We start from the raw sequence: 72,089 nt of genomic DNA, 5'->3' as shown, positions 1-72,089 counted from the left end.
AGACTGTTTGGAACCCCTGCACCATCAATTGTTTGTCAGTAACCTGCTTCGATTTAAAAACTGACCATAAGCAGAACAAGCTCTTGCGTACTGAATCAGTCGAGAGATATAAACACCATATGCAGGTGATAAAGGAATGTCGCTACATAAATATGGGAAGTTGACGATGGAGAAGCTAAAAATTAATTATTTTTTTTATTCGCCCGCCTTGGTACGACGATGTATACGTCCGTCTGACCACCCGTCCGCTCGGGGTTTTCTGTTTCTAATCTAATTTCTCTGTCACATATCAAGCTGAAACTTGCTATGTAGCTTTTTTGTAGATCACTCTAGATTATGTTGCAAATTTGATCCATTTCGACCTTATTTGCGGGAGTTTTACCCTTTTATTTGAAACTTATTGTTATATGGAAGGTACATAATTTGTCAAGCGACCTCCTCCCACAATTTTCAAGTGAGGACCATCTTGTTTTACAGTGTTGGTATGGGTATTGATGATATGCATTTGGGAAGGATTTTGATTTTCTTCAATTTTTTAGAATATAACAGGTTATTGAACTTAGGTTTGAGGAAATGTTGCATAAAGAGAACATGATTTGTCTTTTATTTTTCCTTCCACGGTTTTAAAGTGAGCACCTTCTTATTTTACAGAGTATTTGTATGGGTATTGAAGATGTGCATGTGGCAAGGATTTTGATTTTCTTCAATTTTCAAGAAAATTACAGGTTCTTGAACTTGGTCCGTTTTGAGAAAATCTTATATTGAATAAAGGACATGGTTTGTCCTTATAACTCCTCTCAGTTTAGAATCAAGCTTGACGTTTATAAATAACTTGAAGATGTGCATAGTGCAAGGATTTCGATTTTCAACAATCTCTTAATGTTTAGGTCACCGTCGTGCGTTAACAATTGAACATTTTTAACTTCTTAATAACTACCAGTCCAATTCTTTTCAAATTTGGTATGAAGCATCATTGGGACAAGGGGGACATAAATTGTATATTTCAGAACTCCAGCATCCCTGGGGCCCTCGGGGTGGGACAAAAACTGCCCAAAATTTACCAATTTTCAAAAATCTTCTTCTCAAGAACCGCACAGGTGTAAGAAAAACTAAATGCATGGTGATGGAGAGCAGGAAGGCCGCTACCAAAATTGTAAATTTCATGATCCCCGGGGTAGGGGTTCTGACCCCAGGGCGGGGCCAAACTTGGTATATAGTGTTTATGTGTAAAACACTTCAATAACATCTTCTTTAGTGGGGTTGATACTATACTGACACTAAATAGATATTTAAAAAGAGCAGGTAGTCCTTTACCAAAATTGTAAATTTGATGATCTCGGGGGGTATGGGTTTTGGTATCAGGGTGGGGCCAAAATGGTCAGTTATTAAAAGTGTGAACAATAGACATTTCTAACTTCTTGAAATTGTATAATGATACTACCTGAAGCAAAGTTCTGCAAATTATCACTTAAGAAAACACCTTATGTAAGCATTTTCACGGGCGTATTATGTACCGTTTGCGTTACTCTTGTTGAAGTACATGAGGGTATGAACTGCAACACTGTATAACGGTATGATTTTCATGAAGCTCTAACGCTATATGCCGGCGTGTAGCGTTGCAGTTCATAACCTTGAGTATTTTCAAAAATGAAGGGTAAACGCCAACCGCGACACCCCTTGTTGGAGGTATCATCCGACAGACTCGCGACTCTTGACTCCTAATGTCGGGCTCTAAGCAAAGGATTACGACACGTAAGTAAGGAGGATTTTAGATATATGTTATTATTCATGATCACTGTTATATGACCTGTATATGTTAGAATGAGATTTTCAAAATTCGGATAGATAAAAAATGTTTACCGATAGTCTTGTGCTTATGCAATTATTATTATTTGACCTTGTAAAATCAAAGCAATGGTTGGAATATTGATGTGCACACATTCTTTTTAAAATTTAAATCTTAAGAACTACAAATTCATCAAAGCCATTTCTGACCCCGAATACATTCCTCAATTTGTGTGAAATTTAGAAATATCAATGTAGAACTTTTTAGAAACGAAATTGACCATTTCATCCCCCAAATACTGATTCCTTTGTAGGAAGAAGACGCCACGTAGTTGATCCCACCATCTCAACGTGAAAATCCTATCTTATGATGAATAGACATTGCAATTTTATCTGGGAAATGGCGTTATTGTTGCTGGAGCGAAGCATTCAACTTATCGATCGCTTGTCGTTAGATTGATACCTTCTGACACTGGTAACCGAAGCTCGCCGACGGTTGCAGCAGATTTAAATTTCAATCACTTCACGCTACAACTGATTAAATATTCATGCGCTGAGAACATTTAGTAGCAATAAATGCGATAGGACAATATTTTTTATGGTATTATTTACTTTTTTCATCAAATTGTGCTCACAATTTTATCGCAAGGATTTTAGTTACACCACATAGATACCATAACTTTTGAAACACTTTACACTCCAAGTTCATGATCAAAATATAAAAGGAACGGCCAGAAATGGTAATAATTATTTCCATTAATGTTGGGGCAATAGCATACATAGTGAATTGGCTTATAATGATTAACTGAACACAGGGGAGACGTGTTCCTGCAGTCGGAAACTACTTGCATAAATGGAGACTTTATGATTGTTCAAAAAAGAGATGGGTTGGGTTACCGTTTGTAAGTCTAAAGATTAAATTTTGTACAGAAAACGTAGAAATTAAACGTAAATCTAAATCTATATATATATAAAGCACTGAAAAGGCCACGACACTGTTGGTTATTTAAAACTCGAATTTTCGACGCAACCCGCGTCTTTACCAAGAGACATATATTACATAAACAAATAACACGCAAAAACGACAAGCATTGATAAACTACATTGATGACAAGAGTGATACACTGTTGTACTGAGTGATAAAAATGGTGGTGGTTTCGTTGTAAAGCGTGTTTACTGACTATGGTTTAGAGAGTTTGTACCATGGTCGGGTCGGGATGAAAATAGAATTATTCTTGAAAATTACAGAAATCAAATAAATTTAGAGGGAAAACTTACAAAACAATGTGATTATGGAGTAAAATGGTGGGAAGATAATGATATGGACTGATTAAGTTCAAAACAATATTAGGTGGGCCGTACCATTGATGATTCGGATATGGTGAACAGCGAAAAATAATGATTGCCAGAAGAACACGATCAAACAACAAACAAGGTCAATCTCAAGACACAGATCTAGCATTAAAATCAAAATCAACAATCAAATAGGTGAAAGGGAGAGAAGTCTAAGGAAAAAGATACAGTATAATTTTTCAAGGTAATACACCTTTCAAGGTCAGACAAATTAAAGCCGCATTCTAGAAACCCCGACATCGCAACACAAAGAGTCATGCGAATCCGAACCTATGTGGATTTAGAATAATGTTTTACCATAGTTTTGAGGTCTTAAGATGATATATTAATAAAATACTCGTCTTCAAGGTCAACTCATTTTTTCCTTTATTTTAAAAAGCCGCAATGTCGAGACTAGAATATGAAAGGGAGAGAGAGAGAAAGAGCTATATAAATTCATGTTGTAATGATTTCTTATGATGTTCTAACATAATTGGGAAGTATTGAAGGTCAAACAATAATCGCAATTTTGGGAATCCTCGTTATGGCTAAATAAAGGAACTCGAGGTTAAATAAAGGAACTCAAGGTCAGAGCCTTGAAACCGGGGAAACGAATTGTATTTATATTAATCAAACAAAATAAGATATCTTATCGGGTGAATTTTGGCGATTAGGCTATGGAAACTGATTTTAACTAGGGATTTATCCTGGATTCATGCGCGTGAAATCATTCAAATTATTCATTCCACCTGGACGGAATGATTTCAAACGGTGCATCCAGGATTTTTCTGTGCTCTTTCTCTCTGCATCGGTCCATATTGGGTTGTGATCAATAACAACCACTTGAATGTCTTGCCAAATGTGAGCTTCTTTGTTGAAATGTTCCGTAGGCCCTACGGGTTCGGTCACGCGTTTGGTTTTGATGGTTGATCGGTGGTTGTTGGTCTTAAGTCTGATGTTTGTAGTTTCCCCAATATATTGTTGTCCACATTGTTTACAATTGATGAGGTATATGCAGTTGTTGGTTTTACAGGAGAGTTGACCCAATATTTTATACGTTTTGCCTGTAGTGAAGCTTTGGAACGTTTCCGAGTTATGGCTAAATTTGCAAAGCAAACAGCGCTTGTCAGAGCAAGTTGAAAAGCCTCCATTGGGTAGGGGGTTGTCTAATCTGGCCCTTACCACCAAATCCCTGATATTATATATATATATATCACGTCGTCATATTGAATGAAGCGCATTAACGCTCCATGTCATAAAGAGGATCCAGTTATATCATCTCATAGTTTTAAAAGAACTGAAAGATATTTCTTGTATTTACATTTTAATTGGATTTTAATGTTGATTAAAGTGAAGAAATGTACACCGTGATTAGCCTGATACGTGGATTCTACATGTACACTGTACCACGGTTATTGCATATATCAAAGAAATGTCTCGTCCATTATTCTCCAGTATATACCGATTTATCAAAAGATTATCACAACTGTAAACTTCGACAAAAGAGTCGTACTTATCAGGCGCGTACCATCGTTTCTCAAGGTGGGAGAGCCAGACGAAGAAGTTGCCTTCACAATTGTCTAAAATTCCTAACGAGCAAACAGTGAAAGAAAAACACTCTAAAACATGTTCTTGTGTTCAAATTCTAAAAATAGAGACTGGTGCATTCGTTTCTCATATAACTCTAAAAAGCAAACAAGAAAACAGAGATTGGGGTGTCCGCGAATACATCGAGAAAATAACTGACTTGTATCTAAGTTGGCAATGCATCAAATTCACTCATGGATGCCATCGTATTACATCCGAGATCTATGTCGAGTGCGCGAGACATTCGAGGAGTTCCGATTGACACGTGACTGCAACTGTCTTCTAACAACTGCGTGATTTCCTATGTATCCGAGTTGATGTGGAGAGGCAATCACGCATTAAGCGTTGTCACTAAAATACTACAGTACCCCAGTGTAGCTTACACATGTCAGAGCGATGTGGTCCGTGGACCTTTTTGAAATATGTGAAAGAATATAAGGAGGTCAGTATCTGAGCTTTTGAACACAACTGCGCATGATACTATAACTAAGTATTTACTGGTCCGATGCTGATCTCATTAGTGCAAACATATTAGACATCTATTACTGAACCCTGTCCAGTTGAGATTTTTTTTTTGTCAATTCAAATTTTGAAAGGGTGGTTTGGCAGGGACTATATTTTGGGGTGGAAGGATTGATTAATCAGAAAGTTCCAAAGATGCATGATTTTACAGTTTCTGTTTCATTTTTCCAAACAGAACAACGATTCTTTAAAAAAAAAAATCTAGATTAATTTACTCAAAATTTTGTATAAAAATTCAGTATTTTGCCAATAATAAAAAAATTTGATCTATAACCCCAACTTTGTTTAGTTTCGTTTTTAAATAAGATTAGACTTTAAAATATTAAATGAAATTTCAGAAATTGACATTTCTCCTAATACATGTATGTCCTTTTAAACTCAGATTCAATATCATGAATGTTTCCATATTTCAAAGTGCAAAAAGATTGTTTTCATTACCAGTATTAAACTTTTTATCATACTTGTATTGTTGGAAGACATGATGATTATGTATCTTGGGTATGAACTTCTTTAAATGAAAAAAAAAGTTACAACAAATGAGACAATGGGTTTGATTACCTTACAACTGAGTTCACATGATTTTGTGTTGTTCTTTCCGAAAAAAGATAAAGATAACAAAAAACGTTTTAATATTTTATTTGCAGTCGATTACATTATATCTATATTTCACTCCTTCTACATGTACCATGGAATGAAGATAATTCCAGAATAATGCAATGCACCAAACGTTTATTTCACTAATTATGCCCCACGTAACGAAGTTGCGGAGTGTATAATGTGTTTGACCCGTCCGCCAGTCCCTTTTTTGTCAGCGCTACTCCTCAGAGACCGCTCAACAGAATTTCGTGAAACTTTGTAGTTAATAAGGACACACTGTGTAGATGTGCATATTCCCATGATATTCTGATTCAATAATTTTTCTGGGAGTTATGTCCCTTTTGAACTTAGAATTTCGAGTCCGACTATCCTGTTCTTGCAGTAATCATTCATTATGTGAAGCATTGTCAAGCAATGTTAGAGCGTGGGGTATGAGCTTGCTCACTTTTGCTTTCTTTCATTATGTACAGGCATTGAGATCCTCGCTTTGCTGGTCATCTTGCAGATTTGACAGAGGTATAATAATCTTTCTCATCTTTTTATGTGTTATCTCGATCTGTTTCAAGACTAACTTCCTGTCTTTTCACCTGGGCGCGTGACTGTCTCTCCTCCTGCAGTTTCTAAATGAAATAAATCTTTTTTGAACTGAAAATGCTGATGAAAATGATAAAACAAGATTATACCCAAACTTTAATTTTTCACGGTTGTTTTGAAGATGAGTACCTCGCCATTCCTCAAAGTTGTTCTTTTGGTCGTAACTCCGAAGGTCACATCAAATGCCACTCCCCCTTTCGCTTCAAATCTTTGATCTACCACCGTTGGTTGTTGCGCTATTTCATGCGCTTCTGTGTCATCTATCTACGAGACGCCCATGCACCTTGTTATTCATAAACATATCAGACAGGCGGGGGAGTGGTGCTTTAGGATGAACTGTAGTTTGCGTGGTAGATGATTGCCCATCCCTAGCACTCTCGCGTAAACTATCACATGTTGATCAGACAGGTGTGGATCTGGGATCACACCTCGATAACATTTTTGCGATCTATTGATAGATGTATATAATATTCAACCTGTTATTTAAAAACAGCTTATACATTGTATATCACCACATACATTTAATTTTCAATTTCTTGATGTAATCTTGAATGAATTTTAACTAACAACAGTTTCCACTTCAGGTTTATTATTCTTCACCATAATAGAAACCAAATCTGAAAAATTCCACTATAACTACCACCCGGTAACTTTAAACACTTTCTGATAATGTCAACTTCTTGGAAGAATTTACTGATTAATATTTGCGATCTGCTTGTCATTCTTAGAGCTATGTCTGTCATTCTTAGAAAATAAATCTAGGGTTCTTATATCTATGACTAAAGCTTAGGAGTGTATATTGATGAGTTTTATAATATCTATGACTAAAGCTTAGGAGTGTATATTGATGAGTTTTATAATATCTATGACTAAAGCTTAGGAGTGTATATTGATGAGTTTTATAATATCTATGACTAAAGCTTAGGAGTGTATATTGATGAGTTTTATAATATCTATGACTGAAGCTTAGGAGTGTATATTGATGAGTTTTATAATATCTATGACTGAAGCTTAGGAGTGTATATTGATGAGTTTTATAATATCTATGACTAAAGCTTAGGAGTGTATATTGATGAGTTTTATAATATCTATGACTAAAGCTTAGGAGTGTATATTGATGAGTTTTATAATATCTATGACTAAAGCTTAGGAGTGTATATTGATGAGTTTTATAATATCTATGACTGAAGCTTAGGAGTGTATATTGATGAGTTTTATAATGCTGATTTAAGAAAAGAGAAGGTTGTTTAACAGGTGAACTGACAACATATTTCTATATTTGAAAAATTTGAAATTTTTAAGAATTTATTTTGAATTTAATATAAGTGCACGTAATCCCATAATAGGAACATCACACTTTTAAAGAAAAAGAAGAATTTGTAAAATGTGTGACATTAATTGTATAGAAGATGAGGTTCATTCACTGATTGAATTTCCTCTATTTAAAAGGGATCTGACATACAAGCTTTTTTTCCCAGGACATTACTAGAAATATAAAGAAAAATTGGAAAACAAATTTCTATTGTTTTGTTACCCTGATTTGATCCTTTATGTGGAATGATAAGTTGAAGATAACGAACAGTGGTCAATGTCAAATGAAAATCATCTATTATTAATGAAGTTGGGCATTTTTATTCAACGGTTTTAAAATATAAAAAAATAATGCGCTGTGTAAGTTGGAAAAACCAATATAAACAACAATAATTGAATTACTTCATTAGAAGTAGGCAGTGTTAGTATTTTTAGTTGAATTTATTCAATATTCATTGCAAAATGAATATTGAAACTACTGTAAATTCAAATTATCGAGGTTCTTATTATAACACTTATTTAAATACAGGTAGCAAAAGGGGGTAGGTTTATCCTGCTATTTACACGGAAGGTGAATTTCGGTCAAATACAACCAAGTCAGCGACATTACATTTCATGGTGGCAGTGGTAGAATCTGATTGAATTCTATGAGGCGGATCCAGTGATACGTATTCTAGTCTGAAATATTAAGGATTACAGATTATATAGAATCTAAACTTGAAATTTTTTGTCGATATGCATGCACGAAGCAGAGCCAAATGAGAAGCTTACACCGAGGTCAGAGTACAGTGATGTTCTGGATGATGACAGATGATGACAGATTCGATGGGTCCTGGGTCCTGGTAAACAGTGACGATCAGCAATAACTATTGTTGGGGGACGGTCTGCAGGATATCTCGACCTCCGCGGCAGCAGAAAATGAAAATGTTACAATAGTGGAAAGACTTACGACGCCCCACAGGCACAAAAGAAAGCACCAAGGTCAATCATAAGACCAAATATCTCCATAACCTAAAACAAAAAAAAGCTCCCCTCTTCCAGATCATACAGTATATGAAAGTGACCAGTTCAAAACGCCAGAGGAATGTTTATCATGATGAAGTCATTTATGGAAATATTCACATCAACAATGAAAGTCATACCAAAAATGATGAATGTCACAATACACACAGCTTAGAGTAGGACGTAAGCTGAGGCAAGTCCAACACTGAGGGAAAGCCCACAACAGCCTTTAAATTCTCATGAAAAATGTTTTACATCCGATACGTTGAATTCCATAAAGAGGCGAAACGCTTTTAGAAGACCAAGACCGAGGATAATGCGAGACGCCTCTATCAATACCGAGGATGAGGATGATGAAGAGCGAAGTAGACACTTCCATCAGTACCAGCAATTTATTCACGAAACGCAACGGCGACTCAGCACGGTTTCCTCCGTATACAGGCTCAGGGAAGTGAAGGTTATGGATGAATAGATCTGAGTCAGTGGCAGGCATTTATAACTGGGACAGTAAGAAGAAAATTCGCCAGATCATACCACGGATACAGGAAGTTGCAGAATAATTTGTGTTCAGTCAACTCAAACTCACATTACCATCGCACTATGAAACACTTGTCAAGAAATGAAAGGGCGCTCTGATGAAAAGGTAAAGATTACGAACAGTGACTCCTATGAAAAATACAAAATTAAGAGATGGGCCAACACGGACTCCTAGATATACCAGAGGTGTGATCAGTTGCGTAAGAGGACTAAGCAACCCCTGTCGACCTTTCTTTCACAAAGTTTTTTGTCAAGAATGTTATATTCGATATCCTCATTTGGGTATGACAGCGTGATGTCTGGCAATGCAGGGCAGGGGCGGGGGTGGGGTGGGGGGTGGGCTCTTATTCCACTAAAATGACCGGCATATTATTGAGTACATGTACCTCTGTACATGTATCATGGTAATCTGTGACCTCAACTTTCTTGATCGCCACTTCATCGCTTCGCTCGCCTTGTCCTCCTTGTTGGCGATGAAATCATACTCTCTTGCTTTCCACAAACTGTATCGGATTGGTGTTTTCGTGGAAATAAACACTGGGGTCTTCTGGAGCCTTCCTTTCTTGTTCTATGGGGTTGAAAGCATGGTGGTCTATAACCTCTGAGATGTTTCACAAACCCCTTCTTCGTTTTGCTCATATCCCGTGGGGATCCGGGTTAGAATAGGTCCTCAGTACCCCTTGCTTGTCGTAAGAGGCGACTAAATGGGGCGGTCCTTCGGATGAGACCGTAAAAACCGAGGCCCCGTGTCACAGCAGGTGTGGCACGATAAAGATTCCTCCCTGCTCAATGGCCATAAGCGCCGAGCATATGCCTAAATTTTGCAGCCCTTCACCGGCAGTGGCGACGTCTCCTTACGAGTGAAATATTCTCGGGAGGGGCGTAAAACAATATTCAATCAATCAATCGTTTTGCTCATGAAATGGCATAAGCTGCAATAAATCCAACGCGTGATATTGAAAGTAAATTCTCTCTGTTGTATATATTTTTGGAAAAAGAAAATTCGACACATTATGGAATTTGAAATCATTTAATATAGCTTATCGACCTGGGATGTTACATTCTATTTGATCATATAGTATCCGTGATATATTATTTTAAAAGCAGTATGTTCTTTCGCCACGGAGCATCGTGACGTCGAAAACACAATGTCACAGCGTCACGTTTTACAGTTTCTCAAAATATTCTCGTTTACATTTCACACAGCCTATGGCGTCTTCTAGCTTTCTAGCTTTATCGTCTGGGTATCTAGCGGGCTGCAATTTTTCTGATTTCCAAATGTTCAGTAAGAATAGTGAAGACGGTGCCAGAGCTAACATCAAAGATATCTAATTCCGCAACAGCGACGCAGCCATCGCAAATGATTCCTTTCCTACCAGGTCGTTCGTCATCCAATCTCTTCCACAAGAAAATCGTCTATGCCATTTATACACTAAATCACGACTCACTTTTGGCATATCCGCTTCTACCAGCATTTTCACAGTTTGTATTGGAGATTTCTGGAGTGCGACACAGAATTTTATGGCCATTCGCTGCTCTGTGATTTCCCGCGACGTCATGTTTTGTTTTTTTTTACCTTCACGAAAGAGAACTACCTGCCTTCTGTAATCGATTTTCATTAAACACCTTGACATATTACGTCAAAACTTCGCTGATACAATGACGTAATTTAAAATTCTCAAATAGAACGTATAAAGTTTGTTTTGTTTTAGCGCCATTTTTGAGAAATTTGACAATTAACATTATGTGGTGCATTTTTGTAAATAACGAAATTTTACCATGTGCCGTGAACTCATTTTTGGATTTTAATTTTTGAAATATTTTCTGATATATCGTAACATATCTGAATTTTCTTCAGTATAATTAAACTCATTTATTGCCTGATCATGTCTACCAAGTTTGAATGTAATATGACGTTCAGATAAAACAAATTTATGGCAAAGGTTTACGTATTTTAGTGTACCCCACAGGAGTAGGCCTACATGTAATTAGTCCCGAAAGAATAGTATAGTTTGTATTCCTGATAGGAGTTGGGGTCGATCACTGTTCGTTATCGTCACCTTTTCATGCTGTTGATTTTGGAAAAGTTGTGTAATTTCAAATTTACTTAATGTTCTTCTTTTTTTTAAAGAATCATATATATTGCGTCACCATACGTCTAAAGTGTGGAATCCAGTATAGGTACGGTAACTTATATTAAATTTTCCGATTGACTGGGATAATTACTATATGTTTATATATAGCTGAAACGTGATTTTCAATAATTTTGTCTTTTGAAAGTGAATGTTGGATTACCAAATGTGGAGTGAAAGCCAAGTTCGATTAAATGCAGCTGTAATAATGAGTATTACTAACAAAGACACTGTTGCTATATTCTATATATTATATACAGTTCATCAATCTTAAATAATAATCATAAGGTGTGAACACCAGATGATGTTTGCTTAATAACAACCAATCAAAGGAAAGTAGGATTTATTTTTGGTGTTGCTATAATCTAACATGGTTTGCTAAAAATACCCTCATATTTGTCGGTGATCGACATTTGTTTGGTGTTGTTAATAATCTCATCACTTTTCAAGAAAATCTTAGTACGCTTTACGTCATAAAGAACTTTATACGTTCCGACGCAATTTATTGTTGGAACTTTAAAATCATAAATATCGGGTCACGTGACTGATGCGATCATGTGACAATGAAAAGAGGGTTCTCCCTTGTATATCAAATATTTCTAATTTCGTTTAACTAATGAGCATTTTAAAAGTAGCTGCATGGGTTTTAGCAACATAATAACAAATTTATGAAGTGTCATTTTCGCTAACTATGCATGTAGTTTTGGTGACCTTAACATTACTGCAAGTTAAGATAGGAGCTTCTGTTCCTGACAGTATAATTAATACCGGAGTTGAACGTCCAAGGTAGCATTCACATACATCGGACAAAAATGATCAATCTTGCAGAATTTGTGTCAAATACAGTTATTAATTCTCGATAATTTCGTTATCAAACGTCAATTGCCACGGCCCAGTTCTAGAGGCTTGTGAATCTCTAAGTCTCTACCGTTTGATTCATGACCCTTGGCTCAAGAAAGCTTTTCTGATTAACATTTGTTTGTTCTTCGTTGTTAACTGTGGAATCACGCAAACCAATTTCAAACAAAGATGGGACAAATTGTCCTATGCTAAAGATGATTTATATGAAAGGGTATGCTCCACTTCCAAGGGAAATTATTAAGAAATATCTTTCAGTTTTTGAAAATTTGTGTTGATATACCTCAAGTTCCTTTACACCGGTATATTGAATTCAGCGCGTTAATGTTTCATGAAATATATACAGGTGCCCAGAGGCTCCAAGCACAATGGCATCATCATTCTTAGTGGGGGGATGTTCGTGGGTAACCAATGGGGACCTTAATTTCGTGGGTGACTTTAACCCAAAATCCAATCCACTCGAAATGATTAATTGACACTTGAAAATTACACAGAATTTAAAGTGCTTTTTGTCGTTTGTACTGCAGTTTGATTATAACAGTGACTGCGCAATTATGTGACTGCTAGTATCTTAATAAAATACCATATAATAATCAAAATAAAGTAATTAGGTTTTTCTGAAATACAATGTAACAACTTAAATTATTGGCGTTATAAAATCAGCAATGCGACAAATGAATAACTCTCTATAGATACCCAAAGGGATTTTGGCAGCTTTAAAAAAGAAACTTAAAATTGTGGATCAAGCATGACCCACGGAATCCACGAACATCCCCCCACGAACACTGATGATTCCATAGCACAAAAGAACATAGGACATACTTATTTCTCCAATCAAGAGGCAGCATGAAAATACATACAAATACTGTATATACATTGTACATATCCATGCATCTTACTTCCTACAAATATGTAGTATTATCATCGGTTTACAGCGACCCCGTGAAGACCACGAATATATTACACACACCGTCAATGGAAGCCGTTAGGTTTTATATACACGGTTAGTAGACGAGTTATTTCCTTTGTCACACTTACTTTGGTTTTAAAGTAGCTGACTGTTCAGTAACACAGCCGAAAACGTCGATCAAAGAAACTATTTTCCCAACTGTCAAAACTGAATGCGGACACTAGACGTAACATTGAAAGCAAATTTTTTTTGAAGTTTTTCACGTCACTTATGTGTGACGTCATAGTTGTTTCAGATCACAGTGCATCCTACATGTTTGCTCATAATCAAGCAGATATATTAGTTACATGGTTTGAAGTTGACCTAATGAAAGGTGAAGATAACGAACAATATTTACATTTGCCAATGCACTTCCTTATATGACAGTACTAATGAAATTGATGTTCAATTTCGTGTGACATGAATTTGGTCATGTGATCAGTTTGTCCTTGCGTATGAATACAATCACCGCTTCAAAAGTCAGTTCCTGTATTTTCACTTGGCTTCTTGATTATGCAATGCAGTGGGGGATTTAGACCCCCCCCCTCTCGCCACAAATTTAAATAATAGAAATAGTGCGAGTAAAATTCCAGACTGGCACCCAAAATGGCTAAGCATTTTCTCTAATACTTGTCTTTCACATACACCCTTTCGTAAACCCTGGATCCGCCACTGCAATGACTTCATAACAGAAATAAACGCAGCAGGATATTTATACAGTTTATTTTGTAAACAAAAAAGAATTTCATCAATTTATAAAAGAGAAACATTTAACATATATCGTTCTGTTGTTTCATTTTATACAGTTTTAAATACCGTCTGCAACTTCTGCATGGCGAATTTATAAAATAAAGTTCTATGATATTTGAAGCGAAAACGTGTAGGCAGAGTTATAAGCCTACATGTATTTACTTCATGATGATAAGTTAACCTGTTGTTTCCTGGCAACTTCCATCACGGCTATGACTCGGCATGATTATAAGCGAGGCTGGTTTCGAAGCTCGAAAAATTTACATGTTCATGTCAGGATACCGGTGCGAGTCTTCATTAAAATCCTACAACAGAAATCTCTCAAGTGAACAAAAACTCCGTCAGTTAGTTTTTTTTTTATTTTACACACACTGAAGGTAAATAAAAAGACGCAACCTACCTACCTGCACTTGGTCTAAATCTGCCTTACTGTCTTGAATCGTCTCCTGCATGCATGGCTACAACCGCGAGTTTTAACGATGAACATACCGTTGTTTCTTTCCAAAAACCTGACTAAGAGCTTAACGTTAACTTGACCCATCATATCCACCATCAATTCTCTCATATCCTTTGAATTTCTGTCGAAATCTGTGATCAACAATTGCGTTTTCAACTTGGTAAGCTAGACCGACGCCAGTTTCTCCATCGCTGATCGCGACCAAATCACACCACGGATGTAGTTTACTCCGCTCTTCTTGTCGTCATTTCAGTTAACTTTACGCTCTAAATTACCTTTATTTTTACACATGTTTCGTCTTTTTTTAACATTTTCAATTAAATATCTATATCTTATATTCTCTTTGATATTGTTCCTAATTTTTTATTCGATAAAACTCTTACGAACTATATTTTGTGTTCTACGATCGTTATTTTGGTCATCTGCTACATAATCATGGAAGCTCGGTAAGAACACAAATTAAAATAGAAAATATAAATATAAGAAATAAAATATCATTTTTGAATATTATTGGGATATGACATGAAGTTGGTACGTGATCAAATCTACTATAACGCCCTTCGGGCGTTATAGGATTTGATCACGTGACCAACTTCATGTCATATCCCAACAACATTAAAAAATAATATCTTATTTCTTAATTGATCAATCTCATAACTCTTATATAACTTACATTATTAGTTACATGGTTTGAAGTTGACCTAATGAAAGGTGAAGATAATGAACAGTGATCAATTTCAGAACTCCTATATAACTTATACTCTCGCCCCATGACTGACCATATATAAACCGTATTAGGTCAGCTACAAACCATGTAACTAATAATATAAGTAAAGAAAAAGAAGTGATTGTATAACACATATACATATAGTTACATATTTGACTCCACTTCTTTTTTTGGCACGCTGTTTTTGGCTATAACAGCTCTAAAACTTCATTGTTATTTCGGATTTCAAACATTTCGGTTGAGCATCACTGAAGAGACATTATTTGTCGAAATGCGCATCTGGTGCATCAAAATTGGTACCGTATAAGTTTTACATATACATATAGTTACATACAGTCATATCTTGTTCAAAATAAATTTCCCAGTTATATTTAGAATAGATGGCTCTTCAGAACACAATGTGTAAATGAATTTTTGTTCATCATTAAGTGTAGTAGAGTTCTTTACTGCTTTTTCTATAATATCACAAAAAATGTTCTTTCATCAACAAACTTTTCAATTTAACCCAAAAATGAATCTCATCACTTAAAGAACAGGAGTTACATTTGTTACAGATTCGTTCATTCCTAGTAATACCAAAATGTCTGCCAACTTCAATCATTAATGTATGTGCAGATATCCGTAATTTACAAATAGATCTTCTAATATCAAAATTTTAAATTTTGTTAAGATGATTTTCAAAGCCAAAGTACTCTTTAAGTTTAAAATACGTGCACAGTTCCCCATCAATCAAGTTATTTCAATTATTGGACCAGGTTTTAGTGTATTTATATTTTCTTAAATTTATATTGACTATACTCTCTAAATCGATATCCGATTTTAATATATTCTAAAATCTTTTCTACTGATGAGTATCATGACAGTTTGTTATTGAAATGCAAAGATTTGCTACAAATATAAGCACCTTTAAGTAGTTAAATTCATTTAAGTTTTCAAGTCTGTACCAATAACAAGTGATTGATTTCAAAATACCATAATGCAGAGGTAATCTCTCTAATTCTGATTGTACAACAAAATTTGTACTTTTCTTATGCACACCAAGAATACATTGAGAATATTTTTGATGAAGCTTCTGACAGTGAAGGGATTTACAAAAAGTTTGTCTTGATCAAATGGTGATAATTTTAATTTATTCCATGAACCTATGTATCAAACCCATATTTCAGAATTATATAATAGAATTGGTTTCATTGTGTGGTCAAAGAGATGAATATTTGTTTTAGTTCCTGGTGCTAAACATAAAAAGTATTTTCAATTTATAAAATCCCTTCAGGGCTGTGTTATATAGTTCAGATTTAGCAGTAGTAAAATTGCCAGATGCAGAAAAAAGGAACCCAAGTATTTATGATAAGGCGTACATTCAATATGATTGTTCTGAAATCTAAATTTACCTTGCAGTATTCTCCCAGCTGTGTTAAAGACAATAACTTTTGTTTTCTCAACATTATCTTTCAAACACTATAATCATTACAATATGCGTATGGTCAGTTTTTAAATCGAAGCAGGCTACTGACAAACAAGTTGATGGTGCAGGGGTTCCAACAGTGTCCTTTGATATCAGCATTTCGCAAATTCTATTGTCTTAATAACGATCTAGTTTGCCAATACAACCTATCATTGGGTCAAATGCTGTCTGACGTGGTTCATGTCAATTGTTAGACCGTTCTTGGCACACTAATTTTGACTACGGATAATTCCTTTTACCTGATCAAGATATAGGGTTCACGGCGGGTGTGATCGGTCGACAGAGGATGCCTACTCCTCCTAGGCACCTGATCTCACCTCTTGTACGTGTATGCCCAGAGACCCGTGTTTGCCCAACTCTATTTTGTATTCCTCATAGGAGTAATGATATCGATCACTGTTCGTTATCTTCACCTTCCATGTAAAAGATATAATTATCAGAGCTCAGGATCTAACTAATATTTATGTCAATGTGGCAAATATGCCATTGTATAAACCTAGTCGACATAACAAAAAGAAATTTTGCAAAATACTAGTTAAAGAAATAATCGGTTTAATAAAGGTTTACTCAGAATGAGAACAAACTTAATTTCACTCGGACCAGGTGCATAGGAGGAGTAAGCTTCCCCTGTCGCTAGGTCACACAGATATTCGTAATCAAAATCAGTGTGTCAAGAACGGCCTAACAATCGGTATGAAACACGTCAGACAGCATTTGACCCAATGATAGATTGTATTGGCAAACTAGATCGTTATAACGACCATAGAATTTTCGAAATTATGTCTTTCAACGAGACTGTTGGAACCCCTGCACCATCAATTGTTTGTCAGTAACCTGCTTCGATTTAAAAACTGATCATATGCAGAACAAGCTCTTGAGTATCGAATCAATTGACATATATACATATACACACCATATGTAGGTGATAATGTATTATTATACCTCAGTATGAGAATTCTATGCAACACATAATCTGATTGGTTTAGACAGTCACGTGTCAGGGATGATAAAACTTCATATCTCCCTCTCAAACATCATATCTCCCCATCATATTTCACCCATTGGGCAGCCTCGGGCATTTTCCATCAATTTAACGTCAAGGTAGACGAGGTTTATTGTGAAGTCACAATAAGTCCGAGTCATTGTACTTTCATAGTTCGTAAGGCAAAAAATATGCGGGTCTCTGATACACAGTTAAATCGCCAGGTTTTAGTTGATACAAAAAAAAAAAACCAAGCAAGCAAATCAACATTCAATGAAAATGGAAATACAAAAACTGGTTATCATTTCACTGTATTTCGTTGTTTGTACCTTCTAATACGTTGACGACGCGGTATTACCACGAGGGCGATCTCAGCTACGTGCAACGTATAGGTGAGCGGACTCATCAAATACATTTTTGTAGTCTTGCTTTGTTTCGGTATAATAAACAATTTATTGCATCAATGTTCGGGAGATATGAAGATTTATTCACCGAAGAAAAATCATATTCCACTCGGGCGTTGCCCTCGGGAAATTTGATTTTTCTTGGGTGAATAAATCTTCATATCTCCCCCACTATCATGCAATAAATGTATAATATTGCTACATAAATATGAGAAGTTGACGATGAAGAAGCTGAAATCATCCCGTTTGTAATAAAGTTGAGTTGTTAGTTTGCCATTAATATCTATTTGCAGTGTAATATCTAAGTATGAAGCAGAAGTGGGCCACTCTGTAGTGTCTTTTATTTCGAGTTCACAGGGATATGTGGAATCGAGATATAAATGAAAATTATTACTGTTAATAGATAAATCGTCGATATATTTAAATGTCCAGTTGAAGGCCACAGCAAGATATTTTTATACCCCCGCAACAAGTTGTGTGTGTGTGTGTGGGGGGGGGGGGGGGGGGAGTAATACTGGAATCGGGTTGTCCGTCTGTCTATCCGTCCGTCCGTCCGTCTGTAGACGCAATAGTTTCCGGGCTCTAAAGCATTATCCTTTCCACCTACCGTCACCATATCATATATATGGACTACCCATGGGATGAAGATTTCCCTATCGATTTTCGGGTCAAAAGGTCAAAGGTCAAGCGCACTGGACATCGAAGTAGCAATATGGTTTCCGGGCTCTAAAGCGTTATCCTTTCCACCTACAGTCACCATATCATACATATGGACTACCCATGGGATGAAGATGTTCCCTATCGATTTTGGGGTCAAAAGGTCAAAGGTCAAGCGCACTGGACATTGAAGTAGCAATATGGTTTCCGGGCTCTAAAGCGTTATCCTTTCCACCTACAGTCACCATATCATACATATGGACTACCCATGGGATGAAGATGTTCCCTATCCATTTTTGGGGTCAAAGGGTCAAAGGTCACGCGCACTGGACATCGAAGTAGCAACATGGTTTCCATTTAAATTCTTTAACGGCTTTTTTCATCGCATGGAGATGCTGTGTTCCTAGATAATCCATTTCTCCCTACAAACGAGAATACCCAAGGTTTGTCATGCCATTTGTTTTTTACACTCAGAAAAGAGGTAGTTTATACCTATTACCAACACCCTTTGGGGGGGGGGGTATTCTTAGTGAGCATTGCTCACAGTACCTCTTATTTCTTCTCGTGAAGATTTTTAAAAGTAAATTATGATTCATAAGAATATAGAACAGGTCAGCTAACAAAGGAGCACAATTCGTGCCCATGAGAATTCCAACAGATTGTTTGAAGACCTGATCACGAAGACTGCGAAGATATTGTCAATGAGGAACTCCAGCATATTTCTTATGTCATCTTTGGAGTATTTGTGCGTGGAATCAGAGTGGTGTTAATAATTATATAGATGACTGATCACTAGATATGAATATTTTTGTTTTTATTTTTGTTGAAGAACCAACTGTCTATGATGTTAAAAAGTCCAATCTTTAATTTATCGTGAGGAATGGTCGTTTTAAGTGTTGAAAAGTCTCACGTCTTGATGTTGTTGATTTGAGAAAAGTTTTACAATTTCAAATTTACTGAAAGTTCTTTATAATTTTTTAGAATCCACATTTAATTTACACCACTTCTGGCATATGTAGTGGCACAGTACGTTTGAAGTTTCTCTTTCACAGCTTGTAATATTTCTTGAGGAGTATAGATAGGGGCTTGATAGAATATTTACTGGATTCAGCAATGTACCTTTGTAAGGGTTTTTATGAACTTTAGTAATCCAGTATAGGTACGGTAACTCATTCATCCGGCACATTGACTGGGAGATTTATCATTTAAAAACGTGTCTATAACCAAAATATGGTTTTGAAGAATTTCATATTTTGAAAGGGCAGTTGGAGTATAAGTGCGATTACCAAAGGTGAAATTAATACCAAGTTCGTTTAAAATACAGTTGTAATGACGAGCCTTACAAAGAAAGAAAATGTTAAAGCTTTGTCAGCAGGAACCAAAAACATATCCCTCATGTATTCAGTAACCTATCTAATTCTTTTATCACTTATGGTTTACTAAACACAGAAGGATAGATAGTACGTACTTTTGTTTTGATGTGTAAATTTAGCCCATCGTCTGGCATAATCTTCAACAGAATTCATAATAGAGATGAAGTTCTGTCGCCAATTGAAAGACCGAGGTTTTCTGTAGTTAGGGTCTCATTGTCAGCTATATCAACATTACCTGCAATGATATCTCCAGCTAGTTGAAAGAAGACGAAGAGCAAGAACACGTAAGTTGATTAAGTATAAGACGGTCTATGTCTAGGCACTACAAAATTTGTTTATAATCAAAAAGTTGGAATACAAGACTGAACTTATTTATGACGAGGAATGTAAATATATGTGTCTCTGCGAGGATAATAATATCAAAGTTTTCATCATTGTACTATATTCCAATAGTAACTATATTTCAATAGTATAATTTAATACTGTTTTTATAACACTGGAAGTATTATTATAATAACGTTTCATGACTCATATAAATCTACAAATTATGCAAGTCTATGGTGGTATAATATGTTCAATACTGTATACAATAAAAGAGAAAAAGAAAAAGACCTTCAAGTATTCTTAAATGACAAATGTTGAAATTTCAATGCAGAATTCCAGAAATAACACTGGAGAAAAAAATCGTAATTTAACGAGTGTCCCATTTAAGTTGGCCTCTTTGATGTTGACCCTGTGGTTTGTAGTAACCATTGCTGTTGTCCCAGTATTAACCAGTAGATCTTGGTTGACTTTTGATATTTCATACTTTATGTATTGCATTCTTGATATTGGAAGATAACAATGAACACCTCTGTATGACAGGTGAAATTTATCAGTTTTGAACAAGTTATTAACTGACATGGGTCCATGGCATATTATTCAAATTGTCTGATATGTAAACGTCCTTCTTGTCCATATACTTAGTAATCACGTTTCAAGAGATCATCTGGTTTCTGATTGGGTTTCTTGATAACCTTCTGAATCTGGTCAATTGTATATGCAATGATTTTCGTTGTGTCAACATTTTAGAAAGTTCGCAGCATTTATACCCGCTCCATTTGATGTTCCGATGAGGAGTGTGTTTGATTTACGTTTAGCTGGTTTCTCGTAACCATCATTACTTTGTTCGGTTTGCTTACTTTGCTAACGCGAGTTTGTAGGTATAAACAGACTAGAAAGTTGTGGTTTAATTTTAATTGCAGGATCTCATTGAATTATGAATCAATCTTCTTTAATTTTTTGTTTTCTTCTTGAATCTCAGATTTTTCTAGATTATATCTTTCATAGTGCTGTTCGTATGGTCCAGTTCTTCGATTCTGTCCTCTGATATCTCATCGACTGTGATTTTGATCTTTCAATACTTACTAGTAGTTAAGACTAGAGTCTCGCTACTTCTGTTGCTGCTTTATGTTTTTCCATTTGCAGGTTGTGGATAGTTTTTTCTTCTTTTAATTTAGTTACTCTAGTTTCAAGGTTCTTAAATTTCTTTTCAGTCTCATTCACTGGGATTTGTGGTCGATCTTTACAGATCTAGGAGTTATGAGATTGATCATTGTTCGTTATCTTCGCCTTTCATTCAACTTGGGGTGTGATGGCTTTGGTGAGGGCAGTTGAAAAACTTTTCTCTACTTGCTGTAGAAGAGTTGTTTGCAAAGTTGTAATTTTTGCAATGCGCCAATGTTTGGTTCTAAATTTGATCTGTTAGTGTCAAGAAGATCACAAGGAGTCAAAGTCAAGGGATTTGCATCACCAGTCTCTTTTGGACCAGTTGTATCTGTCAGATCAATGTGATGTTCTTCAGTAGCAACAAATTTTAATCCTATTTCTGGTGTGTCGATTTGTTCATGGATAGTGTTTACTAATGATAGCAGCTGGGGAAAGTCCCTTTTGACAAATTGATCTGTGTTAATGCCCTGGATTTGCACCACTCCTATCGTTATGAATAGTGTGATTTTTTATCTTTAACCAGGTCAATTACTATTGTTCTCTGTTTTTCTCCTTCCCACTGCATCGGTTTATCATACCAGTCAACACGATAATAGTTTGTAAGTTTCTCCAAAGTGCTCATAATACAGAATTCAAATTGCCCTCAGCCAAACTTCAAGTCTATTTCGTTCGATTTTCAATGCAATCATGTGAGCATTTAAGATTCGTATATATCATCGTCAATAATTTCATACTGTAGCTTTTTATGCTCCCCGAAAATTTTCGGGGGAGCATATAGTCGCCGTCATTTCTGTCTGTCCGTCCGTCCGTCCAAGCTCATATCTTCTAAAGTTTCATCAGAAATGGATGTAATTGATCACAGATGTTCCTTGAGACAAGGACTTTTGGACCAATGTCTTTCAAGGTCGTTCCTGTCATGCATAAATCCTATTAAATCATTGACTTTGCAACATTTATGACGTCATAGGAGAGTGGAAATACCTTAAAGCGTACACAAAATGTCATTCTGAAATCATAAGGAGTACACGTCAAACAGTGCATTGATTGCATAAAAGAAACTACAAATATAAAGGGTAAAAAGCTGATACTTCCAAGTTACTTGGTTGAATTTGTGTTTTTCTAAACATATGACATGTATGTTCTTTTTCAATGGTCATTATCAAAAATCTTGTTAACCATAAAATATTTTGAAAGACTAAGTTATATATGAATAATCAATTATATATTTCAAAATATTTAATCCAAGGGCAATAATTCTGTTTTCATTAAATTATTTATCAAGTCCATCATGCGATAGATTTTCTTTATTTTTCACAAAGATTGTGTATAATCTTTAAATAAACAGTTTCATGAAATTGTTATGAATACTATTATAATGTTACAACCAGTTTTTGTTAAATTTTGATACTGCTGTTTAATGAAAATTGCAATTTTCTGACGTTGATAACATTTTATAATAATAATAATAAAATATTTTTTATTAATACCGCAACATGCTTATTTTATCACTTTTATTTGTTACTAAGATATATTATTTGAAGAATAAACAATCAAATACAATATTGAACCTATAATTCTAAAAGGGTGGAATTACCTTAAAAACAGTTTTCCGGACTTTTTTTTGTTAGGGATGCAGTTTTTGTTCTGACATTTATGTCACAAACTCCTCACGCAAGCTCCGGTCAGCTCAGTATATTCCGTTACGCTACAACTCCAATATCATTATTCGTAGGGGAAAGTAGTCCCAGAGAATTGACACTGTACGGAGTTTGCTCCTCTCGGAGGAATACAAGTTCGGCATAGACTAGATGCAAGGAATTTCATGCATGACGTCGACTTTTATGTGCACAAAGTTGTCTATAGTTAAAACACATACACAGTTGGCAATCCGGAATAGTAAATCAAGCGTCATTGTCGGAAACCAACGGTTGATTACGCTTAGTTCACTTTACATTTTAGCGTGCGTCCGTCTGATGTCACGTTTTCCGGACTTATTTCCATAACGAATGCATGTACTCCGTTGAAATTTGGTCACTATTTCTCCCTTATGAAGCGTAAGGGTGAGATTGCATTTCAACTGAATTGGTGCACCATGACCCACTCTAGGGCTAAAATTAGGTCAAACAGCTTGTCGTTATTAATACAGCTATTACCCTGAAATTTAGTCACAAGCTTCCTCACCGAGGAATACAAGATCAGTTTGCATTTCAGCTGGATTGGTACACCGTGACCTACTTTAGAACTAAAAATACGTCAAACATCCTTTTTCCGTTATGGATACAGGTATTGCATTGAACTACCGTCACAACCTTTCTCTCAGCAAAATAGATTCAGTTTGCATTTCTGCTGAATTGGTGCATTGTGACCTACTTTAGGGCTAAAAGTAGGTTAAATAGTTTCCTGGATTTTTTCTCATTATAAATACAGATATTGCACTGAAATTTTGTCATCAGTCTGGTGGGCGTATAATGGTACTCTTGTTAAATAAGTCATTACATTAACGTACAGGAGAAATTGGGAATGACCTCAATACAAACCCTTACTTTTACAAGGGTAGATGTAAAACCATTTATTACATTTTTATCTATCCAACAAATAATTTTCAAGCCAAGCTACATGCAAGACTTTAACACTAATACCATATTACGGTATATTGAAGAGAATCTACTGTCTATAATAATAAGATGCATATGAACATTTAGCAGTTTGTTGTGGAAAATTATTAGGCCTCCTCTCTTCCAGGGTAGACTTTTTTTTTTTGGTGTACTTTTTGTCCGTCTGTCCGTCACATTTCTCCTCTAGTATGGATTATCGTATAAACTTGAAACTTTGTACAATACTTCATTATCATTTAAAGGACACATCTCGTGTTTTCAAAGTATACAGAATTATATGCATTTTGTCTTCCTTATGCTTATAGAAATTAATTGTAATAGTTCGTTCGCTGAAGTATTGCGATAATTAGCCACAATACGGACTTAAATCTAAGCCCCGATTTCAAAAAGCCTAGTTAATTAGATAGGTAGTCACGTGGTACAGTGACGTCATATGCGACCTTCGTCGATCAACTTGTTGTAAACGTAGTGTTAGATATTTTTTAAAACTCGAGTTTTAGGGGCCTAATTTATTTACCATGGATAACATTTATTTCGATGTTGACAAATTTCCAGAGTCTTATATCTTTTAGCCACCAGTGCATACAAATAGCGACCCAAATGTAGCGAGAAAAGCGAGTATGAAATCTGCATAAATTTGCGAGTAAATAATGTTTACATCGGATCCCTGTTTAAACACAATTTGGTAATGCCATTTCTGTAAACAACTGTAATTAGCGTTGTTGCTTTTCTAAAATAAACAGTGCAATTATTATTAAATTTATTTTTGGAGAAGTTAGATAGGCCTAAATTATGATACGATTATGTATCATTGACAACCAGGCCTACTGTCACGGGTGCATTTCGAAAAAGAAAAAAAAAATAATAATGATCAAACTTATTGTGAAAATCACAATACTTTTAAATTATTTTATTAAAGCAATTTTATTAGGCCTAATCATTATTTTTTGTTATCAACACGTTGTTACGTAGGAAGTGGGAGCGCGGCGTGCTGTTGTTGTAAACACATACGCGTTCCTTAAAAAAAAATGAAAGCATTATAATTCAATTCAAAGTCGGGAAATATTATATTTTATTATTTATAATTGAAAGTCCAATTATCTTTTATCTTTAAATTTCTTTTTTAAAACTACCAGTTGGTAGACACTGCTAGCAAAGTTCAGCTTATGTTGTTACAAGGTGAAGGTCAGTTGGTGCGAGTGTGTATTGAATTCGAGAGCAGAACGGAAAGCATATGCCGTAGGCTTATATGTTACAGTGCGTAGCTTCGATAGAACCACTTTCTCGCAGTTTATCTACGTATTTGTCCAAGTGCTTGTTAGAAAAAGTACAGGGACAAATTCTACTGGGGGTTTTTATGGCAAAGTCGTTGAGCCGACAAAAAATATTCACGTCTTGTCCCTCATACCTTCCTTCGAAAATTGATAAAAAACACAGTCCAAATCCTCTCTACTGACAGCAAGTACACCCTTAAACGGCACAAAACACCCTAATGCAGTGTTATTTACAAGCTGTTAATGTGATAATTGTTTGTTTGTCAATTAAATCTAATCTGTTTATGAAATGGTTATCAACTGTTTTCAAATCTTCTCGCTCGAGGTCGCATATGACGTCACAGATAATGGCGCGTAAAATATCGAAGAAAATATGCATATCGCAAGATTTGAATTTCATCGCTTTTAAACTCGAAAACTACGCAAACTGTTTCATTTAAAACACAAGTAAAGTAGTTTTAGGTATGAAATGAATTAATTTTGCTGAAAAAATTAAAAAGTTTAAAAACATGCGATGTGTCCTTTAACGATGTTCAGTTGTACACATGGTTCTGATCCAGGGATCTTCTATTTCCCTACAAGTTACAGTGGATCGAAGAGGAGTGTTTTATATGTTTTTATGCAAAAGACTATGTTCACTTTCCTACTAGTACTTCAGCATAAGTCATTATTTTTGTGTCATATACAGCAATGATATTGGTCACATCGATGTTGAATCTTTTCTCTGTCTTTTCCCCTCAATGCAAAGTACTGTTCAAAATATCTATGCCCCTGTTCATACTTTCTCCTCCATACCATGCAGCACATTAAGGGGACAGTGGTGTAATTTGAAGCACTTTCAACATGAGGAGACATTTGCTTTTAACAACAAGATGCGTTTGTGAAACACAAATGCCCCCAATAATGGCATTTCTAAAGATGACCAATATCACAAGGACAAATATCTTGGTACCAGTAGAAAGATCTTTTCACAAGAAATGCTCATGTGCAATATGAAAGATCTTGTATAAATTTACCATTTAGAAGTTATGACGAATGTCAAATTTTTTAAAAGTAGGTCAAACTCCAAGGTACAGGTCACAGGGTCAAACATCATGGTACCTACGGAAATGTTTTGTCACAAGAAATACTCGTGTGAAATATCAAAGCTCTAGCACTTGCTGTTCAAAAGTTATTCGCAAGATTAAAGTTTTCAAAAAGTAGGTCAAACTCCAAAGTCAAGGGTCAAACATTTTGGTACCTACGGAAAGGTCTTGCCACAAGGAATACTTATGTGAAATATCAAAGCTCTAGCACTTACTGTTCAAAAGTTATTAACAAGGTTAAAGTTTCAGACAGAATGACAGAAAGGACAAAAACAATATGCCACTTCGATCTCGGGGGGCATAAAAACAAATTATATTTCAATAAAAATTTAATAAAATCCTAGTCTGATGAAAATGTGGGATTACATCATACACTGACAAATGTTCATTGAACTTAACATGCTGGTCTTACTGCAGTGCATAAAAATTGAATTTCATCTTCCACAGGATTAGACAAACAAAAAGAAATTCTATCATGCAAGGCCTTTCCTTTGTACATTGTAACACCAAGTTTCCACTCTAATTAGGAAAAATCCTAAGTAGTAAAAATGCCACACCTATATTGTGCAAAACTTGATCGCAAATATTTTCATAAATAGATAAAAATATATTTTTCATAAGAAAATCTGTTTTGAATTTTGAGGTAAAATGCATAATTCTATACATGTCTAAAATTAGATATTTCTTGAGCAGTACTTTAATTGATAAAAATAGGTTTGATTTAAGCTACTATAGATCTGGTAGCTTCTGTAGTCTTAATGAAGTGTTGAATAATTTCGTTAGAGGTGTAAGTATTGAAGTAGATATTTCCTTCAGTACTTTAGAAGATATGCCAACAGGACCAGGTGGTTTGCTATCAATAATTATACCTAATTGGTCATATACTTCATTTTCTGTGATTGGAAAATGAAGTAGAATTTTATTACCATGTACAAAGGAAAACCTGGCCTATGAGGAGAAACATCTGGTTCATCAGTAATGGATGAAATATCTATTTAGCACTGTACATAACTTTCTCAGGACTCGGTCAGGAGAATGGGAAATAAATTTAACTTTTGATTTTGATGGTGGCAGTGGCTCACAATATTTATTTGATATTGACCTCACAATTCTCCACCATTTCCCAGAGGGAGTGGACAATATTTTTTGTTATAGTTATGACGGGATTTCCTAATTCATTAATTACCTATTTCTAAGCTGTCTATAAGACTGCCAGTGTCGAGGGTTGCGAGTATGCTCAGCATTTAGAGTGAATCCTTTTCTGTTTCCTCACTAGTAGAGTGTCACTCATGAATTCTTTATCTCTGGATATGATGATAATAGTTTTCATAGTAATATGATTATTAATGCAAAGTCAATTATCTCTTAGGTGGTTGCCATATAAAATTAGAAAAAATTGGGCAAAATAGGAAATTTACTCAACTGGTTTAAAAGCTATGACGTTCTGTGTATGATCGGTGTTTAAATTGAGGCAGTTTACTGACAAATAAATTAATGTTACTGGGGTTTCATCAGTCTTGTTTAAAGTCAGCATTTCGCAAATTCCATGGTTGTTATAAGATCTAATATACAAATACAACCTATCATTTGGCTGAATGCTGTCTGACGTGTTTTATACTAATTTTGACTACAAATTACTCCGTTTATCTGATCAAGATTTTGGGCTCACAGTGGGTGTGGTCGGTCAACAGGAGATTTTTCTCTCCTCCTAGGCACTTGATCCAATTATACAAGAGCATGGGTGAGGGTGCAGTGAAGGCGTGTACAAGAGCATGGGTGAGGGTACCATGAAGGCGTGTACAAGAGCATGGGTGAGGGTGCAGTGAAGGCGTGTATTGGTAAGAATAACCAAACCTGGTCCTGGAATCACAAAATAAACACAATAAACTAAATCAAAGCTTAACAGTATTCCCAAATATAATCTTACCAAATATTTTATTTCAGATAGCTTGATTTATACTTAGATTAATTTGGCACGCTTTTACAAATAACTGGTTCCACATGGAAAAAATGAAATGCGTCCTATGTGCCTCTTTTTCAGTAAGTTCACTGAATTTAAAAATTGCATGTTAACAGGTTAAAATTCAGTCACAATCTCAGAAAAAATCACTCATTTCTTCTCTCAGTTTTCTCTCCCACACTTGGGACTTTGTTTCCCGTTTTTTCCGGTCCCTTTTCTGGAGAGTTGAAGTTCTTAGTTTCCTTTCCACTGCCTTCTGATCATGGGGTCCAAAATGAGTCACCTTAGCCTGCTTTTTCGAGGTTTTTTCAGGGTCTACACCTAAACAATGTCTGTCCCTCTTCAGGATTGTTTTCACTGGGTGTCTTTGCCCTTGACCTCTTGACCCTAATCCTTTTTCTCCATCCCATCCACTCTTTAACATTAACTGGTAGCCCCTGTTGTATGGCTGAATGAGAAAACTGTCAGGTCTGGGCGTTAGTTTTCTATTAAACAAATGTACAGTGGATGTTTCGTGGGTTGTCCGAGATATTTCCTGAATATTTTTATTACAAACATCACAGAAAAATTCAATAGACTCAGTCTTCTGTTTCTCAAAATGATAGCTTTTCACAAGATTTTCTCAAATTTATATATAAAATTGGCCAGACTTTCATGCCCAGTGCTTTTAGCTATGGCAACTGCATCTCTGCTCTTTTTGTCAGTTATGTACTTATCAATACCTTTGCTTAGAAGAAACGAAACCACTTCCCTTTTCCCATTACCACTTGCACACATCAAACCTGTCCATCCATACGAATCGACACAATTAATATCTATACCACCTCTCAAACACTTTTTAAGCATTTTGATGTTGCCATTTTGAGCTGCCTTAAGGAAATCGTTTTCCGTGAATGTTAAAACAGATGAACATGGGACATTGTTTTTGCTTTTGCCACTTTTTTCCCATAGATGAGAAACTCTTTGCTGCCGTGTAATTTCATCCTCACTTGTAGAATCAGCCACTAAATCTTCATAGAACTGTCTGGCCTCCGTTCCAGAGATCTCAGGTACAGTTACACAGTCCTGTACTGTTTGATGGACGTCCTTCTCCAAGCTCTCGGGAACGAACTGTACTAACTTCGACATTTCCAATCTGTAAAATCAAAGCCATGATTATTTAGTGATCCCTATACCCTCTTTCAGCCTCAATGCTACTGTTACATATATATTTTGAACAAGTTGCAATTTTGTACATGTATATTGTAATCTGTACCTTTATGTACAACTTGTACAACACAAAATTATGCAATTCATAACCTGTATCTATAAATATAATCTTTGCAAGTCATATTTTGTGCAGAATTTGGTCAAAAATGAGCATCAGCATAACTAAGAGAAAATTTCTTAAATGAAAGGACCTGTTGCTGATATTTTCCATTTCCAAAATATGGGAAGCATATGATTTATTTAATTAACTTGAATAAAAGTGGTCACACTGAATGTGATGTAACTAGGCCTAATATTTAACGAAGTGCATTGTTGATGAAGGGCAGGGTAAGACGATGGGTGACATCATGTCTTTGTTCTGACGTCATAATACAACTGGCATTATATTTCATTGAACAGAAAATACAAGCATCTGTTTTTACCGCATCTAAAATTAAGAACTGCTGAAATCTATTTACATTTTACAAGCTTCAATTCCCAGGCACATCTGGTAATGCAAACCAGGGTGACACCCCCCCCCCCCCCCCCCCACCCCCCTCCTCCTCCATGATAACCACCCATGCCACTTACTATTCAAGACTGAAAATTCATGAATTAAATCTAGGTTTCTTGCTAAATCTCATTGTATCCTTACCATTACAAAGAGGAGGATACAAATATGCACAATAATGATACGCAAATGCTGAATAAAACTAGGATTCTGCACAATATTATATTGTTCTAATTTCCTCTTCTGAAACAAATCACAAACATTGTGTTACATGGGGGTTATTATATAAATCAGGATAACCAGTGCCTCGCCATTCGATAGAGAGATTTTAAAGATGCTATCATCCTATTGTGTCATATTCATTACACTTAATTAATACATATATTCCCCAATTTTCTTTTTTTCAGTTTTCAATTAGATAGGTGCATATAAGGGGGGGGGGGGGGGGTAAAAAGAGAACAATTCTGAATCCAAATATGTGCAATAATTCATTTAATTGATGTTTCATCTACTCAGCAATGCATATCTAATTTTTCAAATTGAAAAGTATTTGAATTACCATTATATTGAAATGTGTGCCCGCAGGCAGTGCTGTTCACAAACTTGAAAGGTTTGCAACAAAACTTGAAGGACATCTTTATCCCACGATTAGTGACTTTGAAAGATTGAGAGTAGAACTAAGGAAAGTAGAGACAGTCTAGTGCATAAAGTTCAGAACAAGTCGTGAAAGGTTAAGCAAGTCACAGTTAAGGCATTAGAAGAAATATAATAAATATACATGTAGTACATTTTTAAATCTTTCAACCTCATCCATGTATATAATTACATGCCAGGTATTTTAAGAGTGATCTAAATCTAGCAAAAAACCTCATACAGAACTTTAATTGTTCATGATTCAACATAAAACCCTGAGAGAGAGAGAGAGAGAGAGAGAGAGAGAGAGAGAGAGAGAGAGAGAGAGCAAGCTAAAATAGGCTGTTTCTGCTGCCCAATCCCATTCATGTACAGAGTATTTGGTAAATGAATATTGTTTGAATTGAACATAATCAAAACCCTGAACATTACATAATATATTATGTAGCTGTGCTCGCTCAAATGGCTGCACTGTCAGCATATTGTAATTCTAAAAGACTGAGAGTAAGTGATATTGATGAAAAACACAATTAGGCCTATATATATACAATTTACTACAAGCCCAACCCCAGTTTTACTGGACTTTGTCTTTGGGATAGTGGCTAATTTTTAAGACTGCCTGCTAGCAACCCACCTAATGTAATTCCATGGTTACTTTACCACTTTGTTGGGTGCTTCCTTTTTTTCTTCTTCGGGTAATTCTCCTGAACACTGGCTATTCATGTTTTTCCTAGAACCCCTTTCTCCCTGGAAATTAAGAAAAATGTCTGTCAACATAACACAAACAACTGAACTTCCTTCAACATCTTACTCCTTTAATTTGTATAATAACAAATATACTACGTCCATCAACTATAGTAAAGCTTAAATGTATTTGTTGTACGATTCAAAATGTAATACCCTTGAAAAATAAATCATGTACATCGAAGAGTGACACATATGACATGTTATTTTGATTTATGTGGAAACGAGGGGGTTATTTATATCCGGTCTTTCCTGTACTGATCCTATCGGAAAGACCGAATATAAATTACCCCCCCCCCCCCCTCTCGTTTCCACAGAAATTAAGGTTATATCACAGGGGCTCGTCACGAAATTTAATTTGACATCGTCTATTCTTTAATTACATGTAAATATAAAAAAGAGAGGGTCAAATCATGACGAGCCCCTGTGATAATCAGCTGGTTATATCAGCTGTACACATGTGTCTGATGGTCTTGGTCTACTCGTTGAAGAGATATGGTTCAAATTCTGAGCTGTCCACCTAGTTGGTTCTAACCAGTTTATAGAATCTATTGACACCTTTGTCGTTTTTTACCTGTTTAGTCTGTTACTCCTGTGTTTATCAAAATAAAAATATTGGGGTTTTATCAACATACGTCTGAATGACGCTGACTTCTAAACGCTACGGTAACCGTGATTATTTAAGGGCGATAGTAAACTCTATTTAATACGTATAGATAAACCTTTCCCGAAACATTGAGCCATGCATTTGTTATATACATATTTACAAAAGCCCATTAAGCTTATTTTCGTAGTTGAAAATAAATTTGGCGTTATAACGCGAAAAGTTCGATAAACACGAAACATGCGCGTTAGGCCTACATAATGCAAAACTTTCGTAGATCGTAGATCTATAAGTTTACGCGTAAATTTAGTGCTATACATGTGTGGCAAGCCCCTTTACTATTTATTCGAAAAATAAGACATCTCTTTAGATTAAAGAGATATCTCTTATTTTAAAGAGATATCTCATTAAAATGAGAGATATCTCTTTCACTTAGAGAGATATATCTCTTTCACTTGAGAGATGATCTCTTTCACTTTGAGAAATATCTCTCATACTTCAAAATATATCTCTTTCAAATAGAGAGATATCTATTTCTCTTTGAGAGATATCGATCTTTTTCAACGATTAAAGAGATACCTCTTTTACTTTGAGAGATATCTCCTCACTTAAAGAGATATCTCTCTAAGAGTTCCTAGAGAGATATCTCTCAGATATCTTATTTTACGAATGAATAGTAAAAGGGCTTGCCAATGACGCGAAATTTACGCGTCCTCACTAGAAACATTTACGATTTTTAAAAAGCGTAAATTTTGTTTAAAAACATGAAACATGGACAAAAGCCCCAATTTATCGATTAAATGTGCTCAATATTAAAAGAACAGCATGAAAATTAATAATTTGTTCAATACAAGGAAGAAAAATAACGAGACTTGTCCAGCTGAACTTTGTATTTTTGTAGATATAATTTGAAGTTGCTCTGAGTAAGCAGATCATCATATTGACATTTAATTATCTTAAAGAGACTGGTTCACGATTTTCCCTTAAATTTTGTTTTTCACTTTTAGTGATTAAAATCTACTGTCTGTAATGTGATTAAACGGTTTCATAAAATATTAAGGTTATATCTATCTAAGTTTATAATGAATCATTTTCATAAACTTATCAAGATTCAAACAGTAACCTTTACACCATTAACAGCAATATTATAATAATATATGGTCTCGTTGCCCCCCCCCCCCCCCCCCCCCCCCCCCCCCATAAACAGCAATACACATATGATATGACTGTTTAAAGAACATCACACTCAGGGTTTTCGCTCCACTCTTACAAAGGATTGTACAATGTATAAGGAAATGGAATGCTAACAGTTTATGTTAAAGTTTCATTAGTCGTATTTCTGCACATTATTGGTTTTAATAAATGTTTTAGATTTAAAAAAAAATATATAGCAAAAATTAGTTCAAAGAAAGAATATTTTTCAATGAAATATAAATATAGCGTAAAGCATGAAAGCCATGTATGGCACTACATTGTATATCACATTTCGTTGGGTAAAATGTGCAATGTTAATTTGTGTCTGTGTAAAATTAAAAGGCTTTTAAAAAATTACAAAATTTACATTTCACTAGTTTGTAAATGAATATAATCAAGACTGAAATCTTGTCTACATAACACAGCTAAATATTAATTGTTCTTATCATTGCATTAAAGTCCAAATTTTGGTTGTCAAATTAAATGAGTTATTCTTTTTATGTTTATCATCAAAATTGAAAAATATATTTAAAAAAAAACTGTAAACCAGTCCCTTTAAATTTGAAACATATTTTGTGTTAAATTGACACATAGGGGAGGTATTTCTAGACAATAAAATATGTGTTCAAAACAAACCAAAAGCATATCAAATGACAATTAAAGTTATGGAATAGTAAGCTAAAAACATTGCTGTGAGAATTCTATTGAAGTGTTTTCCCCAAAGATGGCAGCCAAGGCCGGGACATATATGTATTATCTTTGAAAAGTATCTTATTATCGACAGAAAATGACCTAGTTCACCAAGTGCTTTCTAGACACATTCAACGAGTTTTTCAGGTTATGAAATGAATTAAAAGAAAATGTAAATTAAGTATTGTGTAAATAGAACTTTATTTTAAGGTTACTTGTAAATGTAAAAATGCCAGTCTTTGCTCGTTGTATTAATGAAATCACGGGTTCCTGTTTTACATAATTATATTTATAATATACTTATTTATAGAATATTTTGCGTTATAACGCGAAAGTTACTTGTTTGTTACGCGATCCCCCCCCCCCCCCCCCCCCCCCCCCCCCCCCCCCAATGCAGTTAAACGAAATTGAGAGTTCAATTGTTTTTATGTTTTTATTTCAATTATTTGTGATTGTTTATATATATATATATATATATATATATATATATATATATATATATATATAATTACCGTACATTAATAAACAGCACATAGACGGGGAGAGGGGGGTGATATGATAATTACATACATGTATATGTAGTATTAATACTGCAGAATAGTGCTTTTTTAAAAATCAAGTTTAAGTCTTTAAAAGTTCGTAAATTTCTGATTCACCCCCTTCCCCAAATAAAGATGAACGACTTTGTTTCAACAAATGTCACCGAATTCATTATAGCGTTAATTAGTGCGACTCGCTGCACTGTTGCCATTGGAAGTCATAAACATCATGGCGTCTGCCATGGACGTTCGCGCCGATTCAGTGTTAGAAGGAAGCAGGCCTTCTTTGTTAGAAGTCATTGAAGACAAAAACAGGGCGTCCAATAAGGTAAACAGTGATTCAGATATGGATTATATTTGATCGTAAACAATAAAAATACTTTCACGACACACTAAAACCAGCTGACTACGTACCCTCTCGAAACAAATGTAAACATTTACATTTCATTTACTGAAACAGGCGTTTGTTTTCGAGGAAGGCAAAAGTAAGCACAACCAACAAAGGAGTAATGAATTCTATATATTTAGGATGTAAACATGATGGTCGTTTCGATAATTGAGGACTTCAAATACATTTTGTTTTCCCTCATACAACATGCATGTCTCGATCTCTGGTTCAGGTATGGATAATTAACCCCACGTTCTGTATTTTCAACCTTCCAGCACTTTTATCGAAATTTAACTCTGTGATAATTGATATATTAGAAAACAATTCGGTAAATAAAAAATCATCAGCTAAAACGTACTGTAGCTAATTCAAACATATTTCACAACTTTACTTTTTACATAATTTGATTCGTTTCAGTTTTGTATAAAGTGTGATGGGCTACTATGTATATAGAAACGTTTACTAACCATCCCAGTTAGCCAAGGTATTTTGGTCTTGTGATGACGTCCCTGGCATCAAACAGTGTGACCCCCGGTTTCGATCCCCGGTGCTGATACGTTGCATTTCACTCTCGTTCCTGTTACAAATATATCTATGTTTAGCAACCAAACAGGACATATTGACAGTGTATACACTACACTGGTGGAACCTAAAAAATAACAGGACAAAAACATTAAACAGTCGAAAGCAGGATATGTTATAAATTCTCTACAGAAACCTTGCAATGTTCAACTAAAAAGAATAAAAGTGCTTAAATGTATTTATAAATCATACATAAAGCTAAAGAATTGTATGTACAGTTTTTAATTCCATAAAAAATCATCAGATTTTATTATTTTACTGCAATTCTTTGAAAATAACCTACTTTCAAATCATTTTATCAAAATCATCTAATAAGTTCAAATTATGATAACTGCTTTGGCTATAAACATTATGCCTCACTTTCTTTGAGAAATTTTCAATGTCATTAATAACACTGGTATTACTCTGTTCCTGTTTTAAAAAAATTGAGAACTTAAATAATACACAACGGAGCAATTAGATTCGAAGTCTGGCTTTAGGATTTATATCCCACTAGAGAGAAAAATTCAGCCATTATAATGAAGTCTTACTCATCCGTAAGGATGGTACATGGGACAGTTTTCTTTCAGCAAAATATGTGGTTAATAAAGTCTCTGGAGGGTTACAGGATGGAGATGGCTTTCCCAATTGTACTTTGTCATTTGAAATAAATCAAAACTTTCCAATACATTAGACGTTTATATCATTTATCAAATCAAAGAACATGATCAAAATGAAGCACATGATGAAAAAAGTACATGATCAAAACTCCTGATAGATTTTCATATATTTAAAAAAAAAAAAGAATTTTAACTACAGAAAAAACTTATATATGTACCTTGCATGGTATATCGCGAAGATCATCAGATCACACGAGACGCGAAGCGTCGAGTTTGATCTGATGATCCGCGCCTGTCAACGAGACGTGATCCAACTCTTCGCATCAAGTTACTGTAGTAATGATACCTCCTTATGTATTTTAAATCCACATTTATAAGATAATAAATGTAATCCAAATTATTAAAAACACAGACATACCATGAAATTCTATTTTGTGTACGCAGTTTTGTTTATGATGCAGTCAATATTTTTCACAAATAACGGAGTGTTGATACATTGTGACGTCATCAGTTTCAGAGGATACTGATACAGAATCAGAAAACCACAGTGTAGTGATCTGGAAAACCGGATCACACGCTGTGAAATCCACAGTATCAAAGAACGATACATTGATGGGTATATAATAAATACTGGTACTGTGTATTATCCAGAGATCTATAGTCATTACAAGCTAGTTCTTCTATCTCAAATAGAATGGTCAGATAGAGTAAAATGAGGGAGGAAAAAGGGGGGCTGGAGTAGAGAAGAAAGAAATCGGGCTGGAGAAGAGGGGAGAGAAAAAGGGGGCTGGAGGAGAGGGAGAAGGGGGGCTGGAGGAGAGAGAAAAAGTGGGCATAAGGAGAGTACAGAGAGAAAGGGGAATGGAGGAGAGGAGAGAGAAAGTGAGCTTGAGGAGAGGGGAGAGAGAAAGGAGACTAGAGGAAAGGGGAGAGAGAAAGGAGCTGGAGGAGAGGAGAGAGAAAGGGGGCTTGAGGATAGAGGGAGAGAGAAAGGGGCTGGAGGAAAGAGAAAGGGACTGGAGGAGAGAGAAGAGAGAGAGGGGCTGGAGAAGAGGGGGAGAGAAAGGGGGCTGGAGGAGATAGGAAAGAGGAAGGGGACTGAAGAACAGGGGGAGAGAAGAGGGGAAGAAAAAGGGGCTGAAGGAGAGAGGAGAGAGAAAGGGTTGGAGAAGAGGGGGAGAGAAAGGGGTTATGGGAAAGAGAGAAAGAGAAAGGGGGCTGGAGGAGAGAGAGAGGAGAGAGAAAAGGGCTAGAGGAGAGGGAAGAGAGAAAAGGGGCTGGAGAAGATGGGGAGAGAAATGGGACTGGAGAAGAGGGGGAGAGATAAGGGACTGGATGAGAGAGGAGAGAAAGGGGGCTTGAGGATAGGGGGAGATAGAAAGGGGGCTGGAGGAAAGGAGGAGAGAGAAAGGGACTGGAGGAGAGAGAAGAGAGAAAGGGGCTGGAGAAGAGGGGGAGAGAAAGGGGGCTGGAGGAGATGGGAAAGAGAAAGGGGGCTGGAGGAGATGGTAAAGAGGAAGGGGACTGGAAAGAAAAAGGGGCTGAAGGAGAGAGGAGAGAGAAAGGGTTGGAGAAGAGGGGGAGAGAAAGGGGTTCTGGGAAAGAATGAAAGAGAAAGGGGGCTGGAGGAGAGAGAGAGGAGAGAGAAAAGGGCTAAAGGAGAGGGAAGAGAGAAAAGGGGCTGGAGAAGATGGGGAGAGAAAGGGGACTGGAGAAGAGGGGGGAGAAAGGGGCTGGATAATAGGAGAAGAGAAAAGGGGCTGGAGAAGAGGGGAGAGAGAAAGGGGGCTGGAAAAGAAGGGAATAGAAGGGGCTGGAGGAGAGGGGAGAGAGAAAGGGACAGGAGGAGAGGGAAGAGAGAAAGGGGCTGAAGAAAAGGGGAGAGAAAGGGGGCTGGAGATGAGAAAAGAAAGTGGACTGGAGGAGAGGGTAGAGAGAAAGGGGACTAGGGAAGAGGGAAGAGAGAAGGGGGTGAAGAAGAGGGGAGAGAAAGGGGCTGGAGGAGAATGGGGAGAGAAAGGGGGCTGGAGGAGAGAGGTGAGAGAAAGGGGCTGGAGGAGAAGGGTGAGAGAAAGGGGCTGTACAAGAGGGTGAGAGAAAGGGGGCTAGAGGAGAGGGGTGAGAGAAAGGGGGATGGAGGAGAGGGGTGAAAGAATGGGGGCTGGAGGAGAGGGGGAGAGAAAGGGGGCTAGAGTAAAGGGGTGAGAGAAAGGGGGCTGGAGATGAGAAGAGAAAGTGGACTGGAGGAGAGGGTAGAGAGAAAGGGGACTAGGGAAGAGGGAAGAGAGAAGGGGGTGAAGATGAGGGGAGAGAAAGGGGCTGGAGGAGATGGGGAGAGAAAGGGGCTGGAGAAGAGAGGTGAGAGAAAGGGGCTGGAGGAGAAGAGAGGTGAGAGAAAGGGGATGTACAAGAGGGGGAGAGAAAGGGGCTAGAGGAGAAGGATGAGAGAAAGGGGGATGGAGGAGAGGGGTGAGAGAATGGGGGCTGGAGGAGAGGGGGAGAGAAAGGGGGCTAGAGTAAAGGGGCTGGAGGAGAGAGGTGAGAGAAAGGGGGCTGGAGGAGAGGGGTGAGAGAAAGGGATTAGAGGAGAGGGGTGAGAGAAAAGGATTAGAGGAGAGGGGTGAGAGGAAGGGGACTGGAGGAGAGGGAAGAGAGAAAGGGGCTGGAGAAAAGGGGGGAGAAAGGGGGCTGGAAATGAGAAGAGAAAGTGGACTGGAGGAGAGGGTAGAAAGAAAGGGGACTAGGGAAGAGGGAAGAGATAAGGGGGTGAAGTTGAGGGGAGAGAAAGGGGCTGGAGGAGATGAGGAGAGAAAGGGGGCTGGGGGAGAGAGGTGAGAGAAAGGGGCTGGAGGAGAAGGGTGAGAGAAAGGGGCTGTACAAGAGAGGGAGAGAAAGGGGGCTAGAGGAGAGGGGTGAGAGAAAGGGGGATGGAGGAGAGGGGTGAGAGAAAAGGATTAGAGGAGAGGGGTGAGAGGAAGGGGACTGGAGGAGAGAGAAAAGGGACTGGATGAGAGGGGAGAGAAAGAAAGAAAATGTGTGGGTAGAATAGAAAAAATGAGAAATAAAGAAAAAGGGTGGGTATGAGAGAAAAAATGAGAAAGAAAGAAAAGGGGTAGGAGGAGGGAGAGGTGGAACCCATCATCCACCCACATGGATAAGATTAATGCAAAGTGACACAAAATTACATTGAAATTCTAATTGTATCAAATTAAGATTAGATCATTTAATCGGCTCCTGTAGTTATCTATACAAGATTTGTGTAAAGAGTTTGCGAGTGGATTGAACATCCAATTCGATTTAAGAGCTGATCACTCTGTCTTGAGTTATTTAACTCACTAGCAACTCATCTTACAAATTTGTTATCTAACTCACTAGCAACTCCTCTTACAAAATTGTTTTTTTTTTTTTAACTCACTAGAAACTCCTCTTACAAAATTGTGTTATCTATTGCACTAGCGACTCCTCTAACAAATTTGTGTAAGTTATTTAACTCACTAGAAGCTCCTCTTTAAAATACCAATTTCTGTTATTTAACTCACTAGCAACTCCTCTTACAAAATACAAAACTGTGTTATTTAAAGGGACTGATTCACGAATTTCCCCAAAATTTTCTTTTTCACTTTTAATGATCAAAATCTACTGTCTAATGTGTTTAAAAGATTTCACACAAAAATTAAGGTTATACATGATCACAGAAGCTCATTTTAGAGAGTTTATTATTTGTTTTGTAAACAAAGATTGCAGTATGTTATTGTTTACTGTAATTTTCAAAAGAAATGGATTTCGATCTAAGTTTATTATATCTTTCATATTTCAAGCATTCTTTGGGTGAAATGTGTCATCTAAATGTTAGAATGTGTGACTATGCAAAATTAAGATGCTTTATTTTACAAAATCATTATTTCACTTGTTTGTTTGTATACATAAAATGACTCGAGTCTTTGTTTACATAACAAAGATTTAAGGCTAAAATATTTCTTTTATTCTTCCATTCAGAAGGTCAAAATTTTTGCTGTCAACATTAAATGAGGCATATTTTTAATGTTTAACATAAAAAATGAAAAATATTTTCATCAAAAATCGTGAACCAGTCCCTTTAACTCACTAGCAACTCCTTTTACAAAATTGTGTTATTTACATGTAACTCACTAGAAACTCCTCTTAAAAATACCAATTTACGTTATTTAACTCGCTAGCAACTCCTTTTACAAAGTGTAATTAACTCGCTAGTGACTCCTCTTACAAAATTGTATTATTTAACTCACTAGCAAATTTTACCTTTGCACAATGCTTTAAGAGTCAACAGACTTTGAATATATGTATTCTTGCTACAAACATTTGGAGAAAAAGAAAACAAAATGATAAGAAAATTTTCCATAATATATATATAGGAAGTATATACATGAAATAAGAAAATTTTCCATACACATGATAAGAAAAAATGTTTTTACAAGAAATTTAGAGGGAAAACTGAGAAACAATGCATAACTGTTAGTTTCAAGTAATTACAAGCTGCAGACTGTGCAGTTAATAGAAAAATTAAAAATTAATTTTGTTTGCAAAATGTATTGGATTCGATTCCATCTTTTAAAAACGTTTTAGTAAAGGGTAATGTTGCTAGTAAAAAAATTATTTTCTGTATAAAGATCCAAATACACAATTAAGATTTTTCTCTGATATTTCAATAGAATAAAATAAATGTAATTTTTAAAAAAAAAAATGGGAAAGAATTTACCTGAAGCAGCCAAAATTTGTTGGTCGACTTTTGAGTTATTCCATAGTGTGAAACAGGTAAGGAGATTTCCACAGGTGTACAGGCTTTATATTGCTCTTAGGTTTATGTACATTTAATCATTTGCAGATATTCAGACTCGATCAAAACTGCATTGTAAAACAGTGATTAGATAATATAGTGTGTTGTTGATATACATTCAATGCTAGTGAAAACGGAGAGTTTTAATCATAGTATGGGACTATTTGAGCTGTAAGACATGGTGATCTGGATAAACATACTTGAAAGGCAGACAAAAAGTGTACATATTTGCATAGTTCTCTTAAATAAATAATCTCAATATTTAAAGCATTGCATCTGATAAAATGTGGGCTGGAACTCCAATTTATTGAATGTAAGTGTCCAAGAGAAAGGTGTTCTTGTTGCTGGGGACAGAGTTCAGTAACAGTTTTTGAATAACAAAGACATCTTGGAATGCTAGTCTGAAGTCCATTTTCGAAAAATGGCCGAAAGTCAGGATTTATCCAAGAAAGATGCCTCAGAGATTGACATCGCAGAGGATGAAACTGATGGTCAGAAATCTCCCCAAGGTCATAGGAAGAAAGTGAAAAAAGTCTCTCAAGTGAAGTCAAAGAAACCAGGAGAGAAGAGATTTGATTGGCCAAAAAAGAGTTACTTTGAAATCTTGTGTCAAGAAGGACATGAAATGGTTAGATTGAAATACGGTGTATGTGTATGGATATAGATTAGTTGTACAAATGTACATTGAGTGAATATTGTGTTTTGTACTTTACAGAAAAGTCTTGTTCACAGAGTTATATTGATTGGAAAACTGAAGGAAAATGCAGACAGAAATGACGTTGGAAGTAAGCTTATTTCCTTCAAACAATCAATCTGCTTACCGGGTATATTATGTTAAAAATTGTGAATTTAATTAACAGATTCTTTTCTTCAAAATTTGAATCATATGACATAGAAGTTCTCCTTTTCAAATTTTAGAGGACTAAATGTTGAATTTTAGTGTGCATGTAGTACATGTTAACATAAAGTAATCAGTTTTCTTGAATCATATGCATCGTTCAAGGTTTTGATTTTTCAGATTATCATGAACAATTGCTGAAGAACCTTCAGAATTCCAATCAAACAGAACCAATTACAGGATTGCTCCTGGTCTACATCAAACACTTAGTCCATGTTATGGAGGTTGGTAACAGATATGTTCTACTTTTGTTCTCTCTGTTCTGAATTGAATACTTAATTGAAATGTGAGAATTCTCAACAGTCGCATATAAGTTTGATTATAACGAAATAAAGATATTCTTTTATTGTTTTCATTTCTCTCCTCAGTGCTCAGCAGATGCAATCATGACAATGGTCAGAGAGTTGAAGGAAATCAAAAGCTCAGAGAAAGGATTTTTGGAAAACGCTAAAATTTTACTGATATCTCATGATATACAGAATCGTTTGTACCAACAGTGGAGTTTCAGGCAATTGGACATTGTTGCAGCTCGCATTGAGAGCCACGATTCTAATGAATCGTCTGACAAAATTGTGATTGACCTGAGTACTCAACTCCTAAAGTTAGGCAATGCTCTTGCGAAGACACCAAAGGTAATATTCAATGTTTATTTTATGAATTACAGATATTAACATTATACTAATAGGTTACAGTGAAAAATGTTGATTTCTATCACATTAAGTCTTAAGTAAGATTTCGTTTGTGTTTATTGCTTCACATCCCATTCGAGAATTTTTCACTATAGAGACGTCAATCGAGCTTTAAGTAATTAAGTGCCACAAATTTTGACCAATGTATGGCACTTAGGGCTATACAGCACTGAGGTGTTTTATTGTGTCAACACCTACCTTAGCACGGGACCTTTATTTTCAAGGTCATGTCCAAGAGACTTGTGACTTTCATTTCCAATGCTTTGCACTTGGCAAAGGAATAGTCATTACATTGTTAATGTCTTAGGTTTGATATGGTCCTGGGATCGAACCTGGATCTCCTGGTTGTGAAGCAAACACCTAACCGCTAGACTAAAGTGACTGATCTCTTAAGAAAAACAAATTACACTGTACATCTTAATTAACATAATGTACAAATAACATTGATTTACACTGTACATCTTACATTGTAACATTGATATTGTACATATATCACTGATGTTAGAAGTAGGGCTCATGGAAAACTTTGTTGGTTCAGTGAATAAGATATAGGCATGCATTAATTAAGGATCAAAGAGTTAATATTGTAGGCATGAATGAAGGACATTGAGTAGACATGAATTAAGGATTATATATATTCAAAAGTGTGTGAATTATATTTTTTATTATTTATGAGTTTTTAAATTTTTTTAGTTGAATCTGAAGAATGTGATGGACTCTTTGCATGAAAAACTTCCCGACCTACTGCCACAGCAAGGTAACACTGAGAAATTTTTTTACAATTCTTATTCTGAAACTTTTTTAAAAAAGTTCAACCAGTGAACAATTTATGACGTAGTGACCAGCCGGGTTTGATCACCAGTGGCCAGATAACTCAGTAATGGTAGAGCACCTGACTAGAGATTCAGGGGCCCAGGTTCAAATCTCAGTCTGGTCCATTGCATTTCCATGTTAACTTTCTGAACCCTTTTTATACTAGTCTGTGTATTTTCTCTAATGATATTTCACCTTGCTTTGACCTCTAGCTGTATTGCATTACTTGATGGAAGACGATGACCCTTGTATGATTTCATTGGAGGAATACATTAACCTAGAAGAACACCCATTTGACGTTGTTCTAGAAAGTGGTAAGTTTACTGCGTATAACTACAAATTCTGTGTGAAATAAGCATGCGATGTGTTACAAGCTTTGAGTAATATGTTTGAAAGTAATTTATAAGTAATCATCTGCTTGAAAACTGTTGGTTAACGTTGCCTCTGATCGACTTAAAATGTGGAAAATGTTTGGGGGTATACCATTCGTCTTTTTCAGTTGAATGTTAGTTATGACCCAAATCAAAGTGTGTTTAGTGTAAAATATTGGAACAGATAAAGCATCTTATGTACATTTGTACCCTCGTGTCCAAAGAGTTCACATTCATATCATCAGGTTATATATATATATATAACCTGTCGTACTGTGAAATATACAGAAATCAGAGAAATGCAGTTTATTGTGCTTATGTCATTTAATGAAGAACTGAATTTAACACATGCAATGGATCCTAGCTACTCTGAAACATGCAGTTGTCCCCCCCCCCCCCCCCCTTTCCCTTTTTCGCTGGTTTTTTGTTTTTGTTTTTGATGTGTTTTGATGTGTTACAATTATCTCATGCTCAGCTGGTGTGATATATAATGCATATCTTTGCTTATAACATTATTGTCTTTTTTTCCATTTCAGAAGGTAACATCTTTACTTAATTGTTCTTTTTTTGCAAGATATTTCATATGTTGAGCCAAGTTATCTCTTATTCTTATGTTCCCATTGTTAAAAATGTTGGGTGTGTGTGTAGTTTAATTTACTTATGCCAGTCCAATGGTACAAACAAATTAATGAATGCGACATTTTATAGAGGTTTTTTTATATGATACATTGTACATGTACAGTGTAAATATAGTAAACCGCTATAGTGAACCTCCAGGGTCAGCGAAAAACAGTTTGTTACATGTATAACCAAACTTCATTATACAGCAAAACATTATATGTTACAGTGAACCTCCAGGGTCAGTGCAAACCAAACTTAATTATATCCAGTAAAATTTTGAAATTACTTATTTTCCTCTCATAGGGAAATAAATATTAATTATAAATTTGTTTTAAACATGTTCGTTATAAGTGTAGGTGTTTAACTGTTTTGATGCAGATCGAGTTACAGATGGTGTTAAGATTTCACTTGCAATCAAATTCCTTTGAAAGTTTACATACTTTTTTCATAACCAGTAAGTTGTGGGTTCAAGCCTCATGCTTTGGTCGCGTTAAATTAACATATACAACATAAAATAGTTGGTGACTTTTCCTTCACCAAATGCTTAAAAATAAAGTGACAATAGCTGGTCTCTTAGGTATATATACCTTTAAAAAACAGTCCTGGGTTACTGCTGGCATTGGCAGGATAAAGATTTCTCCCTGCTAAGGTCTGGATCGCCATGTATTGGTCACAATTTGTGGCACTTCACCTACAGTTAGTGATGTCTTGGTGCGGGTAAAAATATTCTCAAAGGGATGTAAAACAAAAGCATGTACTCTGTTTTTATTACATTTCTGCATGTGGATATATTTACATGTACCCAATTTTTAAGTGTGTAGTTGTTGGGAGTCTCAGATCAAAATCTATTTCATTGCCAATGGACTGGCTGTCATAACTTGGATACAGGTGGGGGCATTTTTGTTGTAAAGACACTGATTAGTTCTATTCAATAAACATGTTTATTCCGTATTTTATGAACTATAATTACTTTGAGAACATAAGACGGATGACTTGGTTCGGACTTTTTAATTAACCAACAGCTATGTGCTGATACCAAGGAGATCTTTGAATGTCTTTGCAAAAACATGATTGTCCCCTCACAAGAGATCTGTAGAGAAATGAATCCCATACATTCATTTGTTTGTACAGATGATGTACATCCATTTGTTTGATTCACCTTGTGTACAATATATAAGCCACATAATGTACCCAACTTTTATCAGAAGTGCAGGAATGTTGACTTGTATGAGGACATTGGTTCCTATTGGTTTTCAAAGTTACAGATGTTTAAGTTCAAGGTCAATGAAAGGGAGGATCAAAATCATTTTGTGTAAAAGACTTGAGCTACAATTTTTGTCTGAATTCTGTCAAGCTTTCAGGAATGATACCTTGTATAAAGACCTAATATGATTCCTATTGGTTTTCAAGTTAATAGCTCAAAGGTCAAGGCCACTAAGTGGTGAAGGCCATTTTTGTTTGAGTGCACAATAAATTTAATAAGCTTCATCTGTCATCGAAATTTTATCAGACATGCCAAAATTGTATTGGTTTTCATGGTCATTGTGAAAGGTAAAAGTCACTTGAAGAAAATTCAAAATTTCTTGTTGACATAGAGTATTTATCCAATATTTGTCACACGTCAGGAATAGTACTTCGCATAAAGATCTGAGTACCTACCAATTTTCAAGGTTAAATGTAAAAAGACAAGGTCATTGAAATGTGAATTCCGAATCAGATTTCAACAGCACCTGCAGGAATTCAACCTTATAATATGCCGAGTTTTGTGGGGATTGCCTACTTTATGAGGTCCTAGTTCATTAGTTGATATACAGGTCACATGATCCACATCCGTTACATGGCTTTGTTTACATAGACATTCAGAGATCTTATACACTGTTATGGTTATGAAGGTGCAAATCTTGGAATGCCTTTCACTCTGTCTATAATTCTTTGTATGAATGCCAGCACTTGTACCATATCACACAGTACACATGCTGTGAATGCCAGCGTTACAATTCTTTCACAGGGACCGAAAATCCCAGCAACTGTATACAATTTTTTTTAATTCAATATTTGATTATTTTCTTTATTGAACACAAATTCTTTCACTGTATACAATCACCCAAAAAAAAACACCGAAGAAGTACGTTTTATTTTATAATGATAGCATGTCTACTGTGTGAAACACATTCCACTGCCATGGTCATTGGTCACATGGGTGCAAAGTGTAGAGAATCATTTGCCTTACATATTAAGCACCTTTACACACAGACATCATGTAGCATGGTTCTGATTGGTCACATTGGTAATGGTTAATGCATGTCACCATAACTTTATATCCGTTTTGAAATTTTATATGATTTAAATTTAAAATCACGGTTTGTAGAATAAATTTTTGCATTTCATCGAAAATAGGTTAAATTATATTAATTTACATAAATTGAAAAATATAAGCTTAAGTGAATCTTCACTGAGTATTTTTTAAATCACAGATTCCTGTAAAAATTTCACATTTATTTTCTTGTCTGTTTTCAGAGTTGGTCTGGCCTCTCCCGACACGACTGTTCCCGTACAATTAAGATTACCATGGAGTTGTTTGTACTGTTTTTTCTGCAGCAGCAATATTAAACATTTGTATCGCATGGTGACACCAGAACTATACCGATTGTATAAGCTGCATTGTAACTATGGATGTACAGTGTTCATATCTATTAATATATATAATGAATAAATATTACTATATGGGTAAAGAATTGGTATATATTTGATATATTGCATGCTTTGACAGTGGTGGATCTAGGAATTTACAGAGAGGGGAGTGTAAGGTTACAAGTCAGTTAATACTATGAGAAGGAAGCGCTTACTGATCTTGAAAGGAAGTTGTAACCAGTTGTGTACAAGTATATCATGACTTTATAAAAGCAAGCTCTTGGACATACTCTCTCAACCTTTGACCTTTTATTCATAACGAGGATGGTCATTGAAATAAACCTGAACAGGAAGTGGGCCTGCTGTCCGAAAACTCATTGAAATTAATTATGCGTGCCATGGGTTTGAATACTTCATTTTCAATGCAAAGAAAGATAACTCAATGTCTCCATCATACACTGATCCAATTCAAATAAGGCCTAGCCGAGTCTCCAAATGGGTCAAGTTTTTCCAGACTGGCCGAGTTTCCAGACTTGACTATACACAACATACGCCCAACAGATTAACTACACAACATACATGTACACCCACCAGATTAACTACACAAGATTACACCCACCAGATTAACTACACAGCATACACCCAACAGATTGACTACAAAACATACACCCACCAGATTAACTACACAACATACACCCGACAGATTAACTACACAACATACACCCACCAGATTAAATACACAACATACACCCACCAGATTAACAACACAACATACACCCACCAGATTAACTACACAACATACATGTACACCCACCAGATTAACTACACAAGATTACACCCACCAGATTAACTACACAGCATACACCCAACAGATTGACTACACAACATACACCCACCAGATTAACTACACAACATACACCCACCAGATTAACTACACAACATACACCCACCAGATTAAATACACAACATACACCCACCAGATTAACAACACAACATACACCCACCAGATTGACTACACAACATACACCCACCAGATTGACTACACAACATACACCCACCAGATTAACTACACAACATACACCCACCAGATAAACTACACAACATACACCCACCAGATTAACTACACAACATACACCCACCAGATTGACTACACAACAAACACCCACCAGATTGACTACACAACATACACCCACCAGATTAAATACACAACATACACCCACCAGATTGACTACACAACATACACCCACCAGATTAAATACACAACATACACCCACCAGATAGACTACACAACATACACCCACCAGATAAACTACACAACATACACCCACCAGATAAACTACACAACATACACCCACCAGATAAACTACACAACATACACCCACCAGATTAACTACACAACATACACCCACCAGATTAACTACACAACATACAGATTAACTACACAACATAAACCCACCAGATTAACTACACAACAAACACCCACCAGATAAACTACACAACATACAGATTAACTACACAACATACACCCACCAGATTAACTACACAACATACACCCACCAGATAAACTACACAACATACAGATTAACTACACAACATACACCCACCAGATTAACTACACAACATACAGATTAACTACACAACATACACCCACCAGATAAACTACACAACAAACACCCACCAGATTGACTACACAACAAACATCCACCAGATTAACTACACAACATACACCCACCAGATTGATTACACAACATACACCCACCAGATAAACTACACAACATACAGATTAACTACACAACATACACCCACCAGATAAACTACACAACATACACCCACCAGATAAACTACACAACATACACCCACCAGATAAACTACACAACATACAGATTAACTACACAACATACACCCACCAGATTAACTACACAACATACAGATTGACTACACAACAAACATCCACCAGATTAACTACACAACATACACCCACCAGATTGATTACACAACATACATCCAATTAAATCTGCAATAAATATAACATTCATACAATTCTGTAACAGCATTGATGTCTCTACTCTTGACAATTCAGAGACAAACTTCATTATTTTCAATTTCATCTTAAAAATGATCAGACACATGAGCACAGAAATCTGTTCAAATCTTTATTTTGAGATATATTGTGTTGACAATGTATTCTGACACTTTGTAAAATATTCCATCATTCATGTGTAACATTTACATGACATTCTGCATAACACGACAACACCGTTTTACAGTAATCGTAAGAAGCCTTATACTCTGTGATACTGGGGATGATAATATATACATGTATAATGAATATAAAGCATCATCTAAGGTAAAAAAAAAAAAAAAAAAATAAAATTTAAATAAAATCTGTACATATGTATTTGGATAAGCATGCAGAATTTGGAATATGTAAAAATTTGATTGATATAAAACACCTGAAATTTTAAGGATGTCTGATAAAACATAATGGATGTCTGATACCACATTAAGGAGGCATGATACCACATTAAGGATGTCCTATACAACATTAAGAATGTCTGATACCACATTAAGGAGGTCTGAAACCACGTTAAGGAGGCATAATACCACATTAAAGAGGTGTGATCCACATTAAGGACATCTGATACCACATTAAGGAGGCATGATACCACATTGAGGAGGTATGATACCGCATTAAGGAGGTATGATACCACATTATGGAGGTCTGATACTGCATTAAGGAGGCATGATACCACATTGAGGAGGTATGATCAACAATAAGGTCAGATACCACATTAAGGAGGTCTGATACCACATTAAGGAGGCATAATACCACATTAAAGAGGTGTGATCCACATTAAGGAGGCATGATACCACATTGAGGAGGTATGATCAACAATAAGGTCAGATACGACATTAAGGAGGTCTGATACCACATTATGGAGGTCTGATACCACATTAAGGAGGTACGATACCACATTAAGGATGTCTGATAGATACAAACTAAAAATATTTGGGCAGTAAACCCAAAAGAAATGTACAATAAAAGTAAAACATATAGTATCAGTACTTGTTTTTGAGAATATCGGTAACAATATTTTTGATTTTATTTTTGATATAATACTAGAGAAGGGTAAATTTTTGCAATAGTACAAGTAGTTGAACTGGTTATCAAACACTCATTCTGCTTGACCATTAATGTGTATTCCATATGTAGCTTGCATTCAACTAATTAGCAAAGTAAAATGCAGGAATTAAGGGCGGATCACTCTGATCAGGAAAACAGGGATTCATAGTGGATCGTGTGATGTATAGACATAACAACACAATACATTGCCAATAAAAAACACACATTTATCTGTCACCTCCCCTACCTTTAAAACCACCTCCTCTCGATCTAGACCCTCTTGAAAATGAACCCCTGGAAAATGAGTGTCCATCCCTTGAAAATGATCCCCTCCCCTGAGATCCCCCTCTAGCATTGGAGCCACCCCCTCTTGAACCAGAACCTCCCCTGCCGCCAGAAGCCCCTCTCCCACCCCCACGACCATCTGACCCCTGCTGTTTGTTTTTTGGAGTGGGCGATTTGGGCCGGAGTCTTTCAATTTCCTCTGTACACCCTGTCAGGAAGTCATTGGGATTTTTGTTGAAGTAACCCGAATACACTCCTGCATCAAAATTTGAACTGGTCAGTTCAGGACCAACTGTTAGCCAGCCTGCCCTGATTGTGTCGTCTCGTCCAAAGATGTGCAGACGACGTTTTCCGAGACAAAAGTGCTCCATGATATGAAATATTTCCACTGGTTTGCTTTTGCTGCCGTATTCAGTTTCTTCATCAATGATCAGATCAATGTCCACATTGGCATGAATGAAATCTCCATCGGTGCTTCTTTTAACCGTGCCTTTTATTCCCATCAGGCAGTGCTCCTATACAAATATCATTAAAAATTTTAGGACATTGAACACACCAATCAAATTTTTGTCATTGATGAAAATTTTACAATCTGTGTAATGACATCGTGCCTCCGAGGTGAATATAGAGTCCAGCATCAGGCCAAAATTTGTTGAAAGTTTCAAATAAATTAAGATGAATTTTGAATCATTAAATTATTCAACCATACACATGTAAAATAAAACAGATATTGACATTTTTTTTTAGATCAATACAATACTTAAGCTTCCCTGGAGTACAACACTTCTAAGGTAGCTAAAGCATATTGACCTTAAAAATGTTAACAACTTTATACTGTCTACTGTCTATCAGTTCGTGGGATCCTATGCCATCTGACATTGAATCTAAAAGAAAATATTCAAAATTGAGTAATCCAACACATTGTCTCAACTGAATTGGATATTATTTCTCAGATCCTGTCAGATTAGAGAGGTTTCACTCTATTGAAGTCTTTGTCTTGAGCATACCTTAGTTCTCTGGAGAACAGCAGATGGATCGAGGGCTCTCTTCTCCAGGGGTTTTTTATGATTTGTTTTTATCCAGCAGATATCTTCACATCGTCTAAATCCCCATCTCTTGAGGCACTATAAATAGAAATAATAAAACTACAAATGCTCTATTGGGACTAATAACCCCCGCAGGGCACATTGGATGGTGGGAAATGGTGAATTTGTGCTCATTGAAGAATAACCGCATCCTTTTGACATGAAGATTGTTGAGAACAATTAATGTAAATGCAAGACTATATATTCTGCAGTAGTGTGTTACTCAGAATATTGAACATATGCTTAATATAATTTCTGAATATTACATGGATAACTACTTTTCAGCATACATGAACCAGAAAACAACGCATCTTTTATTAACAAAATCATCCTCAGATAGGCAGACAGACTGACAAATGGATTGATGATTCCATTATACCCTCTCCTAAACTAATGCAGTAGTCGCTGTGAAAGAAAAGATCAATACAAAATGTAAAAGAAAATGACTAAGTCAATGAAGTTGAAAAAGCACCTATAAAATGTAAATATCCATAATTTCCTTGAATGTTATCGAATCTCAATAAAAATGTCAGGAGCACAACTTCATTATATACATAATATATACATGGAGTTTGAATCAAACCTGTCCATTGGTTTTTAAAATATACTCTAGAAGCTGACACAACCCCCTTAAAGGGACTGATTCACGATTTTCCCCAAAATTTTCTTTTTCACTTTTAATGATCAAAATCTACTGTCTAATGTGTTTAAAAGAGTTCACATAAAAATTAGGGTTATATATTTAATATCACAGAAGCTCATTTTAGAGAGTTTATTATTTGTTTTGTAAACAAAGATTGCGATATGTTATTGGTTACGAAATTTTCAAAAGAAATGGATATCGATCTAAGTTTATTATATCTTTCGCATTTCAAGCATTTTTGGGGTAAAATGTGTCATCTAAAAGTTAATTTGTGACTATGTAAAATTAAGATGCTTTATATTACAAAATCAATATTTCACTGGTTTGTTTGTATACATAAAAAGACTCGAGTCTTTGTTTACATAACACAGATTTAAGGCTAAAATTTTGCTTTTATTCTTGCATTCAGAAGGTCAAACTTTTGGCTGTCAACATTAAATGAGTTACATTTTTAATGTTTAACATCAAAAATGAAAAATATTTTTACCAAAAATCGTGAACCAGTCCCTTTAAAATGGAAAAAAAAATATCCATAACTTCCTTGAATATTAAAATATCTTGATCAAAATAGCAAGTCACAAACTTCATTATTCATGTAAGATATACATAAATTTTTAATGAAATCTGTTCATTGGTGTTAAAGATATCCTCTGGATAAATGATGTCTACAGACAAATGGACAAGATGATTCCAGTCTAACACCCCCCCCCCAAAAAAAAACTTCATTTGCGGGAGGTATAACTATAAAATTAATAAAAAGAAATCATAAAATACCAGTCCCTTGAGGCACAATAAATAGCAGATGCACAATGGTCTCTCCAGGACAAAGAAAACTACTCTAAATTAAAAAAAAAAAAAAAAAATTATACAAATTTTCAGGGATCATCTTTAAAGAGGAAAATTAAGAGTTACGGTACATGACAGTCCCCTATAAGTATATGTGCTTCAAACAAGCAACACTGTTGTGAACATAAGATAGTAAATTAAACTTGACAACATACTAAATATCAAAGGCCGATGTCAAAAGACAAAACAGTTATGGTCTTGAAAAAATAAATGCCCCATAAATTCTATTATTTGACTTTTACACAAAAGGTCAAAGATCATCAAAAATGGTACACTGTCTTATCACGGTATACCCACATACCAAATATCAAAGGCCTAGATGTCAAAAGATTAAGAAGTTTTGACCCATACAAACTCTGTATGAGAAGTGGAAGAAGAAGAGGAAGAAAAAGAAGAATTCAAACTAAAACCATGTCCCCTTAATAAATGTGTAAATAGTTATTTTCTTTCCTACTGGTTTCAATCTCAGCATGTAATCATTTCAATTACAATACTGAATATTCCACTTGACTTAATTAATCAGTATACAAACTGAGAGTACAACACAGTAATTTCAAACGCATAAACAACTTTGATATTGTAAGCATGTACAATACTCATAAATTACACATTTCAAATGTTTTGCAATCAAACCAGTATGAGGAAGACAACATGAAACAGTAAGAGGTCTGTCTTTGTAAATTACACGGCTATTCAGAAATACCTGTCTTCATCTCTCAATGCAATCTAATTAAAATTAGATGTTAGATCCGCTCACATACTCGCTACACAAACGTTTGTGTAGCGAGTATGTGAGCGGATCTAACATCTAATTTTAATTAGATTGCTATCAATGGTAAATTACATGGCTATTCAGAAATACCTGTCTTCATCATTACACGACTATTCAAAAATACCTGTCTTCCTCTCTCTATTGTAAACAAGAGGTACTGTGAGCAATGCTCACTAAGAATACCCCCCGCTTACCCCAATCTCCCAAAGGGTGTTGGTAATAGGTATAAACTACCTCTTTTCTGAGTGTAAAAAACAAATGGCATGACAAACCGAACCATATTGCTACTTCGATGTCCAGTGCACGTGACCTTTGACCTTTTGACCCCAAAATTGATAGGGAACATCTTCATCCCATGGGTAGTCCATATGTATGATATGGTGACTGTAGGTGGAAAGGATAACGCTTTAGAGCCCGGAAACCATATTGCTACTTTGATGTCCAGTGCACGTGACCTTTGACCTTTTGACCCCAAAATCGATAGGGAACATCTTCATCCCATGGGTAGTCCATATGTATGATATGGTGACGGTAGGTGGAAAGGATAACGCTTTAGAGCCCGGAAACCATATTGCTACTTCGATGTCCAGTGCGCTTGACCTTTGACCTTTTAACCCCAAAATCGATAGGGAACATCTTCATCCCATGGGTAGTCCATATATATGATATGGTGACGGTCGGTGGAAAGGATAATGCTTTAGAGCCCGGAAACCATTGCGTCTACAGACGGACGGACGGACGGACAGACAGACAACCCGATTCCAGTATACCCCCCCACAACTTGTTGCGGGGGGTATAATTACACCACTATACAGAAATACCTGTCTTCATCATTACACCACTATACAGAAATACTTGTCTTCATCATTACACCACTATACAGAAATACCAGTCTTCATCATTACACCACTATACAGAAATTCCTATCTTCTCTCTAATTAAATTACACAGCTATTTTTAGAAATGCCCGTCCTTCTCTCTCTAATGTAAATTACATGGCTATGTTTATAAATACCCATCCTCCTTTCTCTAATGTAAATTACACGGCTATTTTTTAGAAATACCTGTCTTCCTCTCTCTAGACCATCCGCATTTCCACACCACATCCACATGAAGGATCGCTGAGCCGCAACAGCCGGAATATTCAGTCTCTCAATCTAATATATAGAAATTCAACAACTTGATACAATTCATTACAAGGGGTCTATCCTCTCAGTTTGCTTCACTGAGGTATATCTATGATCTAACCACATGGGTTTCACATGATGTTTGATATACCTGTGCAGAAAGTCAACAATTCAGCAGAAATATTTAATCTCTCAATCTAATAAAATTAAACAACATGGTACATTTCCATGCAAGGCAAGATACTAACAGAAACACAAGGGGAAGATTGCAACCCCTATAATACCCCCCCCCCCCCACCCCCTCTTCTTTCTCCTCTCCCACTGTTGTACACTTTCGTTTTTTTTTTACTTAAAATAATCTGTAATTTACCCTTTCCTCTTTGCCCTCTAGATATGTCATCATTGTACATATATTTGATGTAATAATTTGTAATTTGATATCACACCTCATCCCAGCTCCAGTATTTGTCGTACACTGCACCTGTTGACCTCTGGTACGCCTCTAATGGTGGTTCTATGTGCATGACATCAAACTTGCAGCCAATTTCACCAAGGTCAAATTCTTGAAGGTCACATTTCAAGTACCTGGTAAAAGACAAGCAAATTTAACATACCATTTCTATCTTCCTGGCTACACCTGTAGATATGCATTCACTTTCTCAATCAATCACTACTGGGAAATTCCTATTTTTATCCCTGACAATCAACCCATCCCCGCAGGAAATAAATGCTTAATTATTTGCACGAACACTGGCACTCACATAGGGGGTGTATTGGTTCTTGATATCAGCTCATCCTTCAAACGAATCAGTTCTCGCAGCTTGGGATACTCCTCAAATCGGTTGGCAAGACCTGAAAAATGAAATTTTTTTTTTAAGAAATGACAAAAAATTTTCTTTTAAATTAAAAAAATTAGGTAAACAATCAGCCTTTTTTGGGGGGGGGGGGTCATAATTGCAATTTAAAACAACACAAATTACAAAAGTGTTTGTTTAAAGTTGTTAATAAGTAAGTGGGATATATAAAATAATTTATAAATCAAACCAAAGATTCATGAATTTATCATGTTCAACATCATTTTGAAATGTTTTATATTTGGACTCTACCTGTGTCTCTGATGAAATTCTGGGGCCTCTCTCCAGTATCCACGAAGTTCTGACAGTAATCGTTGTGAGGATTTGCACTCTGTGTTCCCTAAAATGCAAAAGTCCCATATATCAATATCTGCATTCTCGAGAGTTTTCAAGAATTAGCAACATCAATACTGTATTTGCTGAAATATTCACCCCTGTTTGATCACCAGAGGGCAAATCTAGAACTTGAATTTAGAGACCCTATTCTTTTAGCGTATCATGCCCCGACCGCCCGTGTGCTGCATTAAACCAATTTTGCATAGTTTTTAAAAATCGCTGCTGAAATAGAACATGTTCTGTATGCTATCATTCATGATTTAGAATTCCTAAATTGAAATAACTTTAAACATAGTCTTAATTCTTTAGTCGATCAAGCTAAAGGAAAACAGCAACAGCAGACATGTAAATATCAGCTTCTTGTTTTGTCAAAACACTGAACTTACTGTAAGTTGACTAAGAATCAAACTGAGCTCTAAGTTTGATTGACAGGCGGCTGAACTTTGATCTCGACACAAGTACATTTTAGGGACGGCAACTAAAAATTGGGTCTTTAAATTAACTAACTGTTCAGAAGTAGCAAACACCAACTATTAAATTTAAGATGGGATTGATTTTTCAATAACAACACAGGGTGGTAGTTTCCCTGTTTACAACACCTCAAGTTTCAAAACAGTTTCAAAATATTTATATTTGCAATTACTTAAAACCAACACCATGACAATCACACTACACGAGTGCCACTGTACATGTAATCAACAGTACATTATCATATGTTATGTCTTGTTGCTGGCTTTTTTTTTTTTTTTTTTTTATACATACCTTCAAGAATGTACTCGAATCTTTGTAAAATTCATCTTCCTGGTCATTATCATTCTGGAACAGAAGTGACGAGTTTGTTGATATGATGTGAGCCATTAATCACTGATCATACACCTGTACATGTCTCCCCTCTTGAGAAAATGTGTGCATTTATAACCAGGTATTAAGACAAGCGGGTCATAACCTGTATAGTCGCCTGAGTATCACACCACAGAGAACATACAGTAAAGGTGCTGTGTGTTTATTTCATGTTCTTCACCACAGAGAACATACAGTAAAGGTGTTGTGTGTTTATTTCATGTTCTTCACCACAGAGAACATACAGTAAAGGTGTTGTGTGTTTATTTCATGTTCTTCACCACAGAGAACATACAGTAAAGGTGTTGTGTGTTTATTTCATGTTCTTCCAAGAATTCTCCACTCATATTGAGACATCACCAGCTGTAGGTGAAGTACCAGAAATTTAGACCTATGCTTAGCACTCAGGGCCGTAGCAGTGAAGGTTCTTTAACATGCTAGAGCCTGCGGTGAGACCCCCGTTTTAAGGTCAGATCTGAATGACTCATGTTTCTCACCTCTAAATGTGGAGCATTTGGTGAAAGAGCAATCACTACCTATTTTAACGTCTTACCAGGTTTGATGCAGCCATGTAACAAATGGGACTCGAACTAGGTCACAAAGCAAATGCTATAACACTGAGGTACCCATGACTAATGGGTGTTGTATGTAAATTGTGCAAGACTGCTTTGAAAATTCTGAGAATCTGATGTCTTTACGATAAAACAGGATGTTTATTTCTTCTGATTCATGGCTATCTTTATGCCAACTATGAGCTGTTTACAATATTTCTCAATTCCTATGCTATGTTTACTCACAAAAATAAATTCTCTTCTAAATCTAAATCACAATCATTTAATTTGTAAATACCTAAAGACACTACATTACCAAATAGTATTCAGAAAAGGATAATAAGGAAACAAGTTAAAACATTCCTATATTAACAGTGGCATCAGCTTTGGTTCATTGCCGTAATATATTGTCCTTTCATTCTATGCAAAGTATAGGGTAGATCTTCAGGAGTCTCAGCAGTAATGAATTTTGGTAGACGAAGTGTTTTATAATATGCAACCAGTTTGTGTGTTAGATGTTTCATATAAAGAAGTTATCTGAAGACTTATATGATAAACTTACCTCTGATGAAACATACAAACTTACTATTTGAAGTTGTGGGGATCCGGGTTAGAATAGGTCCTCAGTACCCCTTGCTTGTCGTAAGAGGCGACTAAATGGGGCGATCCTTCAGATGAGACTGCAAAAACTGAGGCCCCGTGTCACAACAGGTGTGGCACGATAAAGATCCCTCCCTGCTCTAAGAGCGAGACTAAGGCCGTAAGCACCGAGTATAGGCCTAAATTTGCAGCCCTTCACCGACAATGGTGACATCTCCATATGAGTGAAAGGTTCTCAAAAGGGACGTTAAACAATATTTAATCAATCAATATAAATTTTCTATTTGATACTCTGTTATATAAACTTTCTATTTGATGCTGTGTTATAAAAACTTAACATTTCAAACCCCACAATATAAACTTACCTCTGATGAAGCATTTGATTTTTTGTCATTGGGTTCTTTCACCACCTCTTTATTATCATCAGTCTTCAGCTTTTTGGAGGGACCTGCATCCCCATCACTGAGTGTTTAAACAAATGTACATTAATATTCCATATAGAAATTCATTCTATGAATAGATATCATACTGAAGAAATTAATTATATAAATAGAATAATCATGTTGATATACTTTATACTATACAAATTTATTATATTTTAAAATGATATACAGTACTTTATAGCATAAATATTCATTCTTATCACATTTTGAATTTTCTGAAAATATATTAAAATGCCCCCCCCCCCCCCTAAAATATACACTGTAACAAATGTAAACACACAGCTTGAAGTTGCTTCCTAACATTCAGATTCCATTTTAATGAGTCTCTTGAGTCACATCTACCTTCATGCCTCACATCTTAGTTTTATCTTTGGAAATGATACATGTAGTGTGGGATATCTATACCTTTTTAATCTTTTAACGATGATTATTACAAATGTACAGGCATGCATATATACATGTATTGTATGAATCCTTCTATCTCAATAAGAAACCATAAAATACCCTAAGCTCTTCTTCTTCAGTGTGGTCTCTTCCTTTATGTTGAGAGCTTCTTTCAAACCATCGGGTCCTTCAACACCAAACTATAATGGCAAAAATGTAAAAACTGGTTTGACTATCAAAAGTGTATAATGATTACTTTACATGCATTATTGTATAATACATCTTATCTAGAAACTTACAAAACTAGGTGATGCATGCACTAAAGTAATTGTTTATTTGAGAAATGAACAGCACTTTTGAGCTGTTGATGGTCAATATGAACGGATTTGGATTTGAGGCAAATTCTGTGAATCGTGCTAGCGATTCACAGAAAAGTTGCCCCAAATTCAAATCCATTCATATTGACCATGAGCAGCTCAAAAGTGCTGTTCATTTCTTATATTCATATTCATTTACTAAATCACCATTTGTTTATTTTGCTTGTATAAGTCAGGAAATATTTTGTTGCATAAAACAAACACTTAAGATCCACCTATGTCACAGTCATATTGTGACGTACGTCAAAACTTAGAAATGACGTCACACTTCACCCTGCCTTTTATCAACATTGCACGGTGCAGTGTATTTTGGAGTAAGGAGACCACAAGATTAGGATGATAATCCACATAAGTTCACAATCTTAATCCGGGGTGTGACTTTGCGAGATCTTTGTAACACGTTGCATTTTTTAAAATCATTACGTTCTTTCAGCCGCGTGCTTTCAGCTAGTTCATAATCCATTCATAGTCAATATGAACAGATTGTGTCGCGTGCTAAAATTGGTTGGTTCATAGAGAAAATGCGATTTGTAATATAAAGATGTATTATGTGAAATGATCATCATCATGATTATCATTGATTTAGTGTGGAGTTGTCAGTCAGATTTACCTACAGAAAAATCACTCATGGATTGATTTTGGGAAGTTTTCAGATGATTCATATCAAATGTAACATGAAATAATATTGAACCTAAGCACAATTGATGCAGTAAGCATTTCCAACATACTTTTTACGAGGTTAAGCTTGGATAGCAAAAAGGAGATAGAAGCGACCGAATATAAATTACCCCTTCGTTTCCACAAAAATTAGATTGAGAAGAAAATGGAGAAGAAGTAATATTCTCACATTATCATCAGTGTGAGACCGACTTAACCCATGTGAGACAGCCATGTGAGATTTTTCTGTCTCACACTGTTGCAACGTCATTTGATTGTGACATCATATATTTTCTATGATTTACGTTACACGGTGAAGTAAAAATATTTTGCATTGTTATCTTTAAATTTTCATGTGGTATAGCTTTCTGGTGGACAACCTTGGGTTTTGTAGTTTACACTTACAGTGTAAACGATTTTCAGGTATGCTCTTTCTGCCTATCTAATTAGTTTTTGCATCGAAGTTCAAAGGAGGATTTTGATAATTTAGAATTTTCTCAAAGCTCCTAAATTTATGCACTAAACTGTAGGTATAATGTGAGAAAAATAATCCTTCATTATTTACTCATGTGGGATAGGGAAATTCTGGAACAAGATTCGCTGTCTAGAACTCGGCAAAGCCTCGTCGTAGACTGCGAATCTTGTCCCCTCAGTGGAATTTCCTTATCCCATACTCGTAATAATGAAGGATTCTATTAGTCCCAGATGACTACTTCTTCATTACTTGTAAAAATGTGTGATAGTAATGATGGTTAGATAATTTCTAACAGAGACCTAATCACACTGGCACTGGAGTTCAAAATTTTATCAATAAAATTCACTCGATTGACCATGCTAGCTCATGGCTTGGTCAATCGAGTTAATTTAATTGACTTTATAGATAAAATTTCGTACTCCTGTGATCTAACGTGTATACTAATGGTTGCATGATCTACCCGTGGAACGATAGGTTATTAAAGATTTTGTGTCTCACTTTCGAGAGACGCTAAACTGAACAAATTCGAGCTGACATCAAATAGAGCTGAGAAATCTAGAAATAAGAATTGTATCTGTCATTTACTAGCGCTGTTGTGTCATTTAGTAACAAAAATTAACAGCATATCAATATGTGTTTGAATTTATTATTTTTTTTGACAAAGACAACTTTGTTAAGATTTGCAATGCATTGTTTGAATTTACTTATCTATTAGCTTATATAATCAGATCATAAAAAGTCACGGCTGTGTAATGAATAATTATGTTATGAGTACTCGCTAGAAATAAATTTCTTACTGCTCTAGCAAGAATTTCCTTCCTTTTCTGAGAGCGCTCTCTGAGCTCTTTCAGCCGATCGCCCATGTTTATCCCTTTCACCTACTTTCGCTTCTTTCTTTTTTTTTTTAAATTCAGTTGTTCATAGAATAAGTCGTTGTAAACCGTTTATAAACCTTATTTTTTTCTGTCATTGAAATAGTAAATCACAATTTTGCAACAAATATTTTCAACACCAAAATGACAGCTAGTATTACTTTTTAATGTTCGTGTACAGATTTATCTGTCTCATTTCCAGAAAGCATTTTCCTCTCGATCGAAGCATATCCATGAATATTTCGATATTTATATGAAAGGTGAAGCTAACGAACAGTGATCAATCTCATAACTCCTATAAAGGTGAAGCTAGCGAACAGTGATCAATCTCATAACTCCTATAAAGGTGAAGATAACGAACAGTGATCAATCTCATAACTCCCATCAGGAATACAAAATCAAGAGTTGGACAAACACGGACCCCCTGAACATACCAGAGGTGGGATCAGGTGCCTAGGAGAAGTAAGCATCCCCTGATGACCTTTCACACCAGCCACTAGTCCGAAATATCTGACGTTTTCCTGGCTTTTTTTATGATTTTGATATATACCGGTAAATATCAAAATCATTAAAAAAAAGTCAGGAAAACGTCAGATATTTCGGACTAACCAGCCACGAGCCCTATGTTTTGATCAGGTGAACGGAGTAATCCGTAGTCAAAATCAGTGTGCCCGGAACGGCCTAACAGTCGGTATGAAACATGTCAAACAGCATTTGACCCAATGATAGTGTATTGGCAAAAACATTCTAGATCGTTATAACGACCATATAATTTGCGAAATGCTGACTTTAAACGAGACTGTTGAAACCCCTGTAGCAACAACTTGTTTGTCTGTAGCCTGCCTCGGTTTTAAAACTGATCATACATAGAACAAGCTCTTGCGTATCGAATCATTTGAGAGATATAAATCCCATATATATGCAGGTAATAATGGAATATTGCTACATAAATATGGGAAATTGACGATGGAGAAGCTGAAATCATCTCGTTTGTCACACAGTTGAGTTGTTAGTTTGCTGTTAATATCTATTTTTGATAAAATATCTAAGTACGAAGCAGATGTGGAGGACACTGTATGTCTTTTAAGGAGTTATGCTACACCAGAGAAATTTGGTATGGATGAAAAGTGGAGATGTGTTCAACAATATTTTGAAAAGAGGTACAGCTCATTTGCTGACGAAACGGTCGACTCAGAAATCTAAATGGAAAACACCGGTTTCCAATAATAGACTGGCGTGTTATATTTAAACATAAGGCCGACGTTTTTTATATTTCGTTAACCAAGATAAATAACTGTCGCAGTTTAGCATTACTGACATTTATATTAGTCATTCTTTAATCAATAAACCATTTTCTTATTTGGAATTACGAACAGTACAATATATTGTGCATTCAGATTACACGACAACCCTTTTACATATGGCATTACTTAACTCACTGTCTTTTTCTGACATAACTGCAGCACCTTTAATAGATTTCATCAGTTCATCAGTTCAGTTGCCCTTGGTTGATAATTCGAGTGTTTAGTTTTGGCTAAATATCATATGACAAGTTGCTACATGAGTTTTTATATTTACGTTTGAGAAGTCAAACTGTATAACAGTTCTTTTCCTCCTTTGACCTATTTTTACTTATATGCTGTGCATTTGTATGGAGCGCCAAATTAACATAAACTCAAATATAATTGAAGATATCTTCAATTATTTGAAGATATCATCAATTCATTTGATGCGCGCAACAATTGAATTAAAGATCTCTTCAAATAATTAATGATATCTTCAATTCTGAATTATTGCGCGCATTAATTGAATTGATGATAGCATTAATTCTTCAACTGAATTGATGCGCGCTTCAATTGAATTAATGATCTCTTCAAATGAATTAATGATATCGACAATTGAATTGATGCGCGCTACAATTCAATTGAAGAGAGCAATAATTGATATAATGCGCGCATTAAATCAATTGATGAGAGCAATAATTGAATTGATGCGCGCATTAATTCATTTGATGAGAACAATAATTGCTTTAATGCGCGCATTAATTCAATTATTACTCTCTTAAATTGAATTAATGATATCTTTAATTCATTTGGAGAGAGCAATAATTCTTTTAGAGAGAGCAACTATATAATTAAAGATATCTTCAATTCAACATATCCACAATTGAATTAATGATATCTTTAATTGAATTGTTGCTCTCTTTAAAAGAATTGATGCGCGCATTAATTCCTTATACAAAAGCATTGTAAATGATTTTAAAATATCTTCAATTGAATTAAAGAGACCATCAAATTATCTAAAGCGAGCTCTAAATTAATTATTGCGAGCAATATTTCTATTAAATTGATGCTCTCATCAAATGAATTGAAGAGAGCAATAATTGAATTAATGCGCGCATCAAATCTATTATTGCTCTCATTAATTGAATTAATGCGCGCATCAATTGCAATAATTGAATTAATGCGCGCATTAAATCAATTATTGCTCTCATTAATTCAATTGATGCGCGCATTAATTCAATTGATGAGAGCAATAATTGAATTGAAGCGCGCATGAATTCATTTAATGAGAGTAATAATTGATTTAATGCGCGCATTAATTCAATTAAAGAGAGCAACAATTGAATTGATGATATCTTCAAATAATTAAAGATATCTTCAATTATTTGAGTTTATGTTAATTTGGCGATCCATACATTTGTGCCCTTTTCCCTGTAGTATTTGTTTAGCTTTTCGTCAGCCATATTACGGTTTAAAAATCCTGTGCACACAGGAACATGTTAGTGTAAACAAACGGAACTACAGTGATCTCGGAATAAATTCCCTTTCTTTAAGTCGTAACTTGCAAATATTGGAAGTTATGATTGAAATGACTAATGTTTGTTATAATATATGTATCATATTTATAACACACACACACCCTCTCAAGAAAATGACCCCAAAAAATGAAAAGCAAAAAAAAAAAAAAAAAAAAAAAAAAATAGATTGGGAATATATTGGACTTGAACTCGGAATGTATGGTTTAAGTGTAAGATTACCGAGCACCTAAACCACTAGGCCACCAAGGCATGCAAGTTTAAAAGTTTAACGTTTGACAGGCTACTAAATCTCAAGGTAAATTTTGAGAACGAATTTTTCATATTTTATCCATTTTCAACAAGAAGGCCACCTTAAACCAAATTTCCTCAAATGGACTTATGTACAGTCTTACTCAAGTAAAACAATTTCAGTGTTTTATTTCTGGTTTAGGGTGGCCTTTTGCAACAGTTTGCAATTTTTTATGCCCATTACGTTACATCTACTATATCTATATAATCATGGTGATGTTTATGCTTATCAAATAAAGATACTATCAACATATAGATATCTTTATTAAGTAATTTGGGTTAACACAAGTGTAAACTGACATTGTATAGCAGAATATTTGTAAAAAATGATATTCAAGAAAAAAGTATTTGTGTAGGCGAAATTGCATACCAAGTGCGCTATACTCCTTTACTTTATTTAGACAAAAACTGCAGTTTTTGTAGAAAACAATCGGGGGGGGGGGGATTAAAAACCTCACTGGACTCGAACCCGCGATCTACAGTTCAGCACTCGACGTGCTAACCTACTGAACTACCCAGCTAGGCAATGATTTTTGTAATGAATAGACAAATATTGCTGATATTTATATATTTTCACCCATGTTTTAAAAGGAAGTCAGCCATTATGATGTTATAGACTACCTCCTTAACTCGAGGGATACATGTATATCGAATCGATCGACATATCTTGTTTTATTCCTTTTATCACTCGGAGTATATATACATGTAAACAGTTTGTTATCGCTTGGAGTGTTGGTAAGCAGTTTCTTATCGCATGGAATGCATGTAAACAGTTTGTTATCGTATGTAGTACATGTAAGTAGTTTGTTATCGTATGAAGTACATGTCAGCAGTTTGTTATCGTATGAAGTACATGTCAGCAGTTTGTTATCGTATGAAGTACATGTCAGCAGTTTGTTATCGTATGAAGTACATGTAAGCAGTTTGTTATCGTATGTAGTACATGTAAGCAGTTTGTTGTCGTATGTAGTACATGTAAGCAGTTTGTTATCGTATGGAATACTTGAAAGCAGTTTGTTATCGTTTTGAGGACTTGTTAGCAGTTTGGAACCGCTTGGAGTATTTGTAGTCAATTAGGTATCGCTTGTAGTACATGTAAGCAGTTTGGTACCGCTTGGAGTACTTGTAAGTAGTTTGTTATCGCTTGGAGTACTTATAAGCAGTTTGCAATTATATGGAGTACTTGTAAGCAGTTTGTTATCGTATGGAGTACTTGTAGGCAGTTTGTTATCGTATGGAGTACTTGTAAGGAGTTTGTTATCGTATGGAGTGCTTGTAAGCAGTTTGTTATCGTATGGAATACTTGAAAGCAGTTTGTTATCGCTTGGAGTACAAGTAATCATTTTGTTATCTCTAAGAGTACATGTAAGCATTTTGTTATCTCTTGGAGTACATGTAAGCAGTTAGTACATGTAAGTAGTTTGGTACCGATTAGAGTACTTGTAAGCCGTTTTTCATTACTTGGAGTGTTTGTAAGCAGTTTGTTATCGCTTACAGTACTTGTAAGCAGTTTGTTATCGTATGGAGTACTTGTAAGCAATTTGTTATAGTATGGAGTATTTGTAATCAGTTTGTTATCGCTTTGAGTATCTGTAAGCAGTTTGGTACCGCTTGGAGTACTTGTAAGCAGTTTGTTATCGTTTGTAGTACTTGTAAGGAGTTTGTTATCGTATTGGTACTTGTAAGCAGTTAGTTATCGCTTTGAGTACTTATAAGCAGTTTGGTACCGCTTGGAGTACATGCAAGCATTTTGCTATCACTTGAAGTACATGTAAGCATTTTGCTATCACTTGGAGTACATGAAAGCAGTTTGCTATCTCTTGGAGTACTTGTAAGGAGTTTGTTATCGTTTGGAGTACTTGTAAGCAGTTTGTTATCGTTTGGAGTACTTGTAAGCAGTTTGTTAACATATGGAGTACTTGTAAGCAGTTTAAGATTTTATTTCAGTCTATGACGTACAGCTGTCTGTTTTAACGATTGTCCTCTTTTTTACCCACAAGCTTAGAGGTACAATAAAATACAACCTGTTCACAGTTTTATCTTCTTTTTTAATACACTCTGGCATTGTGAATTTATTCACTATCCCTGAGAATAAAGGTCATGACCTTTCGGCCTGAAGGAACAGTATCACTGTTTAGTCTTTGGTGCAAAATTATGTACCTATATCCCACCATAGTCACAAAAATATATGCAATAAATCGTCAGTATCAACATTAAAAGTAACTGTAGATATGTAGCTCTCTCAAAAAAATACTGGTCTACCTTAAAAGGGTCATGTGATGACTAGGGATTTTGGTCGAGCGGTAGTCTTGTAATTCAATGACTTGCAAGACATCGCATAGTAAAGTCTTCTGAAATAAAGGAACGTATTCTCAGCTGTGGCATTCCAACGGGACTTAGCCTAGGTTCTGGATGATTATATATACCGTTTTGTGATTTGATACATGTAGCTACATGATGTACCAATCACCAGTCCATGAATTTGATTAACCATTTCGGAAGCTGTCGGTTTCCCAAACATTTCGGGAGCTTTTGATTTTTCTGAAAATTTCAGGAGCTGTTGATTTCCCTCACAATTTTAGGAGCCGCTGCAATGGCAAGCCTCTGTGAAAGGATGTCATCGGATACTTTCTCTGCCATGTTTACATTCCGTTGACCATGTTTAGCAATGGATGTTTACCAAATGTTGACAACACATCTTAGGTGTGTTTTTCATTGATTTATTATGTTTAAACTTGCACACACATGAAATACATGTTTTCATTCATAAATATATATTACATTTAAACGTTAATTCAGAGAGAGAGAGAGAGAGAGAGAGAGAGAGAGAAAATTTACATCACTTGAAAACAGAAAAATAAATATGCATGTACATGTACATAAAACAATGATTTCATTCTATTTCATCATGATTAAAAATACAGTTTATCATCGATTTTTGCCAGTACGTTTCATATTCATTGTACCTACATTTTGTTTTCAAAAAGTATATGCAGATCTATATTTCTCCATCAAAATCTATAGGTAATGATGTTTTGCCACCTCTCTATTCAGTCTTGGACTACTCCTATATTTGCAAGCAAAATGAAATGACGTGCTAACTTCTCATTCTAATACATTTGAATTAAAAATGTATTCTGTCTTTGTCCATGGATTTGTCTATCGGCTGCTCATCAAAGGAAAATATTGAAGTCAGAAACTACTACTGCGATATCAAACAAACTCAGAAACTACTGCTATAATATTTCAACAGCCCGAGAGACCACTATACTTGACTGTTAAACATCTCAGCAACCACTCTTGTGTCACACTGCATGAAAGGGAGACCGCTCAATTTTCACCAGTCCGACTGCAAGAACAAAAATCTAAAAATGGACTTCTTCTCTTTTATTAAGAATAGTATGCAACCCCTCTAGATTTTATCTACATGTATCATCATTCAACAGGGAATTCTCTGTACCTGAGTCGTTTAGTCTAATTGGTAATACATGTACAGCCTTTCTTAAAATTCTATAAAAATTGTTTGACTACTGATGGAAGTAAACACACAAAGCTTAGGAAATTACCCGTTTGGTCAAATTTGAATAAGTCGTTTTACCTCATCTTTAAAAATCATCGCCACGTTTGTCCATTTTACGAAAATCCACATCCTTTGCCTGCTCTGATGTGTTACAAGGATTTGATTAAACTTTTTTTTTGACCCTTGCTAAAAAAAATGACCTTTAGAGATCATTTCTGATGGGGTCAAATTTCAACATTGAAAAATGGCTCTCAATGTACAAAATGTTTTCTGTACAGTACACATCTCGTCGAAGTGGTGGGGTCATATTTCAACATTGAAAAATGACCCCAAATATACAAAGTGTTTCTTGAATACAGTGATCCACACGTGTCGCTTGACACGAAAACGATCAATTGTAATTACTTATTTGGCAAATACGCAGTCTTATTAAAACACAAATTAAATCTTTTTATTCCAATAGAAATGTGACTAATCATTTTCTCACCTGAGGACGCGTTACGCAAGCTTCACATCGCTTGGAATCACGTGACAATATAATCACATAATATAAACAACCATTCTCGGTTTCTTTTCCCTTTTTAAAAGTTCAGGCAACAGGTGATACATCAGGCTCTTTTCATAGCCCACTGACGCTTTAATAAGTACATATTTACCATTTAGCTGTTTGTCTCTTATTTTACAAGTTATATCGTATTTTTACAGCCTTTCTGACTTTTGATTCCATGTTTACATTTAAATCTCCACCACGTGTATGTCCTACATTCATACGCATATTACGAAGTAGTTCCAAATTTATGATCAGAAAACGGCGATTTTAAACAATTTACAGTAAGTATAAATTTAATTGTACCAAAAAACATATCATAATATGACTAAATATTTAGTCCCAAACATAAATGTTGGATAATAGAAATTTTACAAGATTTCTGTAAAAAGCCGTTGACAGAGGTGTAGAGAATGCATGATTCCTAGTATATAGATGGGTGCAACTACGAAACTAAGACAAGTGGTCAGTTGCTGAAGAAATTCCGGTGAAAACATGCAGGGTCCAGCAAAAGGTTTGTATATGAGAGGCCCCATATGAAAGGTAGATTTTTAAGAAGGGCAGACAGGGTTTTTGATTGTGCACAGTGTCTAAATCCCCACGCTTGGTACTGTGATGGTGTGTGTGTGGGGTGGGGGGGGGGGGGGGGAGTGCGGGTGCGGTGCGGATTAGCCCAAATGAGAGAAAATCAAAGCAAGAAAGGGGCACCTGCTCAGAGCATGTTTTGTGCACCAGCACCAGTATTTATAGATTACATGTAATTTAGGGTCATAATGTATTAACTACACCAATATGAAATACAAGTATTGACATAAAAGGGAAATATGATTTTTCATTAGTCTGTCATAATCTGACTTTGATGTATACCCCCTACCCACATGTTTCACAACCAAAAGGACTGTCCTCTGCCACCTGAAAATCTTGTAAACTTGTTAAGTCGTACGTAAATTAGATCATCAGGAAATTATCTCCCTTTCGTTGAACAGAATTTCAACCAATGAAATAAATTAGAATTTTCACATACATTTTCTACCAATCACAAAGGAGAAAAAGTGCACTGTCCGAAGACTGTAAAATACTTCAACTATATGACACCGTCTTCCTTGGAAGACGGTACTTTTACATGTGTAATGTACTATGAATATAATGCACATGGTTTTTATTTTTTGAAGGAATTAAAAGAAATATTGTGAAAACTGTCGTAAAATTACCGAGTATTTGATAAAGCAGTCATTATTATCGGCCACGGGAGCGGCAGATCTATTTGTGGTCTTGTTAGAAATTGCGAATTGGGAAATGAGAACTCTTATTGTTTCGGTAGAATACTTCCTTATCAATAACATATATAAAAATACTAAATAAAAGATTTTAAGATATATTTGAATATAAATCTTGATTACTATTATGAATACGTTTCATTTTTATTCATTATTAAACAAATATTAATCTACGTTTTGTCACAAGTACTTCCCGGGGTGGTAGTGTGTAAAATGTAGAAGCATCTCGTCATGGATTTCAAGTTATCAATTTGATAAATAGATTTAAAGAAGAAAAATTATCTTGGTTTCAATATGCTACAGCTGCAATCCCCCCCCCCCTCTCTCTCTCTCTCATAATCTTATTTCAAACATTTACATAATAATGTAACATTTAAGTAGCCGTTAAAAATGAACCCACTACTGATCAAAATTTAACGTTGATCACTTTTCAACGACCGTTTTTGATCAAAATATAATGTTAAAATTTGATCGTGGTCAACTTTCTACGTTAGGATATGATCCCTGGGGTTACTATTTAACGTTACACCATCGTGATTCGTGAAGCGTCACAATTGATGCCTTCGTGTATTTTCAAAAATGAAATTTATTTTTTATATTTACATTTTACTTTCATTTCTGCCGGAATTCCCAGCCATTAGATTAGACGTACTATATTTATCAAGATTCATACACGCATCGTTCACAGCTGTAGCGCATTAAAAATTCCTTATGCTTTGCTTTTAGCATTGTTTTTATTTCTCGGTCCCACCGGTCCCGGAGTTTTCACATATTATTTTACAAAAGACGACAATAATATTATCAATCAACTATCAGAATGCAGGCATGATATGTTATATCTATGTTAACGAGAAATTAGGGCTAAAATATTCTGATGTATTCTGTTTTTATCGAATAAGAAAATCTGGGACCGAGACCGAAGACCGGATTTTAGTCACGGGACCGAGACCGAAGACCGGGACCGAGACCGGGTTTTAGTCAGTACCAGCTCTGACAGAGTTTGAATTTGGATGAAATCAGACAAGTATGTCTTGATTATGAAGTCACAATAACCATGATGGTATGACAATGGGTAGCAAAGAGAACCCCTAGCTGAAACCGAGGACATGTTTGCTGTGGTGGATCAAAAAAAAAATCAAGGGGTTGCGACTCAAGATGGTGTCCTTTCCGTCCCAAAGGCGATGGGGTTGCTGGCCCCAAAGTGACAGAAAAATGAAGTTTTTGTTATAAAAAAAATTCAATGAAGGGATGGGGTGTGTGCAACTCCCGTAATCCCCGAGGAATGCTATAATACAGTATGATATTCAGAATTGTATATAAACCAAATTACCATCAAGGAAGTTTGCCAAATGCGAAAGAGATGAAAACTTTGAGAAATGGAGGCGTGTATTATATGCATCTGTGATTTTAATTGTATATGAAGCAGTGGTTTCAAATTCCAAAGAGAGGATATGTTCATTTCATTTGATGTAATATAGCGTTAATCTTGTCCTTGATTTACAAGTCGACATTAGAATGATTTGTTTACATGCATCCTTTGATACTTCTTGGGCAGACGATCAAGAAAATCGCCAAGCTGAAAGACAACAAGATATAAGTGCCTTGCAAGACATTGAAAGTATTACCGGTAGACAAACTCTTTCTCAACAATGAATTAAAAGAACTCCATGTAGCAAAATATGAAACACACGAGGTGTTTCTCATTTCGATAAACATCAGATCAACACATGTTTATCGTTATTTTCAGTCACAATTAACTTTTCTTCGCAATTAACATGGTATTTTTCCAATAAAGTATCCTTTTGACCTAATATCATTAAAAATCCAGATCTGAATATAATATCCCTGCACCTGTAATTAAAATTGCCACGATACACTCCAAATCTTGTAAACAAAAAATGCCTAAGTGTCACTGGTGGAGACCTTGACCTCATTTAACTTTAAACGTAGAAACCATTAGAGATCCAGATCTATGTGTAAAATTAGAATCCTAAAAATACAATCCCTGTAAGTGTCAGATATGAAGTACATTCCAGATACAGTGCACGAGGAGTCTCGGAATTTTCTTACAATGACTTTGCATATTTAACCTTTAAAACCGATAAATATACAAATTCATTGTATTTAACCTCTAAAACCAATAACCCCGTGGGAATCCGGGCTAGAATAGGTCCTCAGTATACCTCTTACTTGTCGTAAAAAGGCGACTAAATGGGGCGGTTCTTCGGATGAGACCGCAAAAACCGAGACCCTGTGTCACACTGTGCCGGGCTCACAGGCACACAGCAGGTGTGGCACGATAAAGATCCATCCCTGCTCAAAGGCCGTAAGCGCCGAGCATACAAAAATGTAGGCCCCTAAATTTTGCAGCCCTTCATTGACAATAGTGACGTCTCCATATGAGTGAAAAATTC

General features: G+C 35.6%; 3 protein-coding genes and 1 long non-coding RNA gene across 5 annotated transcripts; 1 reads left to right on the top strand and 3 right to left on the bottom strand.

Moving 5' to 3' along the window:
- Positions 1-28,399: 28,399 nt before the first annotated feature.
- Positions 28,400-36,443, bottom strand: LOC125671439 (G patch domain and ankyrin repeat-containing protein 1-like). The gene is given in 4 exon segments (XM_048907187.2): positions 28,400-29,064; positions 29,067-29,578; positions 31,410-31,522; positions 35,402-36,443. Coding segments are annotated over 2 exon segments (990 nt in total). The 5' UTR covers positions 29,572-29,578; positions 31,410-31,522; positions 35,402-36,443; the 3' UTR covers positions 28,400-28,579.
- LOC125671440 (testis-expressed protein 47-like) lies at positions 34,757-47,052 on the top strand. 2 transcript variants are annotated; one of them, XM_056161252.1, is made up of 7 exons: positions 34,757-34,874; positions 41,644-41,713; positions 41,947-42,050; positions 42,195-42,458; positions 43,209-43,272; positions 43,541-43,642; positions 46,838-47,052. In XM_056161252.1, exons 1-7 carry the CDS (start codon positions 34,776-34,778, stop codon positions 46,879-46,881), a joined length of 747 nt encoding a protein of 248 aa, XP_056017227.1. In that variant the 5' UTR covers positions 34,757-34,775; the 3' UTR covers positions 46,882-47,052. The 2 variants fall into 2 exon arrangements, with proteins under 2 accessions (XP_056017227.1, XP_048763146.2); XM_048907189.2 differs by lacking the exon at positions 34,757-34,874 and adding an exon at positions 41,259-41,556.
- LOC130053751 (uncharacterized) lies at positions 39,729-45,042 on the bottom strand. Its single transcript, XR_008802100.1, has 3 exons — positions 44,908-45,042; positions 40,851-40,996; positions 39,729-40,443 (listed from the first exon to the last, which is right to left on the bottom strand). It is a non-coding gene; the product is annotated as an uncharacterized LOC130053751 (long non-coding RNA).
- A 2,038-nt stretch (positions 47,053-49,090) lies between the features above and the next one.
- Positions 49,091-61,425, bottom strand: LOC125671435 (N6-adenosine-methyltransferase non-catalytic subunit-like). The gene is made up of 10 exons (XM_048907178.2): positions 61,148-61,425; positions 58,962-59,041; positions 58,380-58,476; positions 56,786-56,839; positions 55,940-56,027; positions 55,595-55,685; positions 55,280-55,418; positions 54,771-54,863; positions 51,368-51,484; positions 49,091-50,875 (listed from the first exon to the last, which is right to left on the bottom strand). Exons 1-10 carry the CDS (start codon positions 61,211-61,213, stop codon positions 50,303-50,305), a joined length of 1,398 nt encoding a protein of 465 aa, XP_048763135.1. The 5' UTR covers positions 61,214-61,425; the 3' UTR covers positions 49,091-50,302.
- Positions 61,426-72,089: the final 10,664 nt, after the last annotated feature.

Source organism: Ostrea edulis, chromosome 4 (assembly GCF_947568905.1).
Source record: "Ostrea edulis chromosome 4, xbOstEdul1.1, whole genome shotgun sequence".
Classification (NCBI taxonomy): domain Eukaryota; kingdom Metazoa; phylum Mollusca; class Bivalvia; order Ostreida; family Ostreidae; genus Ostrea; species Ostrea edulis.
Note: the sequence above shows the minus strand (reverse complement) of the source record. Positions and strands in the feature narration are given on the sequence as shown.

Excerpts from the sequence above, each read along its gene's own strand:
- LOC125671440 (XM_048907189.2), top strand. The coding sequence starts at position 41,350 with ATGGCCGAAAGTCAGGATTTATCCAAGAAAGATGCCTCAGAGATTGAC. Across the intron at positions 42,459-43,208 it reads CTCTTGCGAAGACACCAAAG|TTGAATCTGAAGAATGTGAT; the intron begins GTAATATTCAAT and ends AAATTTTTTTAG. Across the intron at positions 43,643-46,837 it reads TGACGTTGTTCTAGAAAGTG|AGTTGGTCTGGCCTCTCCCG; the intron begins GTAAGTTTACTG and ends GTCTGTTTTCAG.
- LOC125671435 (XM_048907178.2), bottom strand. The coding sequence starts at position 61,213 with ATGGGCGATCGGCTGAAAGAGCTCAGAGAGCGCTCTCAGAAAAGGAAG. Across the intron at positions 56,840-58,379 it reads AATCAAATGCTTCATCAGAG|AATGATAATGACCAGGAAGA; the intron begins GTAAGTTTATAT and ends CTTCTGTTCCAG. Across the intron at positions 55,686-55,939 it reads GAATTTCATCAGAGACACAG|GTCTTGCCAACCGATTTGAG; the intron begins GTAGAGTCCAAA and ends TTCATTTTTCAG.